Source organism: Oryctolagus cuniculus, chromosome 12 (assembly GCF_051225735.1).
Source record: "Oryctolagus cuniculus isolate XC-2025 breed Fujian yellow rabbit chromosome 12, ASM5122573v1, whole genome shotgun sequence".
In the NCBI taxonomy this organism is placed as follows: domain Eukaryota; kingdom Metazoa; phylum Chordata; class Mammalia; order Lagomorpha; family Leporidae; genus Oryctolagus; species Oryctolagus cuniculus.
In genome coordinates, this window is record NC_142878.1 from 89,892,962 (window position 1) to 89,957,500 (window position 64,539).

General features: G+C 55.1%; 2 long non-coding RNA genes across 2 annotated transcripts; both read right to left on the reverse strand.

The window, feature by feature from the left end:
• Positions 1–21,423: 21,423 nt before the first annotated feature.
• Positions 21,424–23,709, reverse strand: LOC149123155 (uncharacterized). The gene is made up of 3 exons (XR_016217589.1): positions 23,481–23,709; positions 22,544–22,684; positions 21,424–22,303 (listed from the first exon to the last, which is right to left on the reverse strand). It is a non-coding gene; the product is annotated as an uncharacterized LOC149123155 (long non-coding RNA).
• Positions 23,710–55,623: 31,914 nt separating this feature from the next.
• LOC149123156 (uncharacterized) lies at positions 55,624–56,834 on the reverse strand. The gene is made up of 3 exons (XR_016218558.1): positions 56,619–56,834; positions 56,359–56,446; positions 55,624–55,828 (listed from the first exon to the last, which is right to left on the reverse strand). It is a non-coding gene; the product is annotated as an uncharacterized LOC149123156 (long non-coding RNA).
• Positions 56,835–64,539: the final 7,705 nt, after the last annotated feature.

Sequence of the window (64,539 nt, forward strand, 5' to 3'; positions counted from 1 at the left end):
CTGAGAGAGAGGATGGGCTTCGGCTTCCTCCTGGGAGAGAAAACTCAACACCAGCCCTCTGAGTTCCCTGGGCTGGCAGGTTCCCCAGCCACCAGGGCCTGCTCCGGGGGGAGGTGTCCAGACCCCAAGACAGGGCCAGCTCTGGTGGGGCAGGGCGAGGGCTGCCCCTTCCCTGTTCCTTCCCTGCTGTCCTGCTCAGGCCCCAGGGCAGGGGCTTTGGGGAAAAGAGGTCCCCGAGCAAGCAGAGAGCAGGTTGGGGGGAGCAGAGAGAGGCGCAGAGCCCCCCACCCCATCTTCTTTCCCTGCTGAGGGCTGCACCCCAGCTGTGGTGAGCAGGGCCTCAGTATCCCCACCTGCTGGTGGCTCTCTGCCGAGCGGAAGGGGGCAGCTGGCCCTAACGGTCAGGGGCACTCCGGCCTCTCGATGCCCACTCGGGAGAGGGAAACACGAGACATTGGCAGTTTCCACGGGGATGAAGGGAGAAATGAAGTCCGAGCCCCAAATCTCTGAGGCCGCCACCCCCTCTCTGCACCCCTCACTCATTGCTGCAGCTGCTCTGTGTCTCCTCCGCTCCTGGGTCCCAGGAAGACCGCAGCTCTACGCTCCTGTCGGTCAAGTGGACCCAGGTCCCCGTGCCTACAGCGGGGTCTCAGTGCTGCCACCTGCTGCTGGCACCCTACAGGAAGCGTCCTAGGTCACTGGGCGGCGGCAGATAACTACATGGAGGGCCGGGGGCAGGTCATAGTGGCGCCTCAAGTGATAGGGCCAGGGGTGCCTGGATTGAATTCCTGGCTCCCAGACTTGATCTGGTCGAGCCCTGGCCATTGTGGGCATTTTAGGAAATGAGCAAGGAGACAGGACTCTCTCCCTCCCTTCTCCTCCTCCTTCCCTCCCTCCCTCCATCCCTCCAAGTAAAAATTTTTACCTTGAGCCCACAGGTGGCAGAGTGACCACACAATTTATCATCCCCTTGGGAGATCGTCTCTACTTGGGAAAGCGACCAAATGATTTATCTTCCAAATCAGGTCATTGCGCCAGGGGAGAGGAGTCGTTGGTAATTATGCCAGCAGCAGGTGTCAGCCAGGCTCCCCCGGGGTGGCCTGGGACTTGTGCTCGCCCACTAATTGGGAGCTGGTGGCTCCGCCTTTTCTCTCACCAGGTCTGGTGACAATCTGGGAGAGCGTCGTGGTCTCCTACGTGGAAGTGAGGGTGAGGTTGCGAGTGGGAGGTGTTGTGGCCAAGGCCCTGCAGGGCGTGCAGCGCCTGGGTTGGATTTGGCTTTCACAACCCCAAGTCGTGGGCTGGTGGTGCTAGGAGGGTGGGGGCACTGGGCCAGCTCTGGTGACCAGGAGGTGGATCTCGTGGGCAGTCCTTTGGTCACAGGGGGCATGTCCTTGGGGGTGAAGTGAGGTTGGTTCTAAGAGCTTGGGTCAGGACCAGCCGCTCTCTCTGCTCCCTGGCCAGCCATGGGCTCCTGCCTCTGCTCCACCACCCACCACCCGCATCAGACCCCAGACCCATGCCTTGGACTTCGAACCTCATTCCTTGGGTATTTAGTCATAATGAGAGCAGCTGGCCAGTGCAGAGGGCTAATGCTAGGGTGGGTCTCTCTGCAGCTGGGCTCCGCCCTCCTCAGCCTTGTCCCTGACCCGGTTCCTAGTGGGCCCCTAAGGGGTCCAGTCCTCAGGGTCATTGCCAGTGTCAGGGCTGGAAGGGGACACCTCTGGAACTTTAAAGGCAGAGGAAATGGGTATCGTTATGGCTTAGGTGTGGAGAAACCCGGGCCAGAGGCAGAGGATTGGATGAGATGACCTCTGAAGGCACCAGCACAGCCAAGGCTCCCAAGGTGCCGGGTGCTGCATTGTGCTGTAACAGCCACAAGAGGGCGCCCTTGCACCAACAAAGAGAGCTGCAAAGCCGTGGTGTCCCTTCCACTGTTGGCTACTTGTTTGCATACATTTTAATTTTTTCCATTTTGAAACAGAGTCCCTCACACGGCAAAGTTGCAAGCACAGTTCACATTTCGCGGTTGGGGGTGGGGCACCGCGGGCCATGATGGGATAAGCTGCTGACCGGTCCCCCCAAGCCCCCAGATTCCTCAATGTGTTTTCTGTGAATACGGACCTCTGTCGCTGACCTCACCGCAGCCAACACGACCAAAGGCCACTGACCTGAGCCTGCCAGCCTCATCCCCGTGCTCTTGGCGGCATGGGCATCCGTCAGTGAGAGGCTCGCACTCAGTAATCAGGCTGCCCCCCGCCCCGGCCCCATTGCACCTGTCCTCCACTGGGACTTCTCGGATGCTTCTGGGGCCAGACTGGGGTCCTGGGTCCTGCAGGTGTCCCGGCCACTGTCCGGTGATGCCGGCTTCTCCCACAGCCCACCTCCCTCCTGCTCCGGCCCGCCTGCTGCCCATCCCTGGGTTTCGGTGGCATTCACCAGGCTTGTCCACTGCCACCTAAGAGTGCAACCCTGGGAGGCACTGACACTGTCGCTGTCCTGCGCAGTGTGTCCTTCCACCCATTCATACGAGCGCAGCTCATGGCTTCCGATTTTGCTCAGTGGGCTGGAGTATTTTATCAACATTAAGGGGGTCTTCGAAAAGTCCATGGAAAATGCAAAACACTATGCATAGATTTCAACCTGTTTTGCACCTAAATAAATGTATCTTTTCATTCCTCTTTTCTATGAACTTTCAAAAGAAGTATACTTTGGTCCTTTAAAAAAAAAAGCAAAACTTATTTATTCCAAAGACTTCTTGCTCCAATTTGTTGGTTCATGATTCAAACGCCCACAACAGCTGGGGCTGGTCTGGGGCTGAGGGCGGGGCTGGAGACTCAGTCAAGGTCTCCCGTGTGGGTGGCAGGGATCCAATTACAGAGCCGGCACCAGTGCCTCTGTGGATGTGCGCTAGTGGGCAGAGCTGGGCATTGAACTCAGGCCCTCTGCTAAGGGACACGGGCATCCTGACCAGAGTCGTGACCACTCAGTCCAATGTCCACTCCCCCGCCCCCAGCTCTGGCTTTGCCTCTCCCGAAGGGGTCACAGCCCCTCGTTCCCCCTCCCTCCCCAGGGGTGCTCTCCTCCCCAGCTCAGGCTGCATGCCTGTTACCAGGTTGCTCCTCTGGGGTGCAGTGCTCACCCAATGTGGTCTTCACCAGGCCCCCCACCCCAGGAACCCTGCTTATATCGCATAGGCTCTGAGCCCTCTCTCTGGGCCAACTCAGACCCCACCAGCACGCAGCTCTGCCTAGCAGATTCTGAACTGTTGACAAGGGGAGGAGGAGAGGAGACACAGAGCTCTTCTTGATCCATAGCATCTTGTTCTTGTTTCATGATTTTTGCCTCATCTGCTAGATTTCTGGGCGTGTTACTGACAGGCTCTGCTGGGTGGTTTGCAGTTTCTTCCTCCTGCCGAGTCTGGTTCCTCTGACTTGCTTTGCTGTCTGGTGGACAGAGGGTTGCTGTCAGGAGCCACTGCGAGGACCTGAGCAGCCCCCTCCAGCTCTGATCACGTGCAAGCTCAGGGCGCCTGTCCCTGCAGGGCTACCTGCCTGGGTCATTTGCTCTGGGTCTTCCTCAGGCCAGCATCTCCAGGCCTTTCTGATGCTGCAGGCAAGACCCTGTCAGTCCTCGCCTGTGGGGGCAGCCTGGGGGCAGAGGGTGGGGGTGAGGGCAGAGGCAGAAGGCCATGAAACACTCACTAAACTCCTGGTGGGTGACAGGGCACCTTGCCCTCGACTTTTGCTGTTACTCCCCTCAAGAAGCACCCTTGGGTTGGGACCAGTGTTGAGGTGCAGTGAGCTAAGCCGATGGGTGCAATGCTGGCATCCGGTATCGGAGCATGGGTTCTAGTCCTGGGTACTCAGCTTCTGATCGCGCCCCCGCTAATGCACCTGGGAAAGCAGTGGAAAGTGGCCCAAGTACCTGGGCCCCTGTACCGACATGGGAGACCCAGATGGAGTTCCAGGCTCCTGGCTTCAAACTGGCCCCAGTCCTAGCCATTGTAGCCATTTGGGGGAATGAACCAGTGGATGGAAGCTCTCTCCCTCGCATGCGCGCGCGCTCTCTCTCTCTCCCCAAACATACACATTCTCCCCCTCTAAATAAATTTCAAAACCACGAGGGAGCACGGTAGACAGATTTGCCGTCAGTTCCAGTTTTGGCCCGCCTCTTCACTGCCACTCCCCGAGCCCTCTGCAGCCTTCCCTGGGCTCCGCGGTGCACCGGCTCCTCTGGGCGCCCCCCAACAGGTTGGGGCTCAGGGTTCTTGGGCGTCGGCCACAGCTGTCCCTCTGCTCCTCATTCTCTGGGCCGCTGTTGCCGCTGTGTCTCTGTCCTCCCAATCCTTACGGGCTAAGGGACAGATTGGGTTTTTTTGTGTGTATTTTAAGATTTGTCTTTGAAAGTCAGAGTTACAGAGAAGGAGAGGCGGGGCAGGGCGGGGTGGGGAGAGAGAGAGAGAGGTCTTCCATTCACTGGTTCACTCCCCAGATGGCTGCAATGGCCGGGGCTCTGCCAGGCTGCAGCCAGGAGCTTCTTCCAGGTCTCCCATGTGGGTGCAGGGGCCCAAGGACTTGGCCATCTTCTACTACTTACCCTGGCACCTTAGCAGGCAGCTGGATCGGAAGTGGAGCAGCCAGGACTCGAACCAGCGCTAGAGGTACCACGCCACAACGCCGTCCCCAAGGGACAGATTCTACAAGTCATTCTGTACTGTTCCTTGGTGAGCGTGGGGAGGCGGCCACAGCAGCGGGCGTGGCTGTGCTGTGCCTCTCCCTGGGACGGCGGGGACTTCTAGTCGCCCTGTGTCTGTTGTGGCTCCTGGGCTGGGTCGTGTATCTCTGGCCGGACAGTGCAGGGAAACGCAGGTGTCTCTGACGGACACTGTGTCTCTCACATAGGCTCTGGCCCAGGAGCCCCGTGACACCTCGTCATCAATCGTCATCAAGCCTTCAGGTGTCACCTCCTCATCCATCACTCAGCTGGCACTTCTACCCACAAGGGGCTGCTGTCGACTTTGTCCCACCCCCAGGCCTTTCAGCCAATCCCTGACGGCCCCTCTCAGGGCAGGGCGGGGCCACAATGGTCTTGGGGCAACCCTAGGGCACCAGTTCCCCACCTGGCTTCCCCGGTGTGGGCTGGGGGCAGGAACCCAGGGGCAGGGATGGTGGTTGGTGCCGGTCGCCCCCTGCTTCTGGCTGCTTCTCAGCCCCTGAGGGGAAAGGTGGGGCCACGTGGCTCCTTCTGGCAACCATTTGTGGGCAAACTTGCTACTTGGAATTCTTTCAATTCACTATTTGTCCATTTTTTGAGATAGCAGATGTTTAGTTTACAGTGTAGTCCGAGGTTTAATGGCTCCACGAAAGAAAGAGTTTAACGAATAAAAAGTAAAAAGTCCAGCAGGAAATTAGGCATGGGCCATAAGCGATAAAATCAAAGGAAAAAATGTTCAATGTGGGTCCTGTACAGCGAATTTTAAAATAGTCACAAGATCACTCACACTGCAGTCCTATATAATTCCTATGTGTTTCTTCCACAAAGATTTAGCCCAGAGTTTGACAAAACACCGCATTCCCAGCTGAGCATGATTTCTGAGCTGACGACGCCATCTCTGCTATGGGGTCTGGGTGTCAGAGTGATGACAGACGAGGACTCACGGAACAGAAGTCCCCCCCAGGCTGAGCCCCCATGGAGCCGGTGGGGGCCGCCGAAGTGTGAGGGTCATTGTCACGGGGATAGCACCGCGCCAGCCTCCCCGACTGGGTATGGGTCTCAGGGTGATGCACACAGGAGACCTCTGGGGGAGCTGGGAGGCAGAGGGTGAGGGACCTGGCGGGGGCTCCGCACCCCGATACCAGACTCTGTGCTGGGCTTGATGGGAGTGTCCTGACGAAGACAAAGATGAGTGACCGTGGACGCGAGGGATCATCTCCGGGAGCAGCGACAGGGAGACGGGCACCGTTCTGACGGTGGGGGTGCTGGGACCCTCGGAGACCCCGGGGAGACTGCGAGCGCCTGCGCCCATGCCCACCACCCACACCCACATTCTTGCCCATACTTCCAGAGTGGCCCCGGGGACTGCTATGCTGGCTGCCGCCGGCTCCTGGCTTCCGGCAGCTTGCAGGCTGGGTCTGCGGGAAAAGGACCCACCTTGCAGCTCCAGGCCCATGGCCCTGGGAAGGCAGGGCCTGGCTTGGGGTATGGGGGACACAGAGGTGACAGCTCTGTGAGGGCAGGGCCACCTCACACTTGCTGGCTCGCCACACTGTGTCCGCCCCCACCCCCCATGTCCTCGCTTGGATGTTGCGTGGGGAGATGGCACGGCGGCTGCCATGAACCCCACTTCCCAGGAGTCCCAGGAGAAGAGCACAGTGTTCTCATCTTGGCTCCACGGGGCAAACCTCTGCCGCTGCCATGAGCCGGGAGTCCTGAGCCTGTGGTGTTGGGGTGTCGGGGTGGTGCAGACATGCCAGCGCGCAGCAGAGCAGACGCAGCATGGAGCTGGAGCGAGAGACGGGAGGCAGAGCAGGTGCAGCTTGGACCTGAAACGAGGGGTGTTTTGGAGGGGTGGGGTGGGAGGAGGCATAGAGATGCCCACAGCCCCGCATCTGAGCGTCCGGAGTTCACGTCCACCCGGTTCGGTGCTTTGAGGAAGTGAGGTCCCTGGGGCCGTGGATGGGCAGAGACAAGGCCTTCCTGGCAGGAGCAGGGGTGCAGAGAGGGCTGGGAGGACACAGGGCGGACTCTGGGCACAGCGTGCTCAGTGCAGGACTGTGGACCAGTTGGGGGCGCTGTCTTGCAGGGAAGGGCTTGCTTCTCCCACCTTACAGGGGCTTCTCAGCCAGGGCGTCCCCCACTCCCTCACCTGACTCCTTACTGCGTTGTTATGGCCTGGGCTTCCCTGCGGTGCCCTTGGCCACATGTGGTCACATCTTGATGTCCATTCTCCTGGCACTGTCGTGGGCAGAGCACAAGGACCTGGAATTAAGTCTGGGCTCCACTGCTAACGGGCAGTTTGGCCCTGGGCCTCAGTGTCTCCATCTGTGAAATGGGATCCTAGAGACACTTGGCCTACCCACCTCACAGGACCCTGGGAGAGTCCAGCATGAATGGCCTTTCCAACTGGGCAGTACTTTAGGGACGTGAGCTTATTTCAGGGCGGAATCTTACCCTGCCCGTGCTAGGCAGAACAGGTCATTTTATCTCTACTGTATCTCACTTAAAGACCTATTCATTTATTTGAAAGGCAGAGTGACTTAGAGGAAACAGAGAGAGAGAGCGAGAGCGAGAGAGAGAGAGAGTGCTTCCATTCACTGGTTCCCTCTCCAAATGGCTGCAATATCAGGTGCTGGGCCAGGTAGAAGCCAGGAGCCAGGAGCTACTTCCGGGCCTCCCACGCTGGGGCAGGGGCCCACGGACTTGGGCCGTCTTCTACTGCTTTCCCAGGCCATTAGCAGAGAGCTGGTCGGAGGTGGAGTAACAGGGATTGGAACCTTGCTCTTATCAGATGCTGGCATCACAGACCATGGCTCCACCCACTACGCCACAAAGCTGGCCCGTATCTCTATTTTAAAGATAAGGACATGGAGGCACAGAGGCTAAGGGACTTGTGCCAGGTTCCAGTGGGAGGCAGAGCAGAGGCCAGGATCCTGTGGCTTCTCTACAAAACCCCCTGCACAAGAAAAACCCTGGGGGAGGAGGGCTCCCGCCCCGCTGGGAAGAACTTTCTGGCCCTGGCCCTCGGGGTTCCTGTTCCGGAGCAGATGAGGGGGCCAGGGGACATCACCCACCAGCCAAACAGGAGTGCGGGGCGCAGAGTGAGGCCCCACCGTGGTGAGTGCGGCCGCACCTCCCAGCAGGCACGCTCTGAGCCCCAAAGTGGCCTTGCCCTCAATCCCAAGTGCCACAGGCCTGGCTGACTCACGGAGCGCTGGGTCTGCGGTTGCTAAATCTGTCACACCCCCGGATGCGCCCCCAAGTCACCCAGCACAGCCACCTGTGACTCAGCCTGCCTCAGCCAACAGCCCGGGGACACTTGTGGGTGAAAGCTGTCGAGGATGTTGGGGGGCCGCGTGTTTTTCCTGGCGCCGGCCTCGGGATGACTAGCACGGGCATGCGCAGCCCTGGGAACAAACCTCCTCACCATGTGTGCGGCAGCCTCCTGCTGGCACCTGCGGCTGTGCTGCGCAGGAGCGAGGACAGAACCATCAGCCCTGGGACACTGAGAGTCGCAGCTCTGCTCCCCTGCTCATGGCAGACATCACTAATCAATCACAACGCTTCCATCGACAAGCTCAGTCGATGGAAGATTGCCGGCTCGATGTTGTGGAAGTCAATGATCTTGGGTGATTCTTACCACTGTGGCCCTCTGCAGAGTGAGAGGGTGGACCGGAAGTGCTGGGATCTGTGGGAGTCTGCTGGCGAGCCTGTCTCTCCTCGCCCTTGCACATGGTGGCATCTCAGAGCCTTTGGACCTCTTGTGTGGGCTCTGTGCTGGGTTCTGCACACTGTGCAGATGGCTGCCAGCACCCCCCCCCCCGAAGCTCTCTGCTCAGGAGCTGCCACAGGCTGGCTACAGCCCTCCCAAGAGGGTCCCACGGCAGGGTGCCGAGATCTGGCCAATTTCCTCCCCTCCATGCCCAATTCCCGGGTCCCAGCCAAAGGGGGACACTTGTGCCTCCCCGTGCAGGGCCCACTCCATGCTGCCTCATGCTGTTCCCGGGCCTGGGGTGCCTGCCCTCACCACCACCCTCCATGTCTCACAGCCGTCTCCATCTTCAAAGGCCATTTCAGCAAATGCTGCAGCGTAACACACCGCACCGCAGTGCGCACCTGTGCACTCTGTCTGAGAGTCGCGGAGAGAGCTGTCCAGCGTCCCTCAGGGAGCTGGCGTCCCTGCCGCAGGAAGCGCTTTCCCGGTGTCCTGCCTGCCCAGGGCCACCACTATCCCTTCTCTTCTTCAGAGCAGGGGCAAGAGGCCCAAACTCCCAGATCCCCAGGGGCTCTGGGGAGCCCCCAAATACTTCCATCCCCTCTGCTTGTCTTCCTGCCCTGTACAGGTGCCAAGGGCCGTCCCTCCCCCAGCACGTGCGAGCGTCAGCCCAGGTGCCTACCCTGAGCCCGCACACTCCCCGCACAGGGGCTCTGGCTCTGCCCAGCCCGGCGGCTGCACCTCCCCAAGCGCCTCCATCTGCTCTGCCCCGGGGGGATCCCTGCCACCCTAGGGAGTGAAGAGGAGCTGCTGCTGGCTGTCAGAGAGCCAGGGAAGGGATGGATTCTCAGCAGGAGCCCTGGAAGACCCATCCCAGGACAGCCTGCCCCCCAGGGGCGCTCCTCTGCCCGCTCCCTGAGCCGGGGCCCTGGCTGGGGCAGGCTTCACAGGAGAGCGACAGCTGGGACCAGCCCCTGCGGCCTCCCAGCTGTGGGATGACAGTGACGTTGTAATAACCAGGAGGGAACAAGGACGACCTAAACCAAGAGAGAGGACCTACTATGCGCTGTGGGTTGCTTTGCTGCAGACTACATTTTCAGAAGGTGCAGGCCAAGCTGGAGCCAGCCAGGACTCACTGCTTTGATGTAGGCAGAACCGGTTTGCTCTGGCTTGAGTTAGCTGGAACCAGCCGGCATTATCCAGAATCTACCTTAGAGATTCTCAGCTGGTGTGACTCAGTCAGATAGTGTCAGAACCAGTAGCATCCTGATCTGATGCGCACTGGATTGAGCGAGAACCGGCTTGGACTGGTTAAAAGTGGTGTGGGCCTGTTGTGGCTGGTAGGAAGCAGCCGAAACCTGCCTGGCACGGCCGGAATTACTGAGTCTGGGGTTGCACAAGTCTGCTTCAGTAACATACTTACAGCTGGGCTGCAGCGGGCCGGGAAGCAAGCAGATGGGAGCTGAGAGAGACCAGCTGGCTCTGCCTGGGGAGGGCATTGAATGCCGAGCTGAGGAGCACGTGCTGTGACGTCCACCCTGGCACCACTCAGCCCTCCAGGGTGCTGCATGGGCCATGGGCTGTACTGACGGCCTCTCGCCGATGCTTCAGGGAAGGGCAGCCATCGCCCCTTGTCCTGGGCTACCTGTTGCACACAGAAGCACAGCTTTGATTTTATGAGCTCCGGCTGGAGCATGGAGTTTCCCCGAGCAGTGTGGAGCCCCTCCAGCCCCGGCTTGTTCCCTGCTCTCTCGCCCGGCGCTGCTTTTGCACTCTCTGCTTAGGAGGGCGACTGCACTTCGCAGACCCCAGGTGTGATAGAGAAGGGGGACATGGCACCAGGCAGTGAGCAACTGGTCTCTGCCCATGAGCAGATGGAATCCAGGGAGTGCAAAGCCATGGGGGCTTCAGGTAGAGCCCAAGGCAGAATCCCAGGAGGTAGGGAGTCCAGGACCACCCACCAGGATGCAGGATGAGGTCTCACTCTCATTTGTCCCAGCCTCTGAGTGGGAGGGACTTGAAGATGAGGTCGCACTCTCATTTGTCTCAGCCTCTGAGTGGGAGGGACTTGAAGATGAGGTCGCACTCTCATTTGTCCCAGCCTGAGTGGGAGGGACTTGTTCCAGGTGAAGAAGCTGTCCCACCCCAGTTCAGAGCGCTGCCAGTCTCAGGGGAGGGCAGATGGCCTGCAGGCTGGGGAGCTGCCGGCGGGGGCTGAGTGATCGTGGGCAGGAGTCTCCCCCACTCAGAGCCTTAGCTCCCTTGTCTGCAAAATAGGGATGAAACTGGAAGCCAGCTTATGGGATTGTTGAAAAGGGTCTTTTGGTAATTAAAAAATTAATTAATTAATTATATTTGAGAAGCAGAGAGACACAGAGAAAAAGACAAAGAGATTGGCCATCTGTTGGTTCTTTCTCCAAGTGCCCCCAGTAGCCAGGGATAGTTCAGGCTGAAGCCAGGAACTCAGTCCAGGTCTCCCACGTGGGTGGCAGGGACTCAGCTGCTTAACCACAGGGGCATTTCCTGGGGAACCCACGCAGAGAAGGAGTGCCCTGGGCCTCAGACCCCACCCCTGCCTTTCACACAGAGCTCAGACCCCTGCAGGTCCTGACACCCAGCCAGCCAGGGGCTGTGACAGCACTGATGACAAGTTTTGCTGGAGTAGCAGGAGAAGACGGAGTGCGAGGAGAGCTGCAGCTGTCACATCCACTTCTTGCCGGAAGTGGCCCTCGGCGGGAGCGCTGTTTGCCCAGAGATGACCTGATCCTGGACACAGAGCTGTCCCCACTCCCGGTGACACGAGTGGGATGACGTGGAAAGCCGGTGAGGGGAAGACGCTCATCACCATCGTGCTGATTCTAGGAGACAGGTTTTTGGTTTTGGTTTTCGTGTGCTTACAGGGGCCGAAGAATGAACGGGAAGAACTCTACACCCGACGTCTCCATGAGGGATGCGCTGACAGGGTCCAGGTCACCTGAGGCAGGTGATCCCCCTGTGCTAAGCCCAAGGGGCCTGACCACAGCTGAGGACGAGCAGGCTACTGTCCATACCTTGCTGGCAAGGTGACATTGTTAGCGCTGGACCAGCAGGTGGGCTAGGAGGACAAGCAGGCCTCGGGCACCTGCCCCGGAGCCCCAGCCTCAGTCTCCCTCCCCCCACCTCATCCACTGTGCACCCCTGCCCTGCATCACTCCTGAACTAATTGCCACCCCCGCCCGCCGGGTGCCCACTCCTAGGTCCCCAGCTCTGGGGCTGCTGCTAACGATGTGTCGCCACGGTTTTACGAAGCATGGCTCGGAACAATTTTACACCTCATTTGATTTATGTCCTGGGATCTTCCTCTCCCAGAGGCTCCCTCCCTCTGGAGAGATGCACGTGCCCCCCCATCCCCCGCCCACCAGTCTGGCTGCCCCGTGTCCTGCATCACGGCCGCAGGCAGACTCAGGGTCTGAGCACGCGGCGCCCACGCCCCGGCTCTGGCTCCAGGAGATGCCCGGAGCCAAGATGACCGGGACAGAAGCTGCCTCAGCTCCTCCATAACCACTGAGGGAACCCCATGTAGAGCCCAGTCTTGGGGACCAGTGACCACTCCCCTGTGACGGTCACATAGTCCCAGCCATGGTTGCCGTCTCCTCTCTGCACAGCAGGCGGGCCGGGACCCGTCCTGGCAGACAAGGCCAGCTGAGAGCAGGACCTGCTGTGCTGGACTCTCCGCAGGGCGGTGACCTTGGCTGAGGCAGAGGAATGGCCAAGTGGAAAGACAACTGGTCTCACAGCAGAGGGAGGTGGAGAGGCGCAGAGGGGGGAGTGGCCCCTTGTAGGGTCCACCCCCACCGCACCACAGTGAACTGGGCTTCAACCACTCCCCACGCCTCCCTTGCGGCTAGATACCCTGACCGTTTGGAGAAGCGATGGCCAGGTGCATGATGGGATGCCCTCGGCTGGGTGCACTGGTACATCCTCCTTAGGCCAGGGTTGTGGTCTCTGGGAAGGATCACGGAGGCCGCGAGCTCTCTGCTTCAGTGACACCGAGGGTCAGCCTGCAGCACGGTTTCCTGAGCCTGACATGGACTTTGACCGCCATCATCAGGGCACCTGGGTGATAAAATAGCTCCTCCTCCCCTTCCTCCCCCTGGCATTCCGCAGAGCGGGATGCTGGGTGTCCCCTCCCTTAGGGTGGGAATCTGCACGCTTTATTTGAAAGCGATTTCCAGACATCTGTCATTTCACTCCTAAGTACTTTAGTATACGTCTCTGACAGTACAGACACACACACACACACACACACACACACACCTGTGTCACTGGTGTGTCACCCAGCACACCATTCTTTTTCAAAAGCTTGTTTACTTATGTTTATTTATTTCCAAAGCAGAGAGAGAGAGAGAAAACTTGCAGTCACTGATTCGTTCCCCAAATACCTGCACCAGCCGGGCCAGGGCCAGGCAGGAGCCAGGAGCGGGGACCTCAGTTTGGGTCTGCCATGAGACCCCAGCACTGGACCCTAGCAGACATTGCTTCCCAGGGTGTGTTAGCAGGAAGCTGGAACGGGAAGCAGAGCCGGGACACTAACCTGGGCCCTGCTCCCGCCCTGACAGTCACTCTTCTACATCATTCGCTGTTTAGTTTTTACTAATTGTGTCAAAAAGGTGTTCTGGGTGATTTGCTCAATTGAGGATTCACACTATATCCATGGTGGCATTTGGCGGCCGTGAACTTCAATTGCTGTCACTTGGTTTTGCTTCACACGTCCTCTGGCCTCTGCATCTCCTGGTGGTTCCAGCAGAAGACGTATCATGCGACGCCAGATTCACGTTCATTGCCCCAGTGTTTTGGAAGGATACACCAGAACAGGGCCTCACCCCAGACACCTGCAGGCCCCTCGCTTCGTGTCACTAAGGCTCACCGGGAGACGAGGACGTTGGTCCTCGTGGATTTAGTGGCTGCTGGTGGTCGATGCCTAGCCCCGCACAGGCTCTTAACAAATGCCTTGCCTCCTGCTGTGGTTCCTCGTCTGTAATGTGAGGCGGCTGCTGTGGACAGCAATGCCCAGCTCATACGGTGGTGTCAGAAATACCAGCACGTGGGGCGGTGCTGTGGCATAGCAGGTAAAGCCGCTGCCTGCAGTGCCGGCATCCCATATGGGCGCTAGTTCGAGTCCCGGCTGCTCCACTTCCGATCCCACTCTCTGCTGTGGCCTGGGAGGGCAGTGGAAGTTGGCCCGTGAGAAGGGCGCGTGGAGAGCACTCCTGAGGGAAGAGGCACAAGAGTTTTGCTGAGACAGGTGGGAGTGGGGACAGCTATTCATGGCACCACGCGGGGATGACCCCGACGGGCACGGGGGCTGAGGGGAGACCCTCCCGGTGGACAGAATGCTGAGGAGGGCGTCTGACCATTTAGCTTGTCTGGAAGGAAAGGTGGCTGAGGGATTGGATCTACGTTGATTTGTGGAAAGCGGCTAATGGCTCAGTCAGGGTCTTGGCAGGGCTACAGAGAATTTGACAGCAAGGAGGTCTAGGGAAGAAGTCGGGTAGATCTCTCCAAGTGGACTCCAAGATGAAAACATTTGTCTTCTGAATGAACAATGCCCATCAAAGAGCATGACCTCAACACTCAGGGGGACAGACGGCCCCTTCTGTGCGTGCCACTGGGCCCCTAAGCAGAGTGGCCGCGACAGCATGGATCAGGTTTTGCATGGGCCTGGCGACGAGGACTGCCACTTATCCAGGCCGATCAGCTACTGTCACTGCTGACTGCCCAACCTCCCACCTCGCACCAGAGGCCCCTGGAGCCCCCAGCGCAGCGCCTCTGCCCTGGGGGACCAGCAGGCACCTGGTGGCAGGCGGGCATTCTGGGTACAGTTCCTCCTTCCTTGCTCACAGCCACCTGCGGAATATCCCAGGGACCGTCCCGGCACGTACACAGCCTTGCTTCTGAGCAGAGAGCTCATTTCGGAGCTGGTGAGGAGCATCAGTGGGCCTGTGCTCAGGAATCACCCGTCTCAGCACGCTCCCCGCCCTTCGGAAGCCTCACCTGATAGAACAGAGAGGTGGCCACTTGAAGACCCACTTACGGCACCAGCTGGACGGAACATTCGCCGCGCTTGAGAGATGTCTTTTTTTTTTTTTTAAAGATTTTATTTATTTATTGGAGAGAGAGAGTTGCATGGAGAGACGGAGACAGAGAGAGAGGTCTTTCATTCACTGGTTCCCTCCCCACATGGCCACAACAGCCAAAGCTGTGCCGATCTGAAGCCAGGAGCCAGGAGCTTCTTCCAGGTCTCCCACGTGGGTACAGGGGCCCAAGGACTTGGGCCATCTTGCACTGCTTTCCCATGCCATAGCAGAGAGCTGGATCGGAAGTGGAACAGCTGGGTTTTGAACAGGGCCCATATGGGATGCCGGCAATGCAGGTGGTGGCTTTACTTGCTACGCCACAGCGCTGACCCCTGTCGCTCCCCCTCTTCGTGGAGGAACGACACTAAACCCTGCCTAGGCTTCATATCCGAGTCACGGCACCAATATGTCGCTCCCCCTCTTCATGGAGGATCGACACAGGACCCTGCGTTGTTCTTTCGTCTGCTCGGCCCTCCCCGGGTTTGCTGCTGGTTCTTCCCGGGTTGGCTACCGTCCCTTCCACCTCCGTGGAAGGGCGGTTCCCCCTGCCACTTTCCCCACTTCCGCGGGGGAGCGGCACACCGCCGGCCGGCTCTCTCTCGGGGGCTGCACAGGTGTTCCTTCAGATAGATGTTCCTGGTGCATGTTGTCTCCTCCTTTATAGTCCTCTTCCACCAATCCCAACTCTGCTACCCACACGCCGAGTACGCTGCTCTCCTCCAATCAGGAGCAGGTCCTACAGTTTATTGGTTGAACTGGAGGCAGCTGTGTAGAAGCTGTTTCTCCCTTCTCAGCGCCATATTGTGGGAGAGCAGATGCATAGAATAAGTCTTAATTCCAGTAACTTAGTCTAGTCCGAGTTGCTCCTCACAACCCCGAGTAACGTCTTTTGAGCTACAAAACCTTCTCTGAATCTTAGTGTTGGGTGCAGTTTTCAGAGACTCCAGACAAGAGGTGGAGATGGGAGTGGCTCCTTTCGCCGCCTCTCCTGATACCCACGGTGACATCTCTGCCTGTCGCTCCTGCAACCTGTGGCTCCTCTGACTCGGAGCTCACTGTTCCCCTGGTGTTCAGAGAAGAAGAACTATGAATGGCATTTCTGCACACATGTGCAGAAGTGATCGGCTCACTAGTAATCAAATAAATGCAAGCTAAAGCCTCTTACATGTATAATATCAAATGATGACAATAATGTTGATAATGGTGGCGATAAAGGGATCTTCTCGGCTGGCGCCATGGCTCACTAGGCTAATCCTCTGCCTGCAGCGCTGGCATCCTGGGTTCTAGTCCCGGTTGGGGCGCCGGTTCTGTCCTGGTCACTCCTCTTCTAGTCCAGCTCTCCGTTGTGGCCCGGGAAGGCAGTGGAGGATGGCCCAAGTGCTTGGGCCCTGCACCCGCATGGGAGACTAGGAGGAAGCACCTGGCTCCTGGCTTTGGATCTGTGCAGCACTGGCCATAGCAGCCATTTGGGGGGTGAACCAACAGAAGGAAGACCTTTCTCTCTGTCTCTCTCTCTCTCACTGTCTAACTCTGCCCGTCCAAAAAAAAAAAAAAAAAAAAAAAAAAGGATCTCCAACTCATTTTGGCGGAAGCTTTGTCTCAAAGGCCTTACTATGTGCATGTCTCTGATCAAGTGATTCTGTCTTTGGAAACTTAGTGTAGTGGCTCCAGTCTGGTTTCAAAGCCCAGGATTTGGAGCCAGATAGGAATCGTGCCTCTGAGCCAGACAGCTGTACACCTGGGGTGAGCTGGATCTCTTGCAGACAAAGTGCGCACTGGAAGTGAGGTGGGGGCTGTTGGCTCTGCACGGCTACAGGTGTTCCCAGAGCCGGCCTCACGGATGTTCAGCACAGTGTTGTTTACGGCAGTAAAAAACAGACCAGACACAGGCTAGGAAACCACCTCAGTGTCCTTTAATGGAAGGTTGTCTAAAAGTATTATGAATTGAGTTGCATAAAATACAATGTAGCTACTGTAACATTTTAGAAGAGTATTTAATGCGATCGAAAGATATTCATGACACACCATTAAGTGAAAAGCCAGTCATAAAACAGGAGATACTTGTAGGATGGCGTCTTAGTGTTTTATAGAACGCAGCACATCCTGCGCGGATCCAATCCTTCAATGACGTGAAATATCGGTGGGCACACTTATTACTCTCTCTGGGAGTTGGGAAGTGGCATGATTTTCATGTTTTTCTTTTGCTTGCCCATATTTTCCAAATTTGTTTTCATGACTCTGTCATGTTAAAAACAACAACAATAACAACCCCCAAACAGTAACCTCCCCCAGTCAATGCTTACAGGGTAGAGAGGGGGCGGGGACAGGTGAGCTCTAGGCGCCCCACCCCCTGCAGCTCTGACCCCTGGGAGGAGCTGAAGGCTGGACTGTGACCTCGCGGTCACGGCCCCTCCTTGGCTCCTCCCATCACCACGGGGCCCTCCTCTCCCGGGGCCCTCAGCCCCCACAAGCAGGGGCCTGTAAGGGTTGGGGGAGTCTCCCCCGGCCCCGTTCATGGTGGGGATGTGAGAATCTCAGAGCCGGGCTAGATTCCGGGTATCCGAGAGGCAGATTCAGGGCTGCCCGGGAGAGGCAGGCCCCGCCACAGCACCCGGGCCTGTGTGTGTTGGCCGAGCTTCACAGAGGAGCCGGACCTCAGTCCGGCAGATCGAAAATATTTTTCAGTGGAGCCCCAGTATTTCACTGGAGCAACAATAACATTCCTTCTCTGGATGTCAAACATCCGGATAAATAGAAGCCTTTTTTCCGCCTCCTCTCTGCCCCCAGGGTTACAAAGGACGTTCTGACACAGGGTTTTGGAACCGACTCCCCCAGCCGGGGCGAGGGCCGGTGTGAGCCACAGGGAGTGCTTATTTTTAAAAGGAGAGGAAGTAAGTGGCCCATCGCGGGTTTGCTCAGAGGGCCTGGCTTCTTTGGGGGAGAGGGCGCGGAGGGACGCACGCACACCGTGGCTCAGGTGCCCAGTGCCGTCCCCAGCTGGAGGCTGAGGCAGAGCCTGGCAGGGGGAAGGGGTCCCCTACCCCCTCGCCAAGCGGGGGTCATGGGTGCAGCAGAGTCGCGGCGGGGGAGAGGGAGGTGGAGGGCAGGTGTTAATTGAACTCCGGTATGTTCATTGATGGCTGAGCCGCAGACAGCGGTCTCACGCAGCAGCTGGCAGACCCAGAGATGAAATGCAGGCGCCCAAACAAGCCCACCCCTTTTAAGGCGCGTGTCAGGGACCCACTGGCAAGTTTCCGGGAAGAAGGGAGAGAGGAAGACGATCGATTTCTCGAGTCTCCCCGTGAACCGTGAATGCTCTCCCGGGCCCTTGGGCTCCTTGGAGCACCATCTTCCCAGCTTTGCTGGCGACACCCAAGCTGGGCTTCCTGTCCCGTTAACTCCCGCCTCCCCCGCCCACGTCACAGGCATGGTCGGCACTGGGGTCCTCCTCAGGGCCAGGGTAAAATACTTGCAAGCCCTCCCCCTGGAGGCTCATCCTGAGACAACTGGCCACACGCGGAACCCTGCCCAGACCTGGCCCGCCCTTTGAGGGCGTCATCCTTTAACTCCGTGCTGATCAAACCCTCACGCGAAGCCACCTTTCTGTGCGACACACGTGAGCGTTTTCAGCAGAGGCTCATGGCAAAGCTAGCGCTGGGTGGGGACGGGGGAGTTGGCCCAGCCGCCAGCAATGCGCGGAGTCCCCACTCCTCCCAGGCTCCGTCTGTGAGTCCCATCAGTCCTGCCAAGACCCCACAGTGCCAACCTGTCGCTTAATCTCCATCTGCACGACCACCTCCTCCCTGTCCCTGCTCTGGCTGCATGCAGCCTGCACCCTGCACACGCCATCACCTGTTCCCGGGGCTGAAACTCTTCCCTAAGTGGCCTTTGCCCTGGGAACCCACTCCAGGCTCCTCACCCAACAGCCCCCAGATCTGTCCCTGCTGCAGCTCACTCCTGGTCACGAGCCACCCCGGCCTTCCTGCACCTCTCCGTGTGCCCAGCACCTCATGGACCTCAAGGCCTATCCCAGTGCTCTTCCCATGGCACATCCAAGCTTCCCAGAAGCTTTCTCCAATGACCTGAGCCAAAGAAAGCCCTCCTGACATCCCCCTCCCCCTGGCGCGGGTCATGCTTTATCGTGTGCATCTACCTCGGCATTCATGGGCCCAGCATCTGTCCTGACCACCGGGCCATGGGCTGTGTGAGGGCAAAAGTAATGTCCCCCCTGATTTGTTGTTATTGTTTAAGATTTATTTATTTTATTTGAAAGGCAGAGGCAGAGAGAGAGAGATCTTCCATCCTCTGGTTCACTCCCCAGATGGCCACAAGGGCTGAAGCTGGGCTGATCCAAAGCCAGGAGCCAGGATCTTCTTCCGGGTCTCCCACGTGGGTGCAGGGGCCCAAGCACTCAGGCCATCTTCTACTGCTTTCCTAGGCCACAGCAGAGAGCTGGATCGGAAGTGGAGCAGTCGGGACTTGCACTGGTACCCACATGGGATGCCAGCACTGCTGGCTGCGGCTTTACCCACTATGCCACAGCACCAGCCCCTGTCTGCCCTGTTCCTCCTCTTCCAAAATGCTTCCAGAATGAGCAAGTAGGTAAAAGAGAGAGAGAGAGTGCTGCATTGGGGCCAGTGCACCAGGCAGCTGTGGGACCTACTAACCACCCTGGGGTCTGAGAGTCCTGGCATCTGGGCTCACCCACATCCTGGCCGCGTGACACTGGGCAAACCACTCGACCTCGCTCGGCCCCAGTTTCTTCATCTGTGAAATACTGATGATCACACCTTCCTTGTAGGTGGTTCTGACATTTAAAAGCAAGTATCTAGAAGGCCTGCCCCCGCGCCTGGCCCTGACTAGGTCTATTTATTTGACAGTCCACCAGGGCCAGACCTGAGCTGGGGCTGGAGGCCACACAGGCCCAGTGCTCCAGGAGGACCCCGCTGGGACACCCTGCAAACTGCAGTGCCTCGGGCTAATAGACCTGCTTCCACTCACAATAAACAAGATGTCAAGGAACCCTGGCCAGGGCGATTGAACCCAGCGCGGTGGAAGCCTGCCTGGAAAAACCAAGGAGATGACAGACAGGGACACACTGTGAAGAATAGTGCAGCAGCGAGTGTGAGCTTTACTCCAAGGGCTCGCTCACCGCGCAGGTGTTGGTGGGTGTGTGGCTCTAAGAGGGAGCTGTCTGCCTGCAGGAGGATTCTGGGGAAGACGACACCCCAACCCTGTCACAGAGCATGCCTGAAAGACACGCAGGTTGGCGTGGGTGTCTGGTGCAGCCGCTGAGACATTACTTAGCCCACATCCCATATGGAAACGCCTGGGTTCAAGTCCTGGTTCCACTCCCAATCCCAGCTTCCTGCTAACGCACACCCTGGAAGGCTACAGAAAGTGGCTCAAGTACCTGGGTCTCTGTCACCCACGTGGGAGACCTGCACTGAGTTCCAGGCTCCCGGGTTTGACCCAACTGTTTTGAGGAGTGAACCAGCAGTTAGGGGAGCTCTGTCGCTCTGTCTTTCTAAACAACAAATTAAAAGAAGGAATACAAATATATGAAAACGTTGACAGCTGAAGAGCCCTGAGGATTCAAAGGGGACAGCCACAGTCTTCATGAGCAGGTGCCCCTTGACGGCAGCATGAATGGGAGAGGGAGGAGTGACACAGCGAGAGAAGTACGGGCTACAGGGTGTGGCCACCTGTTTCCAAAACCCAGCTTAGAATTTGTCCTTAGAAAAGTTTCTCTGGGCCTCAGTTTTCTCATCTGTTAAATGGAGCCGACTCACTCGTAATAATACCACCCCCTCCAGCAGTGTGCGATTTTGTGTGGTCACCATGCACACACACACACACACTCACTCACTCACTCACTCACTAAAGTCTCCTGGGAAACATCAGAGCTGTGGGATGGAGAAACCCACACGGAGGTTCCCGTGTACCCCGCACCACTCTCCCTCCCTGCTCCCTAGGCCTGGAGGCCGTGTGGTTGGTGGCCGTGATAGGTGACAGGGGACAGAACAGTCCCACCACACTCTGCTCGGCTCACTGCTCCACGCCCTCCTGCTTCATCCAGCTAAGATGGAGGTGACACTTCCCCCAACCCCAGTCCCTCCCATCTCTGCCGAAGGACTTCCAGAGACCCGTGGCTGGGCCCAGTGGCAGCCCAGGCTGCCCGCGGTGCCAGCAGGCTGGGGTGGGTGCGGCTGCAATGGGCGCCAGCTCAGCCATCCCTTTCCTCTTCTTCTTGGGACCGGGTGTGGCCAGTGCCACCTGTGGAAGGATAGATGTGCGCTCTTCCCGGGCCTCACCAAGGAAGCCCCTCCAGGTTCTCTGTCCGTCTGGACCCCTGAGATGGCCAAGGCCCACATGACTTTGGAAGCCATTTAATAGAGGACCCGGCTGCCTCTGAGTGACTGCTCAGCTACGACCACCCCGGGCTGCGAAACGCGAAGCCTGTGTTGCAGCTGACTATTCATGTGTCGGCGTGCACCTGACGCAGGAGCAAGCCCAACCAGGACCCAGGCGGGCGAGGGCAGAGCGCACCATTCAATCGGCATCCCCTGCAGAGACCAAGGTGTCTAACTGCTAAGCACAGGGCCTGGGGGTGCACACGGGCTGAGGGTCAGGATCCAGGCAGGGTGAGGTCAGAGAGAAGGAGCGGGGTCCCAGGTGTTGGCGGGCATGGCGCTGTGGTGCCCAGCTGTGCACGCACCTCAAGCTTGTGGGAGCCAACGCTCGGGTCATTCACTGGACCTGCCTCACCCTGGGGACTTGACCTCACCCCTCCATCACAGCCCAGACCTGAGGGCCAGGACTCCATGTCATTCCCTGGAACCCGGAACCAGAGCCCGGAGCCCGGAGCCCGGAGCCCGGAGCCTGGAGCCCGGAGCCCGGAGTGGTAGCCGATATTTGGTCTGATGGCCCAACCCCATGTCCCAGATGGGGAGACTTGACGGTGAGAGAATGAAGGAGCCGATTCATGAAGCCCAAATTGGTCTTTCCACCTGGCCCTGGCCAGGGCGCACCATTTCCAGCAAAATCCTGCCTCTTTCATGCTCCAGCCAGAGGTTCCCCACAAGGCCGGCGTCTCTTCCCCTCCCTCTCTCCTGGCAAGCTCCGTGGCCAGGTCAGGCCATTGAGAACTAGAAGGAGCTGGTTTCTTCCGGTCCCAGGGAAAAACAAGCCCGTCCATTTGCTGGGAGCCCCGAGGAGGCAGCTCCTCGCAGACACTGGTGGGTCTGTATGCAGGGCTGAGGCCGCGGCACCCTCCGGGCGGGCAGTAATGACTTCTCGGAGGGAGCTGGCCTGGGCTCAGACCGCTCGGGTGTGGGGAGAGGAAGCTGAAGACAAAACTGGGCCTTGCTTCTCGTAAAGGTCTCGTTCTAAAAATACAGACACAGTTAGCCTGGTGAGCAGCCTGCGGGGTGCTCGTCTGTGCTGAGAAGCAACAGAGCCAGGCCGCGGTCCCTGCGTGAGGTGGCCAGACCGAGGGAGTGCAAAGCAAGCTTCCTCCTGGCAGGCCCTGGGCCCCACGAGACTGGAGCTCTGGGCTTCTGACAAGCCTGTTAGGGTGCGGGAGGTTCTGAGAAACTGAGACCAGGTCTGGTAAAACAGTAACACATGATGATCCGTTCCATGCCTGTGAATATCAGCAGGTCAGCTTCAGGTAAGGCTTGATCCAGTGGCTCAACCATGTCACCAAGACTCTGGTTTCTTTGTATCTCTCTTTTGGCTCTCCATGAAATCCCTGGGTTATTTGAATTAACAGGGAAAGAAATACAGGATGTCCAGTTAAATTTGAATTTTAGATAAGGAATGAATTATTGTAGTGTGTCCCATGCAATATTTAGAATATACTTATAATAATAAAAACTATATGTCATTTATCTGAGATTCAAATTTTGCAGGATATCTTGCATATTATCTGACAATCCTGAGATAAGCACATATTCTCTCTCTCTGTGTGTCTCTGTCTCTCTGTTCATACCTCTACTCGCAGGCCAGCCCCGACTGTTGGCAAGCTCCAGCTGAGATCTTGTCTCTGGTCTCCTCCCTTCACTGGCCCCGGTGCTTACAAAAAGAACCAATTGCAGGTGGCAGGGTACCGACTGCCTAACCCTCCTGGCACCTGTGAAACAAGCATTGAGAGGAACCCGGGATTTCAGCCACTTGGATTCCCAGCTAATGGCTGAGCTGGGAGGGTAGGAGGAAGGAAGGAAGAAAGAAAGGAAGATATTGGACTTGAAAGAGCGCATGGGGGGGCCAGCACTGTGGTGTAGTGGGTAAAGCCGCCACCTGCAGTGCCCGCATCCCATGTGGGCACCGGTTCAGGTCCCGGCTGCTCCACTTCCTATCCAGCTCTCTGCTATGGCCTGAGAAAGCAGTGGAAGATGGCCCAAGTCCTTGGGCCCCTGCACCCACATGGGAGACCCGGAAGAAGCTCCTGGCTCCTGGCAGATGGGCGCAGCTCTGGCCATTGTGGCAGACTAAGGAGTGAACCATTGGATGGAAGACCTTTCTCTCTCTCTCTTTCTCCCTCTCTCTCTGCCTCTTCTCTCTCTGTGTAACTCTGATCTTCAAATAAATAGATAAATCTTTCAAAAAAAAAAAAAAAAAAAAGCTCCGGAGTCAGCGGGAGAAGCAGAAGTGAATTCAATAATTACAGTAACACGCGAGACACACGCTCTTGAATGGCAGCACCCACACTGTGGGTGTTTGCTGATGTGCCGTCCGTAAGCACACCCATCTCCCAATATGCACATTGAACACCCACGCAAATGTGTGCTGTGGGCCTGGCTGTGGGAGTTAAGAGGTGAGGGGTACCCCAGGAAGGAGGAGCAGGCCAGGTGAGGCTGAGGCCCAGCACCTAGGCCGCCGAGGACTGAAGGAGAACCTAGCTGGGCAGGTACTCAGTGCACATGCACCTGTGGGATTCTTCCTGCTTCATGGTCCAGGGAAGATCACTGCATCTGGCCCGTGCGGCCCCCATGTCCTGACAACATGGAGACTCTTTGCTGCCCAAGCACCAGTTGTGGGGAGCAACTCGGACTAGACTAAGTTACTGGAATTAAGACTTATTCTATGCATCTGCTCTCCCACAATATGGCGCTGGGAGAGGAGGAAACAGCTTCTACGCAGCTGCCTCCAGTTCAACCAATAAACAGCAGGACCTGCTCCTGATTGGAGGAGAGCAGCGTACTCGGCGTGTGGGTAGCAGAGTTGGGATTTGTGGAAGAGGACTATAAAGGAGGAGAGAGACAACATGCACCGGGAACATCTAAGGGGAACATCTGAAGGAACACCTGTGCAGCCCCCGAGAGAGCCGGCCGGCGGTGTGCCGCTCCCCCGCGGAAGTGGGGAAAGTGGCAGGGGGAACCGCCCTTCCACAGAGGTGGAAGGGACGGTAGCCAACCCGGGAAGAACCAGCAGCAAACCCGGGGAGGGCCGAGCAGACAAAAGAACAGCGCAGGGTCCTGTGTTGTTCCTCCAAGAAGAGGGGGAGTGAAATAATGGTGCCGTGACTCGGATATGAAGCCTAGGCAGGGTTTAGTGTCGTTCCTCCGCGAAGAGGGGGAGCGACAACCAGTGCCTTCTGCCACTGTTTCTGCAAAAAACACTCACCCTGCATCTCAGCAAGTGAGTGACTCATTCCCACGGAGGGAGCTGATTTCTCCACATCTGAAAACATTGTAAACAGCCAAAGGATGCAGGCACAAAAGGAAACAAGGTTAGCAACCAGGCTCGAGGAAGCAGAGTCAACCTGGCCAGTTATCAAAGAAATGCAAATTCAAACAACCCCAGGTGCATATTTCCACCTAGCAAATCAGCAGCCCGGAAAGGAGACGGAGTGAAACCCTTCCAGGGCGGGGAGGTCTGGGAGACCCACGACGTGATCTGCGGGGCCCGGGGCCCGTGGCACACGGGGGCTTCTGTTTCAAACCAGATGAGAGTTTCAAGATGCAGCAGCACCCCACTGAATCAAGTGCTGGGCTCTCCTAAGTCTCGAGGAGGCCGTGGGGAGGGAGGACAGCCCTGCGGGCAGTGTCCCGCCTCCCAGCCAAGCGTCCCTTCGCCTCCTCCCTGGCCTCGCCTGCCTCCCTTCCACTCCGCCCCCCTCCCCGACACACCGGCATTCCTCCCATCAGCATTTAACTTACACACAAGTCTTCCTGCTCTCCCTCCCTGGCCAGCTGTGCCCCTCCTCCCAGCTTCTCCCTCACCTGGTCTGGATTCCACTCACTTTCCGCCTTTCTCCCTGGGCGAGCTCCTCCAAGCCTGTGGCCTTAGTCACCTCCTCCGTGTGGGTGACTCACAAGTTCATGGCCTTCAACCAGACTCGGCTCTGCGGTTCAGACCCTGTGGCCCACTTGACGATTCCTCCTGCCTATCTTGAAGACCCTCTGGACTCCTTATGTACAAAACCACCCCAACCTGGCCCTCTTCCTCTGTTCCCTATGTCTGTGGATGCCGCCACCGCCCACCTCCTTTCTTACATCAGGAATTTAGAAGGGTCCTTCATATTCCCTCTCCCCACCCCACACCCATATTTTTTTTTTTACACAGAGAGAGAAGAGGCAGAGAGAAAGAGAGAGAAGTCTTCTATCTACTGGTTCACTCCCCAGTTGGCTGCAACAGCCAGAGCTGTGCCGACTGGAAGCCAACAGCCAGGACCTTCTTCCTGGTCTCCCACGCGTGTGCAGGGGTCCAAGGACTGGGCACTCTTCTACTGCTGCTTTCCCAGGCCATTAGCAGAGAGCTGGATCAGAAGTGGAGCAGCTGGGACTTGAATTGGTGCCCATATGGGGTGCTGGCACTGCAGGTGGCAGCTTTACCCACTATGCCACAGCGCTGGCCCCACCACCCTCACATCTTAAATCAAGTCTGATTCCACGCTTTGTCAATCTTCCCTCCTCAGAAGTTCCTAAATGCACCTGCTGATCTCTGCCTCTGTACGTGTGCACATCATCTGGGTTACGCTCACCTTTTGTTTGGACCACTGCAGGAACTCCCCACTGCTGCCCCTCTCTCAACACTGTAGCCAGCGTTAGTAAGCCCAGGTCCAGTTCGAAGGATTCTACCGCTCTCAGACCAAGGCCAACACCTTCCATATGGCCCCCCGGCCCCCACCTGTCCCGTTTCCGATCCCCCAGCTCCTCGCGCTCCAGCTCCTGTGGGCTCCTTCTAGTTCCTTGTACGCTACCACGCTGCTGCCTCCGTCTGGAATTCTCTCCCCGCCCCTCTTGGCCTGGTTGGCTCCTCATCATCTTGAAGCTCCCCCCGCCCCCATCCCTTTTTCCTTAGGAAATCTTTCCACTAAGCACCCGGCAGAATCAGCTTCCACCATCCCAGACTTTGACAGCTCGCGTCTCTCTCCTTGGTGACACTTCATGAGATGACAACTGTGCGTACCTGTGGGCTGAGCTGGGGACTGAGAGGAGCCTGTCTCCCCAGCCGGGCGAGCGGATCCACACATGGAGAATCTGGTTCTCTCTCGCCTTTACAGCGCCAACACTTCATCAGCAGGGGCAAGGAGAAAGTGCTCAATAACAGTTGGTGAATGAGTGAATGGGAAATCCATCTGACGGCACTCATTGAGAGCTGTTGAAATGCCACGTTTGGACCCAATTATCCAACTCCTAGAAATTTATCTCAAGGAAGTAAGGAAAAAAGTTATAAAACTGTTCACTATGTTTTTTTAATAGCAACTTAAATATGAATATGTATATGGAAAATGTTAAAGAGTGGAAAAATCTACAGAGCAAATAACATGCTCATTAAAAGTAATTGTAGGGGTGGGCATTGAGCCTGGTGGTTAAGATATTGGTTGGGACACTGAGTCCGCATGCCTGGGTTGACTGCCAAGCTCTGGCTCCAGATCCCAGCTTCCTGCTGATGAAGACCTGGGAAGCAGTGGGGATGGCTCAAGTAATCGCGTTTCTGCTATGTATGGGGACTGAGTTCCTAGCTTCAGCTCGGCCTAGCCCCAGCTGTTTTGGACATTTAGGGAGGGAACCAGTGGTTGGGATCTCTCTCTCTCTCTCTCTCTCTCTCTCTCTCTCTCTCTCCTTTCTATCTCTGTCTCATTCTTTCTCTGTAGCTCTGCTTCTCCAATAAATAATAAACAAGTAAATTGTCAAGACTAAGCAGCGGTATGGAAAACAGTTTGCAGTAGTACAATTGCTTTTCCTAAACTGAATGCAAAGTTGGATTTTTACAACTCTGTAAAATGTTTTATTCATGCAAACAAGCACCAGACAGCAGCAAGGAAATACGAGTTGATTTGTCCAAAAAGTGGGTCATGATTGAATTTTCCATTTCATTTTGATTTCTCTGAGTGTAATTATATTACTGTCTTTGCACAAATAATATTTTGACGTAAGCTTTGAGTTGTATCCAGCAACAGATTGACCAAAACAACCGTGTGAATCTAAAGAGACATCAAAGCACAGTTAGTTACATTTGAGTCACTGCTCAGTGGGGTGGCAAATGCCTAATAAATAATGGTATTTTAGAATGGCTTTCTTAGCCACTTTTAAAATAGATCTTATGGTAATTATGCCCTAGGATTACAATATTTTATGAACTTCCGTGTACGTGTCATTGTGTGGAAACAGGTTTGGGTTTTCCTCGGGTAAATAACTAGCTATGGAATGGCTGAAATATACAGTAGGTCTAACTTTTTAAGTAACTGTCAACTGGTTTCCCAAGTGATGGGACCGTTTCACATTCTCGCCAGCGGTGGGTGCATGCTGGTGGAATGTAAATGGTCCCCGTCCTTGCCAGCATGTGGTGTGGTCAGCCTTTTAATTTTATCCAGTCTGATGGGTGTGGATTGTGGTTTGAACTTGCATTTCTCTAATGACTAGCAATGTCAAGAATTTTTCAACTTCTTACTTGATATTTGTATATAATCTTTCGAGACATGTCTGTTCAAACGTTTTACCCATTTTCAAATTGAGTCGTTTTATTATCAAGTTGTCAGGGATACTTCAATGCTGTAAATCCAAGTCCCTTATGTATTTTGTAAATGTTTTCTTCAGTTGATAGCTTGCCTTTTCCCAACATAACGTGGTCTCTTAGAAAAGTTTAGAATCTCGATGAAGCGCAGCCCATCGGTTTTTACGTGTCTAGCTTGTGCTTGCCTTAGCCCAACGTCACTAAGATTTTTCTCCCCTGTTTTATAGAGGGATTATTGTAGCCTTAGCTCTTTCATTTAGGGGTGTGACCCGTTTAGTGTCAGGTTCTTTATTTGACATAAAGATCAAGGCGCTTGGGGCCGATGCTGCAGTGCAGGAGGCTGAGCCGCTGGTCATGACACTGGTACCCACACTGGAGTCCTGGCTTCTCCGTTACTGATCCAGCTGCCTGCTCAAGTACCTGGGAGCCAGCAAATGCCGCCCAAGTACTTGGTCCCCTGTCACCCACATGGGAGGCCAGGATGGAGTTGGGGCACAGAGGTTAAGATGCCACTTGAGACATCTGCATCGCATCTCACACTAGAATGCCTGGGCTCGAGTCTGGGCTCCACTTCTAATTCCGCCTTCCTGCTCCCGGGAGGCAGCAGATAATGGCTCACCAGCTTGGATCCCTGTCACCCGTGTAGGAGAATCAGTTTCTGTTCCTGGCTCCTAACTTCAGCCTGGCTGTTTAGACATTTGTGGAGTGAACTAGTGAATAGGGGATCTCTCTCTCTCTCTCTCCCCTCTCTCTCCCTCTCTGCCTTTCAAATAAAAATAAACAAACAAGGGCTGGTGTTGTGGCACAGTGGGTTGAGCTGCCAGCACCACACCAGAATCCCGTATCCGAGTGCCAGTTAAAGTCCCGCCTGCTCTGCTCTCATCCTGTTTCCTGCTCCATGTGCTGGGGAAGGAGCAGATGATGGTCCAAGCCCTTGGGTGCCTGCCACCCATGTAGGAGACCCAGGTGGAGTTCCAGACTCCTAACTGGCCCCACCCACCCCTGGCTGTTGCAGCCATCTGAGGAGCGAACGGGCAGATGGAAGATCTCTCTATGTCTCTCCTCTCCCTCTGCCCATCATTTTGCTTATAAAATAAATATTTCTTAAACTATATCAAAATTGTAAAAATCTTATGGGATATGGTAAAAGCAACATAAAAAGGGAAGTTGATAGCAATAAATGTCTACATTAAAAAAATAAAAAGATCCCAAGTAAACAATTTAAAATGGAACCCCAAGGACTTAGAAAAATAAGAACAAAGCAAACCCCAAATCAGTAGAAGGGAAAGAGGAATAAAGGTCAGAGCAGAAATAAAACAGAGACTAAAAGGAATAATATAAAAATAATGGAACAGGCCGGCGCCACGGCTTACTAGGCTAATCCTCCGCTGTGGCGCTGGCACCCCGGGTTCTAGTCCCGGTTGAGGTGCCGGATTCTTTCCCGGTTGCTCCTCTTCCAGTCCAGCTCTCTGCTGTGGCCCGGGAGTGCAGTGGAGGATGGCCCAAGTGCTTGGGCCCTGCACCCCATGGGAGACCAGGAGGAAGCACCTGGCTCCTGGCTTTGGATTGGAGCAGAGCAGGCTGTAGCGGCCATTTGGGTGGTGAACCAACGGAAGGAAGACCTTTCTCTCTGTCCCTCTCTCTCAGTCTAACTCTGCCTGTCAAAAAAAAAGAAACAAATTTTTGTAAAGATAAAACAGAAAAGCTCTTTGCTAGAGTAAGAAAGAGAGAAACTACGAATACATAGAGTCAGAGAGGAAACGGGAGACATCAGAGCAGACAGCACATGTTACAAGGCTCGGCAGAGACTGCTACGCACAGCCGCGCACCAGCCAGCTGTGCGACCTGGAGAGGACGAATGCGGCCCTGAGCTCAGCCTGCTAGTACTGCCTCATGAGGGAGCAGAAATAGCAAACCAAAGTAGACGGTTGATTCGACAATAAACTCAAAGTGGGGCATAGACTTCTGTGTAAAGGCTGCAACTAGAACTCCCGGAGGGCGACGCAGTGACAAATCTTCACTCCCTCGAGCTAAGCAAGAACTTCTCAGGTATGCAAAATAAAGCACAAGCGGCAATGGGGAAGGCAGATCCGTGAGACTACGTCAAAATGCAAAAGTAGGTATCATCAGGGAAGTGAGAGACAATTCACAGAATGGGAGAAAATGCTTGTACGTCGTGTATCTCACAAAGCAGTTATATCCAGAACACATTTTCTTAAAAAAACCCTATGATAATAAAAAGACAAATAGCTTGATCAAAAATTGAGCAAAGGATCTGTAGACATTTCTCCAGTGAAGATGTACAACTAGCCATTCAGAACGTGTTCAGCACCACCAGTCATTAGGGAAAGGCATCTCAAAGCCACACACGGTGCCGTGCCACACCCCCTGGTGAGGCTAGAGAGATGGGCGAGAGCCAGGGCTGAGGATGTGGGGAAAGCGGGGCCTCCTGCCCTGCTGGCGGGACTTAGACCAGCACGGCTGCTGTGGACAACAGGTGGCAGCGGTTCTGCACATGGTCACACCGGGAGTCGCTGAGCGACCCAGCAATCTCACTCCTGGCAGTCCACCCGAGAGAAATACAACCAGCTGTATGTCGATGGTCATAGCAGCCAGAGTGGAGACTGCTCTCGGAGTGGAGACTTCCATCAGCCAATGAGGGGATGACCCCCATGTGGTGTATTGTCCACGTAACAGAAAGGAATGAAAATCTGATACGTGCTACAACATGCATGAGCCTTCTAACATGGTCAGTGAAAAAGTCCACATTCCATTTATATCAAATGCACATCAAATACATATACATAAATATATATATAAAGATTTGTTTATTTATTTGAGAGGCAGAGTTATAGACAGAGAAAGGGAAAGACAGAGAGAGGTCTTCCACCCTCTGGTTCACTCCCAAATGGCTGCAATGGCCAGAGCTGGGCTGATCTGAAGCCAGGAGCTTCTTCCAGGTCTCCCACATGGGTGCAGGGGCCCCAGGACTTGAGCCATCTTCCACTGCTTTCCAAGGCTATAGCAGAGAGCTGGATCGGAAGAAGAGTAGCCGGGATCCGAACCCGTGCCAATATGAAACGCTGGCACTGGAGGCGGAGGCTCAGCCCACTATGCCACAGCGCTGGCCCCACATCAAATATATTAAGCAAATCTATGGTGACAAATGTAGATTAGTGGTTGCTTCGGGCTACTGTTCGAGGGAATAGGGAATGAGAGCTAACAGGTGTGGGGTTTCTTTCAGGGAAGATGAAAATATTCTATAATTCAACCAGTGATGGTTACACAACCCTGTGGCTATACTTAAAGCCACAGAGCTGTAGACCTCATGGAGGTGACTTCTATCATCATTATTTCTCAATATGTCTATTAAGAGTCTACCGAGTATACGAGTACGTCTGTCTCTGGACCCTGTTTTCTAGTATATTGAGTTATTTGTCTATGTTGACACTAACACCACACTATTTTGATTGCTGGAGCTTTATGGATTTGGAAATTAGCATAATTTCAACAACTTTTCTTCTTTATTTAAGATTGTTCAGGCTACTGTAGGTCTTTTTTAGAGCTATTGTGCTATTTCCCATGTACGCACGTACACACACACACACACACACACACAACCCTGCTGGAGTTTTATTGGAAAAATACTGCATGTATAGATCCACTTAAGGAAAATGAGCACCATAATGATATTGAGTCTTCTGGCCCACGAGACAGATTCTGTCCATTTGGTCATCTTGAAGTTCTCCGCAGTGTTCTGTAATTTTCACTATCCGAGTCTTGCATCTCTTCTGTCAAACTCTCTGTTAAGAATTTCACATTGTTGGTGACTTCCAAAGTTTTAAAAGAATATTTTCAGCTGAAATGCTGCCATGTTGGGCCGAAAGGACCGAACCCAGCATCAAGTGGACAAGGTCTCCCCGGCCCCTCAAATTCTACTGGGATGAATCAGGCTTAGAAAGCCACCCAGCTACAAACACTCGCTACCTTTCACTAAACAGTAGTGTGAATTTTTAAAATTTCACTTTCTCACTGTCTGTTGCTAGGGCGCCAAAATACACTTGAATACCCAAAAATATCGATCTGCACGTCTGTGAATGTCCTACATTGAAATGTATATTACAGTAACTTTTTTGTGGCTGCCTTATGATTTTCTACCTGGATGATCATGTCATCTGCAAATCAAGAGAGCTTGATGAGGCCGGCGCTGTGGCACAGCAGATTAACCCCCTGGCCTGGAGCACTGGCATCCCGTATGGGCGCCAGTTCAAGTCCCAGCTGCTCCTCTTCTGATCCAGCTCTCTGCTGTGGCCTGGGAAAGCAATAGGGTGTGCGTTAGCAGGAGGCTGGCGCTGGTGGTAGAAGCAGGACTTAGAAACCAGGCACTGTGTCATGGCACGTGGGCGGCCCAAGTGGCATCTGGACGGCTACCTCCAGCTCCTGCCCCCAAGCCTGGATTTCTTAGAGTGAAGCCTGAGCTGTCCTCATCTGAGCACAGAATACCGACGGCCTCAGTGTGTCGTCACAGCCTACAGAGCTACGCTAGGCTATTAAAAAAAAAAAAAGATTTATTTATTCGAGAGGCAGTTACAGACAGAGATGGAGAGAGAGAGAGAGAGAGAGAGAGAGAGAGAGGTCTTCCATCTGCTGGTTCACTCTTCAATTGGCCACAATGTCCAGAGCTGGGCCGATCTGAAGCCAGGAGCCAGGAGCCGCTTCCAGGTCTCCCACGCAGGTGCAGGGGCCCAAGGACTTGGGCCATCTTCTACTGCTCTCCCAGGCCATTAGCAGGGAGCTGGATAGGAAGTGGAGCAGCCGGGACTTGAACCAACGCCCATATGGGATGCCGGCACTGCAGGCGGCTTTTTCCAACCCCTCAGAGACTATCTGGAGCTAGTGGTGACCCGGGGACAAGTGTGGGACAGGTCCCAGAGCTTTGACCTGCCCATGGCAGACCAGCGGCACCAAGGGCTGGGAAGCAAAGAGTAGAGGCTGCTGGGATCTGAGAGCACCCGGAAGCAGAAGGCGCTGGGCGGGGTTTCTGCTCTTGTCCAGTGCCGTGTTTGCGTCACAGGAAGGAGTCTGGAGGATAAGCACTGCCGCTCATGGAGGCCCAGCCGGGCCCTGTGCCAAGGGGTCTGCACCGTCCCGGTGCTGTGCACCAAGTGGGCTCAGTACCAGCTTCCCTCTCCGGTACCCAGGCGAGGCGGGGACAGCGGAAATGGCGAGGGCCCGCAGTCAGAGATGGACTGGATTTACCACAAACCTTCATATTGTGCTTTTCTATTTTTTAAAGATTTATTTATTATTTGAATGTCAGAATTACACACAGAGAGAAGGAGAGACAGAGAGAGAGAGAGAGAGAGGTCTTCCATCCACTGGTTCACTCCCCAATTGGTTGCAATGGCCGGAGCTGCGCTGATCTGAAGCCAGGAGCCAGGAGCTTCTTCCAGGTCTCCCACGTAGGTGCAGGGGCCCAAGGATTTGGGCCATCCTCCACTGCTTTCCCAGGCCATAGCAGAGAGCTAAATTGGAAGTGGAGTAGCCAGGACTTGAACCGGTGGCTATATGGGATGCGGGCACTGCAGGCAGTGGCTTTACCCGCTACGCCACAGCAGTGGCCCATGCTTTCTATTTTGAGCTGGCATTTCTTAAGAACTTACTATGTGCTGGTCACAGCTGTGTTAGGATAAACCACTTTTGGCCTATATAAATGACAGTTTCATAGAGATCCACCTAATATATGACTTCATTTCAGCATGTTAAAACTCCATGGTGTAGGCACCATTACTATCCCATTTTACAGATGCGAGGACAAAGAAGCGAATGACTTGCCCAAGGTCACACATCTGATGCGTGGCAGAGCCAGGCTGTCCGTTCAGGAGGTCTGGCTCTGGCTCCCCTGCTTGTGACCCCCTTCTCTGGGCACAGAGGCAGCTGTGCCCGCAGACTGAAGGGGCTGGCCCTGGTCCCTGCTCTGTACCCAGCCCTGTGATCTCATCCTGTGAGCCCCGGGCATCACGGTGGAGACAATGCGCTGCTCCAAACACCACTGCCAGGATAACCAACGCCGCAGACTCCCACAGCCGCAGAGAAAGTCCTGCAGCAGAGCGTCAGTCCGCATGACGCCCGACGCGCAGTGATGTCCCAGCGGAAGAAGCTGCCCCCTGCCATTGTCTCGATCCCGCCGAGGGCAGATCTGGGGCCCAGCCCCAGCCCTGCCAGCCTCCTGCCACCCTGCCCCAAGGCCCCCCACCTGGAAGGTAGCTTGTTTGATCTGAGCCAGACCCAAGGGCCCCCCAACCAGAACCGCCCCCTGGGATCCTCACCGGTCCGTAGCAAAACAAGAATACAACGACAATGTGCAGGGTTTTCCCTAAAGCTGATCATGAACATGCGTTGCCAGCCTGCCAATGTACAGCCGCCTGTCCCAACAGCTCACAGAGCCCGTGACCCCAGACACGGTTCCCTTGAGCAGGTGGAGAGACTGGGGCAGGCGGGGGGCTTGCAAGGCAGGGCCTGTGGTGTGCCTGGCTGCTACAAAAGTCCGGTTCTGAGAGTCTGTGTTTCCCAACCCAAGAAGCTGTCAGGTCTGTGGCTTGGAAGGAGCTGTTGAGGTCCACAGGGGATACCAGAGTAGCCTGGGGCTCTGGAGAGGTGGGTGGCCGCGCCCCGGGCTCACACTGAATGCTTAGGGTTCGGCCAAAGCGGTGGTTGCTGTGGCCGAAGAACAGATGTGGACCTAGTTTGGAAGTCCGTGGATCAGGACGCCTGGGGGATACTGGATAAGAGGGAGGAGCAGAAGCCAGAGAGGAGGCAGAGCAGGGACAGGCTTGGAGCTGGAAACAGAAAACGGCAAGTTCCCTTCTGCCCGTGAGGACACGCGCCGTCTGACTCCCGTGCGGGCTGGAGGAGCGATGGGACAGATGTGGCACCGCAGGGCAGACCGTGGGACCTGGAAGAAGTGGCACGGTGACCTGCACTTGACAAATGCTTCTGGGGGGGGGATGGATGAGCCCTCCAAGACTTGGGGTTCGCTCTCTACTGCTTCATTCTTTGCCGTGTGACAAAGCCACGCACCGAGATCCCACGTTCTTAAAACACAGGAAGATAAAAGGGAAGAAAATGTACAAATGGACTTGGAAGGCAGCGCTGAGCTCATTTCCGGGGACTCTGGGCTTCGTCCTTAAGCACTTGTAGACTTTACTGTTCTTATCTCAAAAATGGGTACACCGATGTTTACCTCTTTGGGCTGTCATCAGGACTAGAAAGGAAAGCAGGGACAGGCACTCAGTGGAACTTACAGCCCCTGCTCCTGCCGGACCACACTGGGAAAGCTGGGGGCAGCATGGCCAGGGATAGCACAGAGACGCAGAGGGCGTCACCTCCTTAGCCATCATCTACCTCCATCCCAGCTCGGATGCACTCACCGGGTAAGCGATGCCAGCTGGACATGCTAGGAGACTAAACGTACGGCCTGGGCCAGACAGCCCTCATGCTCCAACCGTCCAGGCCCACTCATGCGACCTCACTGCCCCGCGGGTGCCTCACTGTCGCAGGACTCCCACGGGCGCCAGGGGTCTTTCCACCCCGGCCCCTCTGCCCCTGCTTGCCGCTGTCAGGCCGAGTCCAGTTTCCAAGTCTTTAATTCCACCCCCCGACCCCTATTCCCACCGCCAGGAGCAAGTGCTGGGCAGAAGACACGTGAGAACAGCGTTGCCTTCACTGTGTGGCCCTGAGTTGACTTCCGGTGATAAGATTTCTTGCAAAAAGGGTGGAGGAATCCAGTTAGGAGACGTGAAGACGAGGAAAATTAAGAGCACACAGCTCCCGGCCGGCAGGAAATGGCCAGGGCAGAGACTCTCCCCGAGTTTGTTTGTTTGTTTGTTTGTTTGTTTCTTTTTTTTTTTTTTCTGACAGGCAGAGTGGACAGTGAGAGAGAGAGACAGAGAGAAAAGTCTTCCTTTTCCGTTGGTTCACCCTCCAATGGCCGCCACACCGATCCAAAGCCAGGAGCCAGGTGCTTCTCCTGGTCTCCCATGGGGTGCAGGGCCCAAGCACTTGGGCCATCCTCCACTGCACTCCCTGGCCACAGCAGAGGGCTGGCCTGGAAGAGGGGCAACCGGGACAGAATCCGGCGCCCCGACTGGGACTAGAACCCCGGCTGCTGGCACCGCAGGTGGAGGATTAGCCTATTGAGCTGTGGCGCCGGCCTCTCCCAGAGTTTCTATGGGCATTTAGTGCACTCCCTGCCCAGGCTCCTAAGGGAAGCTTTGCCCAAGCTGGATAAAGGAGCGGGGCTCGTGTCACCAGACTGAGGTTGAAAAGACTAAAGCTTCTTTTCAAAGGGAACAGCAGTAAATTCAACCTAACAGATTTCATAGCATATTACAAAGTGACAATTACCCAAACCATATGGTGACAATGGGGAAAAAGTGATCCGTGGAACAGACTAGTAATCCATGTAAAACCAGGAATAACTGAACAACCCAACAGCCAGGAACACACTGACAGTGTCACAAGTGCCCTGGGCAGACAGCAGTACAGGGACAATGACACTGACACCTCACTCTGTACTCAGTGCGCACGGCTGAAACACAGCACAAAAAAGACAAGGCCATGCAGTCCCACGTTTTTGTCATATTTGAAGAGAACCCATCGAGAGAGGCAAAAAAAAAAGTACTTTCGATTTAAAAAAAAAAACAGGAACCCTAAGGGGTGGGCGCGTAAGCAGCTGTGTGGAACGCCCACTCCAATACCAGAGCTCTGGTTCCAGTCGCAACTATTCTGCTTCTGATCCAGCTTCCTGCTAATGCACCTGCGAGGTGGTAGATGATGGCCCAAGTGCTTGGCCCCTGCCACCCACCTGGGAGGCCCAGATGAAGCTCCTGGCTTTGACCTGGCCCAGCCCTGGCTGTTGTGGGCGTTTGAGGAGTGAACGAGTAGACGGAAGATCTCCCTCTCTCTCTCTCTGTCTCTTCTTTCTTTCTGTCATTGTGCCTTTAAAATAAATAAATCTTTTTTTAAAAAAGAGTAATCTTTGTTGCATAAAACAGGCCAACCACAGGAGGAATAACAGCCTGGAAGAAATAACAAACCACTGATATATCCAAAATATATTCGCTTTGGCTTTGCTACAAAATCCTGAAATCAGTGCCCAGATTCTATGCAGTAAGCAGCAAAGGAGATGAACAGACAGTTTACGCGGGGCGTGCAGATGGTGAATCAAAACACGGAAAAGTACAGGGCTCCACCAGGAGCAAGAACAAGCAAACAGACTGGGTCTGGGCATGAGTGTGCGTGTGCAGGGCAAGTGACAGGCAAGCCGACTGGGAGCATCCTGCAGGGCAGGGCTGTGGGGACACGCAGGACAGCACAGAGCAGCTAAGGGCAGGTGCCTGGAGCCAGACTTCCGGGTTAAACAAGCACCGGCCCCATCTTGCGCGAGCCATCTCATGTCTTTGTGTCCGGATTTCCTCGACAGTCCCATAATGTTAAATAAGTCAATAGATACACAGTGCTGTGTGTGAGTGTATTTCAAAATTTTCATGGAAAATAGAATTACAGGGCCAGTGCTGTGGCATAAAGCCGCCACCTATAGCGCCGGTGCTATGGGTAAAGCTGCCACCTGCAGTGCCGGCATTCCATGTGGGCTCCAGTTCAAGTCCCGGCTGCTCCACTTCCGATCCAGCTCTCTGCTATGGCCTGGGAAAGCAGTGGAAGATGGCCCAAGTCCTTGAGCCCCTGCACCTGTGTGGGAGACCGGAAAGAAGCTCCTGGCTTTAGATCAGCCCAGCTCCGGCCGTTGTGGCCATCTGGGGAGTGAACCAGGCAGCTGGGAGTGGCTGGGTGCGGAGCGGTCCTTAGTACAGATGACAGTGCTCACTCCTCCTCCCAGAACTGCCACCCGGCCTAGGTGCCCAGCCCACATCCCTGGCTGTGGAATTTGTCCTCAGCTGCCTATCGGTTCTGCCTCCTTAAGATCTTCACAAGCCTTAAGCCCTAAGCGCCTGAGGCCAGCTACCTGTGACATTCACAAATTGAATAATACATTGCCAATTCAGAAAGTAGAAGATGGTGTTTTGAGCTGGCACAACCTTAGACGCACACTGAAAATACCATCGCTCTTTCCCCTTGCTCATGTTTTTCTGGTCTGCTTGTTTGTTCCTGATCTGTTGCAGGTAATTTAGGTGCCTCAGCGGGTAATCCCGAGCCTGCTGTCTGGTCATGACCGTGGCGTCACCCATCGCCACTGCGTCCCAGGGTCTGCATTAGCGGGAAGCTGGAATCTGCAGTGGGGACTGGGATCAGCGGGTGCCATGGGGGACAAATCTTACCCGCTGGGCCCAGGAACCGTATTATAATGATGGCTCTCTGGGCCTGTAGCTCTGACTGCCTCCTTTGCCTGGATCAGAGGTCCCACCTCGCTGCATAGACTTCAGCAAGCACCTGGCTGGATGTCTGATATCCTGAATGAATGAATGAATGAATGTGTGAATGAGTAAATGAGTGAGTGAGCTTTCTCTCTCTCAGTGCCCCATGGGTGGCTGGGAAAAGGGGTCTGTGTTGCAGGATCCTTTCTTGTACCCCTTGGCTCAGCATCCTAAATCTTTGAGGAAGGGGTCAAGCCCAAGGTCAAGTCCTCCCACCTGGCTCTAAAGGGCCGACTCCCTGAGCCACAGGATCCACCCCTCGCAAACGGATCTGGCCACCCTCATGCAGGTCAGCCACGGAGAGGGGCTTGGGCGAGGCCTGGCCACAGCCCTTCCCTGCTGTCCACGGGGGAATCTCGGGTCACGGGGAGCAGTCCCCGGAGGCCAGGAGGGGATGGGCTCTCCAGGCCTTCCGCCCAGCCCAGCTGCTCCGTGCCCTCGGGAGCCCCGTGGCCGCCAGCCCACAGCCCGATGACTTCACCGGCTGTGTGGCTGAAACCCGAGCCCTCGCACTAGGCGCTGAGCAGGAAGTTTTTGCCTGCGGTGGGAGCTTTTGTTCTCCAAGCCTTGATCACTAGGCACAGGAATTTCCAGCCAGCTGACGTCAGCCTTCAGCCGACTCAGGCCCAAGTCCATCCAATCTGCAGGGGGGGTGGGAGGCTGTCCCCCACTTCCTCTTCCTCCTGCGTGTGCTCCCGTGACCTGGGGTCAGCTCCCTGTCCACAGGCTCGGGAGGAAGGGCACAGGGAAGCTCATTCGCCTGGAGAATAGTGAGAAAGGCGGGAACAATGTGGTTTCTCGCTCTGGCCCAGCCATCCGCGGCAGCTCGGTGACTTGGGCTGGGCGCTTAGCCCCTCTGGGCTTGGTTTCCTCATCCATAAAATGGGAACACCGGTGCACCAGAGCTCCTAGGAGCAGGGATGTAAGGCATTCAAAAGTGCACGATACATAGAAAATTCACAATCTGAGCAGTTACTTTTGTTATTATTTCTCCAGGGAAGAGAAAATGAAGCAGATTAAGTGAGGCCCCCAGCCAAGGGTCCCGGTGAAAACCAGAGGCTCCCTTCGCCGCGGCTCTGCAGCCAGAGTTGGCCGTCAGTCCTCCCCAGGGAGCACAAGATGACCTCTGGGAGAAGCACACACTGGGTGGCTTTGGCAGTGGAAATGTGTGATCTCCCCACGCATCAGAGGCCCTGGGTTTGGGTCCCAGCTTGATGTGATTCCTGCTAACACACACCCTGGGAAGCAGTAGATGACAGCTCAAGTACTTGGGTCCCTGCCACCCACGTGGGAGACCCAGAATGGTTTTCCAACTCCTGCCTTCAGCCTGGGCCAGTGTGACCATTTTGGGCTTTTGGGAGTGGGGAGTAAATCAGTGGATGGGAACTTTACCTCTCTCTCTCTCTCTCTCTCTCTCTCTCTCGCATGCTGTCAAATAGATAAATAAATAAATGCTCTCAAAGGAATAAATAAATACATAATAAAGGAGTTAAAAGAAGTCCATTGTCTCTTAAGCCTTGAAGTGTGAAGTGGAGGTGTTGTCGGGGCTGGAAGGACCAGGCTGTCTCTGATGATGTCACCTTCTGAGGGACTGGGGTTACAGCATCAGCACCCACATCGTGGGGAGACAGAATTCAACCTTACCACTAACCCGGGGGCCGGAGGGCAGTGATGCTTTTAACATCAGAACAGAGGCCAGAGCTTGGAGCAGCGGGAGCTTCTGGAAGAGTGTCCGCTCCCCCCTCTGGCTCGGCCATTTCTAGGATTCAAGTCTTGAAAGCATCAGAACCCAGTGAGGAACCATGAATAACTAAATCCCTTACTTCTTCCGCTAAACCTCAGCTCCCCATTCCCAACCTCATCTGCCCAGATCAGACGTGAAGCGCCACCATCCTCAGTTCCCTTGGCGATGGAGTGCGGTGGGAGGCGCACCCGACAGGTGTGCACAGGTGTGGAGGGAGCAGGTGGGGGGAAGGAGGAAGGAGAGGTCAGGTGCTGCCCGGGGCCGAGCCTGGTGGAGCTTCGTTGAGAGTCAGGTTCACATGAACACGAGCTCCTTAAAATATAATTATTCACATTCACATTACTTTTTATATCTGAGAGGCAGGGACAGGCAGACAGACAGAGCTCCCTACCTGCTGGCTCATTCCCCAAACACCCGCAATGTCTGGGGTTGAAGTTAGGATGAAGTCGGGGAAGCTGGGAATCCAGCCATGTGACCCAACCACTGGAGCTGAACCTGTTGCTTCCCAGGGTGCACATTAGCGGGAAGCTGGAGTCGGGCGCCAGGGTGGGGACTAGAACCTGGGTATCTGGATATGGTGGGCTGTGAGCATGGCATCTTCACCACCAGGCCAAACACCTGCTCCCCTAGGATACGACTCTAAGACCCCAGAGCACACAAGTACTGTACATCACTGAGCACAGGGCTCATTTTAAAGTCAGGAGACCTCAGAGAAACCGAAGAGACGCTGGGCTTCCCTGGCTGCTTCACGTTCCACCTTGACCCTGACCCCTGTGGTGTGGAAGAGACAGAGATGCTTTTGGCCCAGGAGTCAGAGAGCTTGGGGTGGGACCTCCCTTCCCTGCCCCGAGACTCCAGGCGAGGTTTCATTCATCGCCCTGTTCAGGCCACCTCCTCGCCATGCACGTCCCAGCCAAGCCAGGGGAGAGGTGTGCACCAGGTCTGGACAGCCAGGCCGGGGAGAAGCAATGGAGGGGGCGTGGCTGCAGGAAGCAGTGTCTGTGACCCACAGGGAGGAATATCCTGGGGCTTCCCCCTCCCCCAGTTCCCCTGATGGTGGCCAGGACGGGAATTTGGAAGTGAGAGCCTGCCTTTCCCTCAGGTGCCAGCCCCCTTCTCCCCCGCCCCCACTCCCACCCCGGCTTCTCCACCTGCTCCCAGCACCTACAGGGTCTTGAGCATGGCCTGGTGGCCAAGGCCAGGGGGCCCCCTTCCGGACGCCTCCTCCACTCTCCTCTGCCCTTGGTTTTCCTCCCCTCCGCAGCTGCTGCTCCTTGGCCATCCCTGCAGCTCCTCCCTCTGCACCTCCTCCCTGTGCGGCCTCAACTGCTGCCCCAGCTCCACCCTCCACCGGCCTCTTTGCAAGGAGGGCCTCTCAGCCCGGGATTCTGATGGAGCTTCCAGACTGCTGGCCGGGGGAGGGAGAGGGACTGGGAGAAAGAGGGAGGAGGAGAGTGAGGAGGAGGGAGAGGGGGAGGAGGAGAGGAAGGGGGGATAGGAAGGGGGAGGGGAAAGGAGGAGAGGGAAGAGAGGGAGGGGGAAGGGGAGAAGGAGGGAGAGGGAAGGGGAGAGGGAGAAGGGGAGAGGGAGGGGGAGGGGGAAGGGGGAGAGGGAGGGGGAAGGGAGAGGGGGAAGGGGGAGAGGGAGGGGGAGGGGGAGAAGGAAAGCTGTCCTCCAGATCTTCCATCTGGGGCTTTGCTCCCCTCATGCCCACCACAGCCAGGCTAGACCAGGAGCCTGGAACTCCGTCTGGGTCTCCCATGTAGGTGGCAGGGACCCAGCTCCTTGAGCCATCACCTGCTGTTTCCCAGGGTACACATTAGAGGAAGCTGGGTGGGAAGGGGAGCTTGGACAGGAACCAGACACTGCTGGCACCCACATGGCCTCTGCTTCCTGCCTAGCTGGGACACTAGCAGACCTTGGAGAGTGGTATATTTTAATTCCCTAGTTTTCAATTATATCTCACTTGTACCTAGAACTCTTTAAAACATTCAGCAAATAAAGATAGCTGTGGTGGAGAGTTTGTAAGAAGAAAAAGAGAGTGGGAGAAATATTTTAAAACTTGTAAATTCTAAGTGGACCCACTTTACTTTTTACACAAACGAGTAGATTAAGAAAGCATTCTAGGGATTAGCAGCGTGGCACAATGGGTTAAGCCTCTGCTAGTGATGCCAGCATATAACTGGAGTGTCTGGGTTCAAGTTCTGGCTATTCCACGCCTGATCCAGTTTCCTGCTAACGCACTGGGAAGGCAGCAGAAGATGGGCCAAGTACTTGGGGTCCTGCCACCCGTGTGGGAGACCCAGATGGAATTTCTAGCCCCTGGTATCATCCTGGCCTAGGCTTAGCTGTTGCAGATATTTGGGGAGGAGAGTGAACCAGTGGATAGAAGAACTCTCTCTCTTTCTGCTTTTTAAATCTATCTATCTATCTATGATTTATCCATCCATTTGAAAGGCAGAGTCACAAAGAGAGAGAAGGAAAGACACACACACACAGAGAGAGAGAGAGAGAGAGAGAGAGAGAAAGAGAGAGAGATCTTCCACCCAATGGTTCACTCCCCAAACAGTTGCAACAATCAGGGCTGGGCCCATCCAAAGCAAGGAGTCAGGAGCTTCCTATAGGTCTCCCATGTGGATGCAGGGGTACAAGGACTTGGGCCATCCTCTGCTGCTTTCCCAGGTACCTTAGCAGGCAACTGGATTGGAAGTGGAGCAGCCAGGACTCAAACCAGTGCTCATATGGGAAGCCGGTGCTTCAAGCTGCGACTTAACCCAGCATACCACAGCGCCGGGCCCTAAAGCAATAAATATTTTAAAAATATTTTTAATAATGCATTTTGGTTAAGAGTACCAGTTATCCAAATACATATGCTTCTCACCCTGATGCATGCTTTAATTATTTAGGTGGTCGGATTGGTGGCTGGGGCAGAGGGAGAGACAGGGAGAACATTAACAGTTCCAGAATTTGTATGAGAGGAAGTGAACATGTTCGGGGAGGGATGGCGAGAAGTCCCCCGGCCTTTCCGGGGAAGGAAAAGCCTGCTCTTTCAAAGAAAGAGATTAAAACGCGCTGTCACTCAGGGAACAAGCCAGCTTCAAAAGGGATCCCAGGCACTCTCTCCTGGGACCCCTGTGGTCAGAGGGGTCAGCCGGCCTTCTCCCTGATGGCCAAAGGCTCTGAAGTTTCGGAAGTCAAGTTGAAGGAGGGAGGCGTGTCGCTCCCCGTCTTCGTGGAGGAACGACACAGGACCCTGCGCTGTTCTTTCGTCTGCTCGGCCCTCCCCGGGTTTGCTGCTGGTTCTTCCCGGGTTGGCTACTATCCCTTCCACCTCCGTGGAAGGGCGGTTCCCCCTGGCCACTTTCCCCACTTCCGCAGGGGAGCGGCACACCGCCGGCCGGCTCTCTCGGGGGCTGCACAGGTGTTCCCTCAGATGTTCCCCTTAGATGTTCCCCTTAGATGTTCCTGGTGCATGCCGTCTCTCTCCTCCTTTATAGTCCTCCTCTGCCAATCCCAACTCGGCTACCCACACGCCGAGTACGCTTCTCTCCTCCAATCAGGAGCAAGTCCTACAGTTTATTGGCTGAACTGGAGGCAGCTGTGTAGAAGCTGTTTTCTCCTCTCCCAGCGCCATATTGTGGGAGAGCAGATGCATAGAATAAGTCTTAATTCCAGTAACTCAGTCCAGTCCGGGTTGCTCCCCACAGATCCCCCTTTCTTTTTATTTTTGGCGTTGATACACGCCTGTCTTCGGTGCCCCGCGGCACACACTCTGCTCTGCTTGCTAGAGTTGCCCACAGGTGCTTACAAGTCCTATCAATCAGGCAAACCGAATCCGGGTCCTCTCTTTGCCATGTTGTGAGGAGGTTTTTAGGCGCTGATGCGTGCCTGTGTTCGGTGCCCTGCAGCACATGCTCTGCTCTGCCTGCAGGTGCTTACAAGCCCTATCAGGCAAACCGAATCCAAGCCTTCTCATTGCCATATTGTGGGGAGGCTTATTGATGTTGATTCGTGCCTATCTTCAGTGACCTGCAGCTCATACTCTGGTCGAGCTGCCTGCTGGTGCTTACCGCCTTACTAATCAGGCAGACCGAATCCAAGCCCTCTCATTGCGGTATTGTGAGGAGACTATTGATGTTAATAACGTGCCTGTCTTCGGTGACCTGCGGCGCATAAGCTGCTAGCCGCCCGCAGGTGCTCACCACTTCCCTAATCAGGCAGACCGAATCCAAGCTCTCTCATTGCCATGTTGATGGGAGGCCTTATTTTTCTGTTTCTCTATCTCCGGGCATTCCTATTTCTCCTATTTTACTTCTATCTACCAGCATTCCTATTTCTCTCATTTTACTTCTAAACTTCTGTTTCTCTTATCCCCGCGGCTTCCCGGCGCCCGCCCCGAGGCTGCTTCTCGGCGGCTTCCCGGCTCTGAGCCGCTTCAGCCCGCGCTTCTCTCATCTGCGTGGCTTCCCGGCTTTGCGCGGCTTGGCTTCGCGCGCGCACTCCGCGGTCTCGCACTAGCCCAGCATTCCCTATCTACTTGTGCCCCGCACGCTCTCTCTGCGCGCGGCAGCCTCCGCGAGTCACACAGCGTAGCTTACGTCTCCGCCACTAGCATTCAATCTAAGTTCCCCAGGCTAACCTGGCGAATTCAACCCAGCTCACGTTTCCGCCCCACGATTTGGCTTCCCGTCCTTTGCTCCCCGGGCTAATCAGACGGATTCCAACCTGGCTTATGTTTCCGCTTCTGGTTTTAACTTTTCGCCCCTTATTCCCGGGCTAACTTGAGAATCCCAAAGTAGCTTTCGTCTCCGCCTCGGCCTGCCCCCCCGCGGCTTCAATTTCCCTAACATTTTTCTCTACCCGGTATGTTTCCCTAAGTTTTCTTCCAACAATATTCCTCCCTCATTTCTCCTGGCTTCTCCCCACAGTCCGTATCCAAATCTGTTTGTTCTAGCTTTCACTTTCGCTCTCGACCTTAGAGATTTCTCCCAGCTTCCCCCCCGTAGTCCGTATCCGAGTCTATGCCTAGGCTTTCAATAGCTTCTTCCGGCACCTTTTTCATCCGGCTTTTCCCTAGGCTGTTTGCTAGTCTCTCTCTCCGAAATTTTCCCATTTCTTCCCGTTTCTTCCCTCCTAAGTTTCACATCCGTCCTAGGTTTCCTATCCGAGTCACGGCACCATTATGTCGCTCCCCGTCTTCGTGGAGGAACGACACAGGACCCTGCGCTGTTCTTTCGTCTGCTCGGCCCTCCCCGGGTTTGCTGCTGGTTCTTCCCGGGTTGGCTACTGTCCCTTCCACCTCCGTGGAAGGGCGGTTCCCCCTGGCCACTTTCCCCACTTCCGCAGGGGAGCAGCACACCGCCGGCCGGCTCTCTCGGGGGCTGCACAGGTGTTCCCTCAGATGTTCCCCTTAGATGTTCCCCTTAGATGTTCCTGGTGCATGCCGTCTCTCTCCTCCTATATAGTCCTCCTCTGCCAATCCCAACTCGGCTACCCACACGCCGAGTACGCTTCTCTCCTCCAATCAGGAGCAAGTCCTACAGTTTATTGGCTGAACTGGAGGCAGCTGTGTAGAAGCTGTTTTCTCCTCTCCCAGCGCCATATTGTGGGAGAGCAGATGCATAGAATAAGTCTTAATTCCAGTAACTCAGTCCAGTCCGGGTTGCTCCCCACAGAGGCGTAGTCCTGCCCCCAACCTGCTCCTCCGTTTGACAGACAGGCCCAGGGCGGGGCTTGCCATGAAAGGCTGCTGGCTTCTTGCAAACCTTAGGCTCTTGTCCTTGGGAGATCGGGCATTTGTAGAGGCTTCTGTCACCCCAGGGAAGCTGACGGCAGGCTAAAGGCCCGATTTCACCCTAGCAAAGCTTCGGCGTGATGTTCACCACGCAGTCACCCATGGCACGGTGAACAAATGCTCTGACTGATTCCACTGGGGCTTAAGCAGAGCTTGGGGGGCAGGCGCAGTGATGCAGTGGGCTAAGCCTCCACCTGAGACACCGGCATCCCATATGGGTGCCGGTTCAAGTCCCGGCTGCTCCACTTCCGATCCAGCTCTCTGCTATGGCCTGGGAAAGCAGTGGAAGATGGCTCAAGAGCTGCAGCCCCTGCACCCACAGGGGAGACCCGGAAGAAGCTCCTGGCTCCTGGCTTCAGATTGGCGCAGCTCCGGCCATTGCTGCCAATTGTGGTGTGAACCAGTGGATGGAAGACCTCTCTCTCTTTGTCTCTCCCTCTCCCTGTAACTCTGCCTCTTAAATAAATCAATAAATCTTAAGAAAAAAAAAAAGAGCTTGGAGGGAAGAGACTGCACATTTTCCCATGAGACCACGGTGCGAGGAAGGCACAGGACCATGGCCTCCACCGGGTCAGTTGCTGGGACAGGGGCTGGCTCTTTCCATTCTCGAGTCGCAGTCCTAAGGAAAGTGCCTGTGGCTTGAATCTCTGAGCTGGGACGAGTTGCCGTGGGGAGCAGGCGAGGTGGGAAAGAGGCTCTTGGATGGCATCACTGAGATGCTGCCACGACCCTGACCCTGGCAAAGGCCTGAGAGGTGGGGGTGCTGTGCTCACCCCTGCGGAAGGGTGCTCTTGGCAAAGCAAACAGCCAGTGCAAAGGCCCTGGGGTCAGCCTGGTGTGTTTGGGAGCCCAGGTGAGAGGAGCAGTGAAGGCAGGCTCACTGCAAGCCCTTTAGCCTTTCTGGACAGATCCAGGCAGGAGAAGGACACCGTATAGCCCTTGGACTACCACCAGCCCATTTCCAAGGTGGGAAGACTGAGGATGGACAGGTTAGTAGAGTCGTCCATGGACCACAGTGCAAGCTCTCCTGCTCCTGGGCATTGTTTCCCACTGTACTCGATGCTTATGCCCGCTAAGGGGAGGCGGGGCTGGCCCCTCTCCCTTCCTGGCTGGCGGCTGCACACCGGAGCTCCAGCCTCATTTGAGAGTTGCAGAGAAGTGCCCAGCAAATGAGCCAGTGCCGCAGTTGTGGCGACTGCGCCGAGCGACGGAGACACTCCCAGTGACTCTTGCTAAACCCTGATTCCGGTGTCTGCCCGTCCCCCCTGCAGTGCCAGGCCGGGCGCTGCTGGCACCTGCCATGCCTCTAGGGTGCTCCCAGGGCCAGCCTCTGCTCCCACCTCCCCCACCCTCACACATGGAGCCACCCATTCCTCCTGCAGCCCCAGGCTCACCCTGATCTGCAGCCCCATCAGCCTGAAGCAGGAAACACGGACCCAGCTGGAGCCGGAGTGGCCATTTGCAGCGCGATGCTCACCGCTGTGCCTGGAGCCCAGGAGATGCCACGTCCCTGCTGTTCCCTGGACAGAGGCTCCGCCCTCCTGTGTGGCCCACAGCGGCTCCTGCAGGGACGCCTTTTGATTCACCCTGGGTGGGCTGGGGGCTGGCTCCAGACCTGCCCGTGGCAGGAGGCCACTGGGTGGTGCTGGAAGCCAATATCCCAGCTTTAACCAATCCAGGACACAGGCCACTGTGTAAGGAGGGTGGAGGGCACGGCCAGAGTTTGGGGCGCAGCCCACTGCTGCTGCTCTCCCAGCAGGCTCTGTGGAGAGGGCGCTGAGGGCACGAGGTGGCTGTGAAAGGAACTTGGAAAGAGCACCCAGCTTTCCAGGGGGGTCAGCCTGCATGGCACCATCTCCTGGACAGCCCTGGGGCGCGGGGGCCCACGTGGCGGGCGGCGCTGACGCCACGGCGAGATTCTCCCCAGCCTGCCATACCCTCTCACCCAGCTGCTGGAAGCAGGAGACAGGGACAAGGGGAAGCAACCTTAGAAAGAAAGACTGCACAAGTTCAACCAAACCACCCCCAAACAGCCTGGGGCTGGGGGCGGGGCGGGGCGGATGGCACCCTACCCTGGCGATGGTGACGGTTTGGCAGCTGTGCCCTCCCGCGATGAGTCATCGCTAGGCGCTGGTTGCGTAACCCTCCGCAGCGCAGGCAGAAGAATGAAACTAGGAAACTCACGCAGTGACATTTAGTAGCAAAGAGGAAGCCCACACAGCATTTGTGCAAGGCCATCCAAAAATAGCGGGCGCCTCGGAGCTGGGCGCTGGAAAGTCTGCATTGCTGCGAGAGCCTGGGTCCTGGCACACTGTCCTCGGACCACCCACGCCCTGCCTCGGCTCATGGCGACTCAGCACACACGGACTGCAGGCCGCCGCCTGGGCTCTGGGCTCTGTGCTCAAGGACGGGGGTGGGGGGTGGGGCACACCGGACACTGTACTCCCTGGGGAAAGATGAATGGGTTTCAGAGCCTGAGGGTGACAGAGTCAAAAGCCAGCCTGGAGCCCCAGTTTTCTTGTCTTCAGTGAAGTGGGAGCAGAGATGGCCACTTCATTAAATGAGGTGCAGGGCGGCCGCCCCGGCACACCCTGAAAGAATCCTCAGTGTGTGTGTGTGTGTGTGTGTGTGTGTGGGAAAGCAAAAATGCATAGGGGACTCAGAGAAAGGAGCCCCCAGGGCTGGTCGGGGTGGCCGGGAGTCCAGGGGAGAGTGAGAGGGCTTTTGAAAGGAGCCAGCTGCACTGAACTTGACGGTGAGAATCTTTCCTCCTCGCCCGCTGGGTGTCGGGGCTGGCGCCAGGAAGATGGAAGGACAAAGGGAACGAGCCCATCGCTGACCTGTGATCGTCAGAGCAATGCAAACTGTGATAGTAACACAGGGAGGTGGCTCGCCGCCCTGGCGGTGGCGGCTGGTTCTGAACACAAACCCCAGTTCGGATCCCAGCTGTGGGGCTGGAGCAAGCTCTTTAGCCATTCTATGGCTTGGTTTCCTTTTACACAAAATGGAGATGCAAATTGCAACTTCCTTATAGGGTTTCTGAAAAAAAAAAAAGTAGAAATAAATGCTTGCAAAGCTCTCAGCAAGTGCCCAGTGAAGTGGTCCAAGATGGTAAGCTATCACCATCTTTTTTTTTTTTTTTTTAAGATTTATTTATTTACGAGAGAGGGAGAGACAGATAGAGAAAAGTCTTCCATCTGCTGGTTCACTCCCCAAATGGCCGAAATGGCCAGAGCTGGGCCGATGCGAAGCCAGGAGCCAGGTGCATTAGCAGGGAGCTGGGTCAGAAGCAGAGCAGCCGGGACTTGAACCAGCACCCATGTGGGAGGCCAGCGCCACAGGCAAAGGCTTAACCCCCTGCGCCACAGCATGACCCCATCGACATGACCCCCGTCTTCATCTGTCCTTTCAATCACACAGGAGAGTGGTGCCGACTCCTCTCCCGAGCAGCACTTAGGAGCCGGGCCCTGCGGGAGGAAGGGTTGGTGACTCTGGAAGGGAGTTTTGAAGCATAGGTAGGAGTTTGCCAGGAGGATGCTGGAAGGGAGAGGTGTTCCAGGCAGGGCGCTATTACAAGAAATTGCATGAATATGCAGAAGAAAGATGTTCGGGAAACAGGAAACAGCTCAGGCAGAAAGCCAGGCTGGGAGGGCGACCCGATCGAGGAGAGAGAGGACGGCGGGGAGGGGAGTGGAAATCCTGGCACGGGCCAGGCCGCCGGGAAGCTCGGGGCTGGCCCGTGAACTGGCTGCGGCCTAGAGCCCTGCCTCACCCTTGGCTTCCTCCTCTGGACGTCACAGGCGGCCTTCTTGAGCTCGCAGCCGCGGGTCCCGTCAGCCCAACCCTCACGTGGCTCGGAGCCCTCGGCGCTCTAGATGCCTGTGTCCCTCTAACTCTCACAACAGCCGGCGATTAGGCACTGCCGCATGTCCTCTCAAACAGATAAACTGAATCACACAGAGGCTGACTAATGTGCCAAAGAGACAGACACGGGCAGGGAGTGTCAGGGCCAGGTCTCAGGTCCTGGAGGTGGCTGCTCTTAACACATTTGTAGTGAGGGAAGCTCATTTGCATTTCCCTTTTTGCCTTGGCTGCCTGGAGCCTCAGCGAAGCTGTCTTCTTTAAGTTCGGATTTTCTGAGTAATTTTTTTCCTTTAAGGCTCTCCAGTCTCCAGATCCAAAGGGCGAATCCTAGGTTTCTTCCCACCATGGCTCCTCTTTGTCTCTTGTGCTCTTTGATCCCCCAGGGGTGTCAGTTCTTCCAGTCTTGCTTAGCCCTGCTGTCTCTCTGTTCCTTTGTCCCTGCCAGTCCCTCTCCCTGGGATGAGTTTTACTTTTTCTTAATGACATGTAAAATGTATGGTTTAGTGAGTTAGAAAAGAAAGCTATAAAACCATACGTACAAAAATACAGCAAGTTTCTATTGTTAATAAATATTTTAAATGTCTATACACAAAAAGCTACCCCAGAGAGATTCACACTAAAATAATATATCTATATCTTAACAATAGAATAACAAAATATGTTCTGCTGGTTCACTCCCCAAGTGCCCACAATGGCTGGGCCGGGCAGGGCCGGAGCCAGGAACTCCATGTGGGTCTCCTACGTGGGTTGTAGGGCCATCATTTGCTGCCTTCCAAAAAGTGCATTAGCAGCAGGTGCTCTGTCTGTCTGTCTGTCTATGCATCTCTCCTTTTGAATAAAATAGATCTTTAAGTAAATCAAAATTGAGTTCTCGCAACTCGCTTCATTAGAAGGGTTATTATTATTTCTTTAATCCCATTCAGTAGATGCAGAAACTGCACCTGGAGTGCCCAGATTCTGGTCCTAGCTCCGCTGCTGACTCCAGCTTTGTCCCCAGTGCACAGGCCCTGGGAGGGGCAGGGGATAGCACAGGTGACCGGACTCCGTAGGAGACCTGTACTGCGTTCTCAGCTCCCGGCTTCAGCCAGACCCGGTCCCAGCCCTTGCGGCATCTAGGAAGTGAACCAGGGGGTGGGAGTTCTGTCTGTCTCAAATAACTAATTAAAAAAAAAAAAAACTCTACAACTCGGGAGGCTGAAATGGGGTCCTGGCCTGGGTAGACTGCCTGGGAGAGGCAGCGCTAGGCCAGAGCCCAGGTACTGTGGGCAGAGTTAGAAGTGAGCTCTGTGCAAGGGATGCTACATTTTTATTTTTTAAAAACGATTTTGCTTGTTTATTTGAGAGGTAGGTTACAGACAGAGAGAGGGAGAGAGAGGTCTTCCATCCGCTGGTTCACTCCCTGGTTGGCCGCAATGTCTGGAGCTGCATGGATCCAAAGCCAGGAGCCAGGAGCTTCCTCAGAGTCTCCCATACAAGTCAAGGGGCCCAAGGACTTGGGCCATCCTCCACTGCTTTCCCAGGCCATAGCACAGAGCTGGATCGGAAGAGGAGCAGCTAGGACTCGAACTAGTGCCTGTATAGGATGCTGGCACTACAACACTGGCCCTGGGATGCTGCATTAGACCAGGGAGAGTCCTCCAACCAGGCCCAGAGGCACAGCCAGCAAGCAGCTGGGCATGGGAACCGAGGAGTGTGGGAAAACCCCACCCATGGGTGTCCCTTGCCGACTGTATTGGTGACTTGAGCTCCAGCAGGGGGAGATGACACAGAGCATTCCAGGCCACCGGAAGTCCAGAGGGGAGCGAGGGTGCCACGTGGGGAGACTGGAAGATGGAGCCAGAGCAGGCAAGGAAGCAGAATGTGGTGTGCTCACAGCCGAGACCCTCCTGGGAAACCGGCCGCTCCTTGTCCTCGGGCCAGCTCTGCAGCCCCGGCCTGGGGAAGCTTGGCCAGCTTTGCCCAGGTGCGTGCCTGGAGTGATGCTGCTGCGGTAGGGGCTGAGTCCCGGCTGTGCCCCTCCCCAGCCAGCTGCCTGCTGATGCGCCTTGGAAAGTGGCCGGGGATGGACGAGTGCTCGGGTGCCCACCACTGGGCTGGGAGACCAGGATGCAGTTCCTGGGCTTGGCTCTGTCCTGGCCCAATTCCTGGCTGTTGCAGTCATTTGGGGAGTGAACCACAGGTGGAAGATCTCTCTCTCTCTCTCTCTCTTTTTCTCTCTCCCTCTGTCTCTCTCTGTCTCTCTCATTCTAAATAAATAAATCTTAAAAAAAAAGAAGTTGTGTTGCCGCCCTCCTGAGGGCATGCTTGTAGCTGGGACTCTGCAGACCCAGCCCGGCTCCCCCGCGCTGCCCCCTTTCTTTCCTGGGGTGTACCTGCCGAGCACCCCCGGGTGTCCACTGCATAGCTAGTATGGTGACTTGGGTTTGACAGCAACTGCGTCCACCGTGCTTGGGGCCTCCCTCTGGTCCAGGAGTGACAGCTGCGCATACCGATCCAATGGTGTGGTAGTTCTGATTATCAGCTCGTTGTGCAGGCCAGGAACCACGTGTCACACACACCGGCTATGAGCTGGCTGCCTGCGAGACCGGCCCTGCAGTGTCCTCCTTGGGGGTTGAGCCCTTCGTTCCCCTTGTGCGGTTTTTTTAAAAGATTTATTTATTTATTTATTTATTTATTTATTTGAAAGAGTTACACAGAGAGAAAAGGAGAGGCAGAGAGAGAGGGAGACCCAGACCAAGTGGGATTTATCCCTGGTATGCAGGGATGGTTTAATGTGCGCAAGACAATCAATGTGATACACCACATTAACAGACTGCAGAAGAAAAACCATATGATTATCTCAATAGATGCCGAGAAAGCATTTGATAAAATACAACACCCGTTCATGATGAAAACTCTAAGCAAACTGGGTTTGGAAGGAACATTCCTCAATACAATCAAAGCAATCTATGAAAAACCCACAGCCAATATCCTATTGAATGGGGAAAAGTTGGAAGCATTTCCACTGAGATCTGGTACCAGACAGGGATGTCCACTCTCACCACTGCTATTCAATATAGTTCTGGAGGTTCTAGCCATTGCTATTAGGCAAGAAAAAGAAATTAAAGGGATACAAATTGGGAAGGAAGAACTCAAACTATCCCTCTTTGCAGATGATATGATTCTTTATTTAGGGGACCCAAAGAACTCTACTAAGAGACTTTTGGAACTCATAGAAGATTTTGGCAAAGTAGCAGGGTATAAAATCAATGCACAAAAATCAACAGCCTTTGTATACACAGACAATGCCATGGCTGAGGAAGAACTTCTAAGATCAATCCCATTCACAATAGCTACAAAAACAATCAAATACCTTGGAATAAACTTAACCAAGGACGTTAAAGATCTCTACGATGAAAATTACAAAACCTTAAAGAAAGAAATAGAGGATACCAAGAAATGGAAAAATCTTCCATGCTCATGGATTGGAAGACTCAATATCATCAAAGTGTCCATTCTCCCAAAAGCAATTTATAGATTCAATGCAATACCAATCAAGATACCGAAGACCTTCTTCTCAGATCTGGAAAAAATGGTGCTGAAATTTATATGGAGGCACAAGAGACCTCGAATAGCTAAAGCAATCTTGTACAACAAAAACAAAGCCGGAGACAACACAATACCAGATTTCAGGACATACTACAGGGCAGTTGTAATCAAAACAGCATGGTACTGGTACAGAAACAGATGGATAGACCAATGGAACAGAATTGAAACACCAGAAATCAACCCAAACATCTACAGCCAACTTATATTTGATCAAGGATCTAAAACTAATTCCTGGAGCAAGGACAGTCTATTCAATAAATGGTGCTGGGAAAATTGGATTTCCACGTGCAGAATCATGAAGCAAGACCCCTACCTTACACCTTACACAAAAATCCACTCAACATGGATTAAAGACCTAAATCTACGACCTGACACCATCAAGTTACTAGAGAACATTGGAGAAACCCTTCAAGATATTGGCACAGGCAAAGAATTTCTGGAAAAGACCCGAGAGGCACAGGCAGTCAAAGCCAAAATCAACTATTGGGATTGCATCAAATTGAGAAGTTTCTGTACTGCAAAAGAAACAGTCAGAAGAGTGAAGAGACAACCGACAGAATGGGAAAAAATATTTGCAAACTATGCAACAGATAAAGGGTTAATAACCAGAATCTACAAAGAGATCAAGAAACTCCACAAAAACAAAACCAACAACCCACTTAAGAGATGGGCCAAGGACCTCAATAGACATTTTTCAAAAGAGGAAATCCAAATGGTCAACAGGCACATGAAAAAATGTTCAAGGTCATTAGCAATCAGGGAAATGCAAATCAAAACCACAATGAGGTTTCACCTCACCCCAGTTAGAATGGCTCACATGCAGAAATCTACCAACAACAGATGCTGGCGAGGATGTGGGGAAAAAGGGACACTAACCCACTGTTGGTGGGAATGCAATCTGGTCAAGCCACTATGGAAGTCAGTCTGGAGATTCCTCAGAAACCTGAAGATAACGCTACCATTCAACCCAGCCATCCCACTCCTTGGAATTTACCCAAAGGAATTTAAATTGGCAAACAAAAAGGCGGTCTGCACCCTAATGTTTATTGCAGCTCAATTCACAATAGCTAAGACCTGGAACCAACCTAAATGCCCATCAACGGTAGACTGGATAAAGAAATTATGGGATATGTACTCTTTAGAATACTATACCGCAGTAAGAAACAACGAAATCCAGTCATTTGCAACAAAATGGAGGAATCTGGAACACATCATGCTGAGTGAAATAAGCCAGTCCCAAAGGGACAAATACCATATGTTCTCCCTGATCGGTGACAACTGACTGAACACCAAAAAGGAAACCTCCTGAAGTGAAATGGACACTATGGGAAACGGTGACTTGATCAGCATAGCCCTGACTGTTAATGAACAACTTAATACATTATCCCTCTTAGTAGTTTTTTTGTCTGTTCTACTTAATATGACTGGTTTAATTCTGTAATTAATACACAGTTATTCTTAAGTGTTGAAAATTAACTGAAATGTGATCCCTGTTAAACATAAGAGTGGGAATAAGAGAGGGAAGAGATGTATAATTTGGGACATGCTCAAGCTGACTTGTCCCAAATGGTAGAGTTAGAAACATACCAGGGGATTCCAATTCAATCCCATCAAGGTGGCATGTACCAATGCCATCTCACTATTCCAAGTGATCAATTTCAGTTCACAATTGATCATAATGAAAGGACTAAGAGTCAAAGGGAGCACATAAACATGTCTAGTACCTGCTAACACTAACCGATAGACTAAATAAAGGGGAGAGTGATCCAACATGGGAAGTGAGATACTCAGCAGACTCATAGAATGGCAGATGTCCTAAACAGCACTCTGGCCTCAGAATCAGCCCTAAAGGCATTCGGATCTGGCTGAAAAGCCCATGAGAGTATTTCAGGCATGGAAAGCCAAGACACTCTGGCAAAAGATCTCTGTGAGTGAGATCCCAGTGGAAAGAACAGGTCTTCAAAGAAGGAGGTACCTTTCTCTGAAGGGAGGAGAGAACCTCCACTTTGACTATGACCTTGTCTAAACAAGATAAGAATCAGAGAACTCAGAGGGCTTCCATAGCCTTGGAAACTCATGACTGGAGCATAGGGAGATTACTGATGCCATAGACAGGAGTGTCAATTGGTAAAGTCAACAACAGGAGTCACTGTGCACTTACTCCTCATGTAGGATCTCTGTCTTTAATGTGCTATGCATTGAGATTTAATGCTATAACGAGTACTCAAACAATATATTTCACTTTGTGTTTCTATGGGGGTGCAAACTGTTGAAATCTTTACTTAATGCATACTAAACTGATCCTCTGTAAAAAAAAAAAAGAAAGAAATTATCAACTCCCAACTTGACTTTCACTGGGATTAAACATGACAATAGGTCTGATCTGATTTCATCATCATTTTAAAAAATCATCTATTATTTTTCACTTTATGTTTCTGTGTGGGAGCAAACTGTTGAAATCCTTACTTAATGTATACTAAGCTGATCTTCTGTATATTAAGATAATCGAAAATGAATCTTGATGTGAATGGAAGGGGAGAGGGAGTGGGAAAGGGGAGGGTTGTGGGTGGGAGGGACGGTATGGGGGGGGAAGCCATTGTAATCCATAAATCGTACTTTGGAAATTTATATTCATTAAATAAAAGTTTAAAAAAAGATTTATTTATTTATTTATTTATTTGAAAGAGTTACACAGAGAGAAAAGGAGAGGCAGAGAGAGAGGGAGAGAGAAAGGTCTTCCATCCACTGGCTCACTCCCCAAGTAGCCGCAATGGTCGGAGCTACACGGATCCGAAGCTAGGAGCCAGGAGCTTCTTCCAGGTCTTTCACGCTGGTGCAGGGGTCCAGGGACTTGAGCCATTTCTACTGCTTTCCCAGGCCATTAGCAGAGAGCTGGATTGGAAGTGGAGCAGGCGGGACTCAAACCAGTGGCCATATGGGATGCCGGCACTACAGGAGGCAGCTTTACCCACTACACCACAGAGCCAGCGCCATCCCCCTTGTGCTTTAAGCTGTTAACTTTACCATGCGCTGGCAACGTCACAAAGCTCAACACCATGCAGACGCTAGCAGGGACTGGGAGGAGCGGCGCCGGGTCGGGACCTTGGGAAGATTGGAGGCCGTTCCCTGAAGGCCGAGTGAGAGCAGGTGCAGTGAGGACAGTGGGGGCAGGGGTGCGGAGGAGGTGAGAGCTGGCGCCTGCCGAGGGCGAAGGACTGGGTGCACACGGACGCAGCTGGTGCGGGCAGCATGGACTGCTCCATCCCTCTGAGGATGGTGGCTCTCTTGGGACAAGGCCATAGGGAGCCACTGAAGGCTGTCTAAGGGGAGAGTGAGGAGGCCAGCCAGCCCCGCAGCTGTGCTACTGCAGACAACAGGTGGAGCCTTGGCGCTTCATCTAGAACACAACCTGAACAACTCACTTCCTCTCCTGGGACTCAGCTCCCCCAACTTGTGAACACGGAAGAGGTAGACCAGATGGCCACTTGCATGTTTCCCAGTTTTCATATTCTGCATCAAAAAAAGATACCTTCAGAGCCTGCCCACAGATACCAGAGCTCTTTCAGGCTCTCTGACTCCTCTAGCATGTTCTATAAGGACTGAAGAAGGCAGACCAGGTGTAACACAAGAGCTGAGGGCAGGGTTGTAATTGCAGAGAGAAGCTTGGGGACACGGGGTATACCTGAAGTCCTAGGTCATCTCCTCCCGTGGCTCAGACAGCCCCTGCGCTGAGGGCTCCCCGATTTCTCTCTCCAGCCAGCCTCTCTGCAGGACTCACAGGTCCGACTGCCTTCTAAGTACGTCCACACGGATAGCCAGCAGGTGCCACAAACAGAAGCTGTGTCTGAGAAAACATGACCTTGCCCCCAGGGCCCACGTGTTGAAGATTTGGGCCCTGAAGTCTTCTGTTAATGGCACCGAGGGGGTAGAGGCTTAAGCCAGCCATCCTTTAGGAGGTAGGCTTCCTGGGGGGAGGGGTCCCTGGGCCCCTGGGGGTGTGCCCTCAGCAGGCAGTCCTCAGGAGAGGCTTGGTAGTGGAAGGCAGGATGGGCCCACCCGCCACCTGCCCTGAGGCCCTTGCTAAAGCTGCCTCAAGCTGTTGGGACTTCCAGCCTCCAAAACACAGGAGCTAGATAAACCCCTTCTCTTTTTAAAGTTAGCTTCTCTCAGGTATTTTGTTGTAGTAATGAAAAGCTGACAATTACCTCCCCCGAAGCTGTCTTTCTCATTCAGGATAAAATTCAAAACCCTGACATTGATGCTGACCCTGACTGACAAGGCCCTGCGTGCTGTGTGCCCTTCCCTCCCTCTCGAATCCACCTGCTGTCCCCCTCTCCCTCTGCTCTAGCCCTTCCCTTGAATTCCTGCCCCAGGGCCTTTGCACCTGCTACTTCCCTTGCCTGGAACGCTCTCACCTGGCTAGCTGCATGGTCCTCTCACCCACTTCCTCTGGGCCTCTGCTCAGGGTGAGAGAGGCCTTCCCCGGTGATCACATCACTAAGACAACGCTCGCCTGCCACACTCTGTCCCTTCCTGGTGCTGGGCTCATCCTCACCCTGGCAAGCATCTAAGGAGTCTGTGTGTTCCTTGGCTGTCTCTCCACGGCGAGGTGACTCGCACCGGGTGCTTGTGTTCACTGCAGTAGCTCCGAGGCCAAGCACATTGGCCGGTAGGTCTTCAGTGCGTTATTTTCCTGAGAACATGAATAAAGCAACTTGTGCAAGGTCTCCTGACTTCAAGCCTCGGTCTGCTTCAAGGCCTCCTGCTGGGCTGTGCCACCTGTTAATGAGGGTGCTGGGCCCAGGGACTCCCAGGTCCCTCAGCGAGGCAGCCTGAGGGTTAGGAAACAGTGGGCGGAGGAGGGAAGGGAAGACGGATTCCCGGGACAGCTTTTCCCAGGCCTCCCTCTCCTGGCTGTGGGTGTGCTCGGAGCCGGGAAGACATGGCAGGGTTCACACCAGGACAGGACGGTCCTCTTTCCTCGGAGCCCAGGAAATCGCTGACTCCCCAGAAAACCAGGAGTGCCCCTACCCTCACCCGCTCCTACATGGAGGAAATCCACACAGATGGAGAAAATCCACACAGGGACCTCCGGCAGCAGAAGCCCAATGGGGAGATCCTGACAGGGGCGAGAGCCAGAGAAATTAAGAAGAGCACAACGGAGCCGTGTTTGGTCTAAAAGTTAGGACATGGCTGGGGAAGCCTGCGTGCCAAGGCAAGGGGTGTGGCTTCGAGTCCCAGCTCCGCTCCTGGCTCCCGCTTCCTGCTAATGCGCACCCTGAGAGGCAGCAGGGATGGCTCAGGTGCTTGGGCCCCTGCCACCCACATGGGAGACCTGGATGGAGATCCCAAGTGCTGGCTTGGGGCAGCTGGGGAGTGAACCAGAGGATGGGAAGTTCTCTCTCTCTCCCTGAAGTTACATAAATAAAATGTAAATGATGGGCCAGACCAAGAAGAGACTGCGGGTCTCCACTGGTTTTCCACGGAGGGAGCGTGCGTTGCTGGGCTCAGCTGCCAGCCGCCGAGGCTCTGCCCTGGGGCCCATTCCCGGTATGTGCAAACCTCGACTTCCCCTGCTGTCTCTCTTACCACTGCTTCTGCCCCATGACCCAGGACCCTCAGAGAACATCCTGGGTGGGGGAGAGGGTGTGCACTAGGGGGCCCCAACCATGCTCTACACCTGTGCACCTGAGCCCACCCAGGCTGCTCCCTCCCCAGGGGGCCGGGGCACGCCCACTGACTCTGGGTCTCCACCCTGGCTGCAGCAGCAGGCCTGAGTGGACTGACGGCTTTGCTCTGAGAGCTGTGCCTGCCACCTCTTGGTAGACGTGGTGCCCCTCTGTCTCTGAGAATCAGAAGGGCACAGGGCCTGCCTTCTTTCTCCCTGCATACTGAGCTGGGGGAAGGATCCAGCTTGGCAGTTAGGCCACCCAGCTTGCTGTGTGACCTTAGGCGAGTTACTTGCCATCTCAGATCCCTGAACAGGAAAGCCCATAGTGTAGACGAGATGATTACCTTTCCCCCAGCCCTGGGAGGGTGTCTCATTATCTTCCTGGATTGAGAGACCAGGGAGTAGGTTCTGTTTAAGAAAACCATCTGTTGTGATGTGTTCCTGTTAGGGTGTGTGTGTGTGTGTGTTATTTGAACCAGATGTTCTCGTTCCATGTGCAAAGTCATAAATGGCCCGCATTGTCCTGCAGCTGGGGACACAGCGCAGAGAGCTCACAGACGCCAAATTTGTCTTAAGGTTCAGTTAAACCTTAAGCTCAAGGGACCAAACCACAACCCGCTTGGCCCAAGTGTTCCATTTCCCGAAACCTTCCCTGTACCTTTGGCGGGGGGGTGGGGGGTGGTGAAGTCCCAGAGTGGTGGCTCTGCCCCAACCACCTCGTGAGAACAGAGACATCTCAAGGCCGAAGTCCCGGGGCGGAAAGGGCAGGGGGGGTGGGGGTGAGGCCCCAGTTCCCCAGACAGAGGCTGCCTGCCGCAGGTGGGGCGGGGGATAGGACATCTGAGCTTTAGCGGGGATCTGGCTAGAAAACCACGCAGCTCCAACCTCCCCAGGGCCAGGCGTCGTCCCAGAGACGGCGCACTGCTGGGGTCACGGCTGTGGGCGAAAGGGGCTCGACTCCACCTCCTGAGAGGCAAACAGAGAGCCTCCTGGGTGTCTGCAGCCGGCCACACCGCTGACGGCTGTGCCCCTGGCCCAGCAAGGGTCAGCCCCTCCCGTGTGCCCAGCTCATGCATTCCCAACACCGCAGGGGCCCAGGGGCCCAGAGGCTGACCCCGGCTGGGGCACTTGCAGCCCATCTCTGAGATCTCTCTGGACCTGGCTCCACTTCTCCCCTGGGCAGAGTTGGTGAAGACCCCCAGGGGCGGGCGGGGGGCCTGCCTCCAGCACAGCAGGACATGAACAGGGCTGGACTGAGTGTGGCTGGGCGTGGAGAGGACTCTGGGTGTCTGGGCGGCCCTCTAGCCCCTGGGGCTCCCCCAGGCTGGGTGACTGCATCCTGCTCATGCCGACATCTGCCTTGCATCAGGTGGCCCCCTACTGCTGAGGGAAGCCACTCCAAGAGACTGCGTCGTCCCAAGGCACAGGGCTTGACCCCTCGCCAATCATCTTAAAAAGGTTATGGAGCCTGGCTGCCGCCGCGGCTCACTAGGCTAATCCTCCGCCTTGCGGCGCCGGCACACCGGGTTCTAGTCCCTGTTGGGGCGCCAGATTCTGTCCCGGTTGCCCCTCTTCCAGGCCAGCTCTCTGCTGTGGCCAGGGAGTGCAGTGGAGGATGGCCCAAGTGCTTGGGCCCTGCACCCCATGGGAGACCAGGAGAAGCACCTGGCTCCTGCCATCGGATCAGCGCGGTGCGCTGGCCGCGGTGGCCATTGGAGGGTGAACCAACGGCAAAAAAGGAAGACCTTTCTCTCTGTCTCTCTCTCTCACTGTCCACTCTGCCTGTCAAAAAAAAAAAAAAAAGGTTATGGAGCCTCACCTCCTGGAGGGGGCCTGGCATGTGGGGTGATTGTCTCCATTTTCCAGTGGCGGGAAGGCACCTTACAGATGGCCTCCATCGACAGAGCCAGGCAAGGAGGCCCCAAGAGGAGAAGCCACTTGTGCCCAAGGCCACAGCAGTGATGAACGGCAGAGTCTGGACGAGCAAGGACTTCTTTAGGTCACAGGCTGGTGTTCTTGCTAACGCCCGTTTGACCCCTGGGACCTTCCCTGGAAGTTTATTAAAACAAGTCCCCATAACCAGGCCCACATGCCCCTTGCATCTGTCTGTTCCTCGTGAAAGCCAGGGGAAGGTTGGACCCTACTTCCTGCACCGGGGACCAGCTTGGTGAAAGGGGGGGAAATGGGGCATGATGGCAGCCGCCCCAGGAGCCCAGGGCGCCCCGAGGCTCAGTGCTGGGCAGCAGCCGACCTGCGTTACTTTCCTTTACTATCCCATCCTCCTGCCTTGGCAGGGTTACTGCCAACCACAGTGTTTTCCTGTGGCCCACCAGGATTCGTTTCATCACAGTCACAGGCCAGAAAAAGCAGGCTCTGCCATTTTTCCATAACCAACGGTGACAAAGCGCATGGAAACAAACCAAGTGTTATCCACAGAGCCCACCTTGCCTCTCCCCACTCCCTGCCGGCCCCGCTTGACAGAGTATTGGCCGAAACCCCTTCCCAGAGTCTGATCTCAGGGGAGCAGATGGAGAAAAACCCCAAGAACCCGGGATTTCGGAGACCTCGCTGGAGCTCGTGTTTCCTCTGAGAGATCCTGAGGGCTGCAGATTCATGAAGCCTGCGGCCAAAGCTTCCTCGTGGAGAACCCAGAGGAGCTGGAAGCCGCAGCTCACATGTGGGCTACTGCGATTCCCTGGTTTGCAAAGTCGTGGTCCCTGGCAGGACAGCGTGTCCTCCTGTCTGCTCCAGCTGGGACATTCCTTCCCCGGTGGCCGCAGCAGCCAGAGCTGGGTCAGGTGGAAGCCAGGAGCCAGCAGCTTCCTTGGCATCTCCCATGTGGGTGCAGGGGCCCAAGCACTCGGGCCCTCCTCTGCTGCCGTCCCAGGTGCATTAGCAGGGAGCTAGATTGGAAGAGGAGCAGCTGGGACTTGAGCCGGCACCTATGTGGCATGCCGGTATTGCTGGCAGCAGCTTTGCCGGCTATACCACAATACCAATCCCACCCCACCCCCCACTTCCACTTTATGATGTGATCTCCTGAATGACTCACACCTGCCTTCCTCTCCACCAGCCCCAGAAAGCAGCCGGCTGTGGCGATGGACCTCGCCATCCACCATACCCATACCACAGCCAACACTCCTGGTATCCACACCATATCGGGGATTCCATCCCTGCCCTTCGGGGTAAGGTGTCGGTAAGCGTCTTCCTCCTCGAGTGTGATGCCTCCCTGCCCTGTCCCCACGCTGATGCCCTGGGTCACTGCCAGGACCAGCCGTGACTCAGGGGGCCCCTTTAACCCACCCTCTGCTTATACCACGTTCCAAAGCCGAACTTCCTGATGGAACAGACAATGAACACGTGCGTGCACTTGCCATTAGCCCCGCACAAGCATGCACCACAGGGCAGGAACAGAAGGGCTTGCTCGCAGGTGCCCCCCGCGAGGAAGGGCCGCCTCCAGGTCAGCTCCTCTGACTTACGGCTTCATTAGGGGCCTGGGCACAGCAGAGCCGTGCGGACTGAAGCCGGCACAGTGTCACATCGTCTCTTTTCCAGGGCTCGGGGACAACCTCCACTTTCTTTTCAAGAGCAGAGTGTTTCCTTTCCGCGAGCACACAGTGCCTTTGTTCCCTGTGTGGCCCAAGCTGTCCAGCTGCCTTATTTACAGGGACAGACGATGTCTTTGTCCCTCGGCGATGCTCCCCTGGGATTCCTTTCCCATCAGGACAGCTGACAGCTCTCCCGTCAAAGCAAGTTTGACTGTGTTTAAAACTTCGCCACTCTGTCCATCTCGACTCTGCTTTCTGGTTGCTGTCGCCACACGGCATGGCCCTGGCCCTCTTAAAGCCATTTCTGTGGCTACTGCACCACCTTGGACGTGAATGTGGGAAGACAATGGCACCCTCCTCCTCTTCCCTGAGGGCTGATCACTCCCCTTGCAAACTTGCCATTCCAGCCCCTGCTGGAACCCAAGCCTGTGGCTGCTTTGCTGGAATCAGATCGCTGGGACCGCTGTCTTGGTGACCACGGACACCGGACACCGAAGCCTGCTTTCTAGGATAACGAGGGCCACACCTGCGAGCCTCAGGCCCTTGCCTCTGGCTCTCTGTTGCCTTGTGACTCTGTGGAACTCAGCTGGAGAGCAGGAGCCAAGCACTGGGCTGGAGGCCCCCAGGCCCAGCCTCTGGTGACTCCACCATCTGCTTGGTGACCGTAAACGGTCATCTCTTCTCCCAGCCTTAGTTTCCCCAGCACAGCTCACCAGTGATCTCGACTGGGGTTTCCCAAGAAGGTGGCCCTGAGACAAAGATTGAGGGGTCAGTAGTTCCTTTAGGGGTGACCCCTGGAAACTTGCATTAAGTGTGTGGATGTGATCAGACGCAGCAACTGGAGCCATTGTCACTTGGGCAGACAGGGCTGGAGCACACCTCAGAGCTGGGGGTTTATCTAGCAAATCCTCACCTGTCGTTACTACACAGCGACTTCTGACCCGCGAACACTTGGGCCCTGCGCTCACAGTATTGGCAGGAAGCTGGCCTCAGCGTGCTGGGCAGGACAGGCAGGGACAGGCAGCTCCGGGACAGCTGCTGCGGTAGCGGTTGACTCTGAAAGGCTGGGAGTGCTCACTTGGGCCAGAGGCCTGGTGCGACCTGCCAGGCTTCAGCACCGTGGCCTCTGCCATCAACAGCGCCACCTTCTTCCCCACAGTCCCGGGCCTCTGCGCCATACCCAGGGACTGGCAGCAGAGTTCATCTTTAACTGTTACGAATGGGGATTTGGCTGGTGCCGTGGCTCAATAGGCTAATCCTCCGCCTGTGGCGCCAGCACACCAGGTTCTAGTCCCGGTCAGGGCGCTGGATTCTGTCCCAGTTGCCCCTCTTCCAGGCCAACTCTCTGCTGTGGCCCGGGAGTGCAGTGGAGGATGGCCCAAGTGCTTGGGCCCTACACCCACATGGGAGACCGGGAGAAGCACCTGGCTCCTGGATTCAGATCAGCGCGGTGCGCCGGCCACAGCGACCGTTGGAGGATGAACCAACGGAAAAGGAAGACCTTTCTCTCTGTCTTTCTCTCTCACTGTCCACTCTGCCTGTCAAAAAAGGAGGAGGTGATGATCTCAGGGACTTACCCCCCCCACACACCACATCTGGGCTAGTGGCCTGGCCACGACAGCTAGGGCCACGCCAGGCTGAAGCCAGGAGCCCAGAGCTGCATCCGGGTGTCCCACATGGGTGGCATCCTCCGCTGCTTTCTCTGAACCATGCCTGCGACAGGAGATGCAGGTGCAGGCTTACCCTGCTGAGCCCCAGTGCCGGCCACCACCCACCCCACTTCTGCGGTGGCTGTTCCTGCAGAGACTCAGCGAGTATCCCCCAACTAACACATCCCCCGGAATTCGAAACCCAAGGCCCAACCCAAGCCCCGCCTCCCCCAGGAAGTGCTTTGCAACCATCCTAGGGTTAGAAATCTCCCTCTTCTCTGGGTGGCCGATGCCCGAGGTGCCCGTTTAGTCCTTGGCCCACAAGACTCTCTTGTCATTCCTTAGAGATATACAAGAGGACTTCAGAAAATCCCTGGGAAAAATGAATAAAAGATAAATTTATGGGGCTGGTGCTGTGGCATAGCGGGTTAGGCTGCCGTCTGCGGTGCCGGCATCCCATACGACTGCCAGTTGGAGTCCCTGCAACCGCGTGGGAGACCCAGATGAAGCTCCTGGATTGAGCCTGGCCCAGCCCTGGCCGTAGCAGCCATTTGGGGAGTGAACCAACAAATGGAAGAGCTCTCTCTCTCTCTGTCTCTCCCTCTTTCTCTGTAACTCTGCCTTTTAAATAAATAAATACTTTTTTTTTAAAAAAAATGAATTTATTTTGTTGCAAAAAAATTGAAATCCGTGCATATGAAGGTCTTCAAAAAGTTCATGGAAAATGCAGCATCG